A 56661-nucleotide genomic window follows, 5' to 3' on the forward strand; every position below is an offset into this window, starting at 1 on the left:
GTCGAACAGACGTCACGGAGCGCGAAGGCGGGTGATCTGAAACGGGAGAAAGGAGCGCGGATGACGCACGACGGGCGGCGGGAGGGGTGGATTGCCCTCCGCTGGGCCGCGGAATTGCCCAGGGAGAGGGAGGGGGGGAAGTGCGTGTATGCGCCCTCGCGCGTGTTAAGGGAGGGAGCACCGTGCTTTGCGCGGGTGGCGTGACGTCAGTTGCGGTGGTCGCGGACGATGCAGTCGTGGTTGCGAGTGTGCTATCGGGAGTTGCAACTCGACATTCGGAGGAAGAGGACGCCGCCCTGGACTATCCCAAATCCGAAACTGTACGTACAGAATCTCGACTGGCTTTGAAAGCTGAGTAACAATTTTTTTTTTATATCGTTTGTTGTCAGACAGCCAGGAAAAGGAGAAACCACGCCTGCAAAATCTCAGTTTGACGGGCAAAACATTTTTTTTTTTAAATATTAGGGCTTTCATGTTTCGAATTCTTAACTATATGCAATGAAATTATCCCTTTTAAACAACCGAGTGAAGGAACGGTCGTGCTTCACTGTCATTTCAAATTAATTTCGGCCATTTAATTTAATCTCTCCTAAATTAATTATAATATTTTTTGGACAAACGCTATTAATCTTAATTAAAAATATCAATGATTTATTTGATTTATTTACAACACTACACTCGCATGTAAGCATGCATGTGAACATTTGTGATCACAAAGAAAAACTAAATCATGTGGATCATTCAACTCGGCAGAACATCCCTAAAAAAATACATTTTACGTTCGGAATTAGTTTTTAGAGAACATTAACGCATTAAATTTAACCCCACACTTTATACTTCTTAACGATCGCAATATTTTGCTCATTTGAATAAATACATACTTTGTTCAACAAAATTTGTACTATTTTTCTGAAGTGCTTGTTTAATCTTACCTTACCACGTTAACAGCACATCTTTATTCAAATATGTGTGGTTACTTACCATAACATGTTATTTTTAACATTTTTAACGAGAATTTCGTCCATAATTTTAAAATATCTTGAAATACTTTACGGACAGTTATTTTTGTGACTTAGCTATACAGAAAAATCCTTTGGAGAAGGAAAAATATTTCTGTATCTGTATTTTTATTGTAATTAGGTAATTTTTGTAATTTCAATGACACATTTTAATTCCTTAACTTAAAAGTCTTTTTTGGTCAAAGATACGTTCATGTAATTACGATAACACCAATTTGGGAGACTAATTTCTTACGTGACCACAACCAGTTAATTTAACATTTGCAATGCATATTGATAAAAATCTTAACTAAAATTTTTGTACCGCTGGCTATGAATGGTTTTATACAAGCGAGTTTTTGCACTGAAATTTTAACTTCTCTTTTGAAAACATCTCTTTGCTTTACCAATTCATATTTTTAAAATAATTAGTGTAGTATTTTTAATCTTTAAATCAATTAAATAATTTATTCTGAAGTCTTCAGTCCTCCAGTACAACGTGGTTTCACAACTGATTACATTTTGCAAGGGTATTAATTTTTTTCGTGATAAATAAAGTTCTAGTATAAAACATAGTGTATCTAATTACATTTTTAAAGCCTAGTTTAAAACGTTCTTTACTGTTAAAATTTTTCTATTTTTTTAGGTCACATACATAAAAAACTTAATTAATTTACCACTTAAATTAAAACTGCTTTAATGTTAAGTACGTAAATTACTATCAAGTACGTACTGCCTTCAAGCTTTCTGCTAGGTGAGCGTTACATTAGAAAATTCCCATGTATTTTAGGCCCTTTTTGTTCTTAGTGATTATTTGTCTAATTCATATATGGTTATAATATATATATAAATGTAGATAATTATGTAGTCTCGAAGCTCACGGTAACTGATTCTCAATATCCATAAATGTTTTTGACAACCAAGCGTAGGCAAATATAAGGTGAGTAGTATGTAAATGTTCTACTGGCTCAAGGTTTAGGGTGTAGTGTTGGTGTCCACCATCTTGGATTGTGAACTCATTGTGGCCTTCTTGGATGACCATGACCTTCAAAATCGACCACAAATTGCCAATAATGACTCAAAATTCCTCAAAATTTGCTTAAAATTTGCTTAAAATTCGTCAAAATTTCCAGCCTTATTTCCCTTGCGACCGTGAGAGACCATCCGGGGTAAAAAAATTCATAATATTTACCTCAACACATGTGGTGCCATCTGTTGCCATGAATAGGGACTATCTGCAACAAGTTATTTAATGGGATAAATTAACTGTCGCTGACGAAATATTAAAAATTATATTTAAGTAATTGATCCAATTTAAAACACTCAGTAAGCGTCTGGCATTAGTCACAGAAGCTAATATAGATTCTGGTTCGTTGCCTGCAGTTGAATCGGAAGGACACCGCTGTAGATACTGCAGCAAGAAATATGTTCTGAGAAAGAATGCTAGACGTCACGAGAAAAATGATTGCGTTAAAAACCAGCTAAACAAAAAGTATATTTGTATCGGTGTGGCAAATTGTTTTCACTAATTGATATCTTCAAAATACACGCCAGAACTTGTAAAGGCAAGCCCACTTACGAGATAGAGGACATCGATAAAGCTACTACTCTAAGGAAGAGTGTGCTGCATGATGTAAATAATTTTCCACGTGGGCGTAGCTAGGTTTCAGTTGTGGGTTGGGGGGGGGGGGGGGGTGGTGGGGTTAAAAAAAATATCAAAAAGTGCAAAATTAATATCCATGTAAAAAAAGGGCAAACACAAAACACATTACAGAATTATTCTTCTGTTTTTATTTTTAAATATATCCACTACTTCATCCGCATCAATTTTTTTCCCATAATGTATATTAATGAGAGCCAAACCGTTCAATCTGTTTTCACTGGTCGTGTTGCTCCTTAGGCTTGAAAAAGTCCTTTCTGGGGTAGCGGTGGAAACAGGTATGGTGGCCAAAATTTGTAGCAATGTGTAAACATTTGGATACAGTTTTCGATCGCACCTATCTAGGCATTCCAAAGCACATTTTGGAGTAGGAGAGGTGCTTGTCATCACTGCTTTCCACACATCTAGTTCTGCTTTGACTACAGATGTACTTCTTTCGGGAAGCACTGACGAGTACATACAAATTGCCTCTTCAATTTTGGAACTGGCCGCGAAATTTTAAGGTAATACACCATATAGTGCCGTCACTACTTTACGGTGCTTCGTAAGCCTTTTATTCAATTGTTGAATTGTATGTTCAAGGAATGGGATGAAGAAATTTATTTTGTAATGCGAGCATATATCTGACGCAGGAATGTTTGAGTGGTTCAACTGCCTTCCGACTATGCGTAGCATCTGCAGTATACCACTATTTTCTTCGAGCAAACCCTTTGCTTCTTCATAGATATGAGGATACTCGTCATCAGCTTTATTCGTCAGAAGTTGCAAGGCATTAATAACATCAGCCACGTGGCTGAATACTGTGATCAGGTTGGTGTTAATTGCTTGCAACTGTTTTGACAGCGACAATGTATAGCTCATGACTTTCTCAAGAATCACTAAGGACATCAGCAAAATTCGAAGCTCGAAGTGTGTTAAGCATTTGGACGGCTTGTTGCGATGTTTCCTTATTATGGCTAGACTAGAGTTCTTCGAGAGCGTTCACAATCGCTGAATAAATTTCTTTGAATCTCATGACAGCTTCATGCTTGTGGACCCACCGTGTTTCACACATTGCAAGCAGGCTTTTTTGGTGATCGGCGGGTAACAGCTCTCGAATTTTTTCCTTCAAAACAGCAGTGCGTTGAGCAGAATGTCTGAAATACGAACCGACATACTGCACAATACCAATACAATTTCGGATATCTGCTCGTGAACATGAGTAAGCAATGGCGAGGTTGAGAGAGTGTGCACTACAGTGTACATAAAGAGCAAGAGCACATTCTTGACGAACATATGCCTGGGCACCGTGCAAATACCCACTCATAGCTGCAGCTCCGTCGTAACCTTGACCAACAACATGAGAACATTCAAGTCCACGCTTTTTCAGAGCTGTAATAATGAGATTTGCTAGACCGGATCCTGTGACGTTGGAATGTACTCACGAAACATTTCCTTAACTTTATGTTTAGCATCTTTTACATCGACATATCACAAGCACAGCGAGACTTGCTCCACACGCGCGATGTCGGTCGTTTCGTCAGCGAGAATAGAAAATAATTGGGTTTTTTTTTTTCTTCTTCGATTATCTTATGTTGAATTATTTCACCACAAATTTCTATTACTTCGTTTTGGATCTGACGACTTGTGTAAAGAGCATTCTTCTGAGAAGTAGCTAAATGCTCAGAAAGTCTTTATCCCCAGACTCGGCCCCATACCGCAACAGTGTCCGAAAATTACCATCATTCTGCAGTGGTTGTTCAGGCTCTGGTTCTAGTTTAAAGTGAATCCGTCCCTAATCGGTTTTACCTCTTAATGGGATAACTTGTTTGCTGCAAAAAATTATTCCTTTTATGATAGGGATTAATTTTTTTCGGTTTTCTTGTTGGTGTCTCTTTCTCTCAGAAGACAACTGCTCAGTGACTGAAAAAGCCTGCGAAGAAATTACTTTAAGGAAGTTATCTGCAAGTTCCGAATTTCGCTTGTGATATCCTGTTTTTGCATGGGTTTCAAATATTTCAAGTGCATTTTTCCACTTGCAGAATGGCTCGGTTACGAGCTGGCCAATTCGCTGATGGCCGCCTTTACCTTCATCAAGCGAACGCCCCATTACGACGCAAATTCTGCAGAATGCTCCACTTTTATATTCACAATATGGCAGCCAGGGGGATCTCTCTATCCATTTCAATTGAAAGCGCAAATTTCTCTTTGTGGAAATGGGAAACTTATAATCTTTGGATGGGGTCCAAGGCAGTTTTAATAGTTGGGCTTTCATATATTCATCCACGATTTTGTCTTGATTCGAGTAAAACAACATCCAATTTAGCTACAGAATGAAAATATGACGTAACAGGCAAGCTGGTCGATTCCTAACTAAATGCAGGCTCGGTGGACGTAGTCATGAAATAAGGCGCCGGCGCTACTGACTCCAATTCGTCGTTAGATACTGTAACTGAGGTCGAAGACTCATTTGTCATCACAGCCTCATTGCCAGCGCATGCAAATTTGTTGTAGGTTCGGTAGACAAATGCGCTTCTTTACTGTAAACTGCTTGACCACACCACTTTTTCCAGTAGTCCATACTCTTAAGCTTATCGCCTTTTCTTGTTTTTTCCCCCTCCATTTCTTGACAAAGTGAAATTCGTACCCTAGAAAAAATAAGAAGTAATATTAAATAAAAGTAGGTGTAGGCCTAATGGTCAAAAATAAGTACATTTTATTATTACATTTCTTTAATACTTTTATATTTTGAGAATAAAATTAAAAACGTTATTTAAAAATGAATTAAATTACTATTATTATTTTTATTTTTAACTTCTCATCCTGGATTAAGAATATTGGTAAAATGTGTAGAAAAATATATAACATGGTATACTTTTTTTCAGTTATTTAATTAATTTTTTATATCAAAAATACAAAGTATTGCTCACAAATAAATAGTTTATCACGTACTCTTGCCACGATTTTATATATAATTTACTAGTAGATAGGCCAAATACTATACATTTTAAACCGCACAAATGTACATAAAATTATTCCCCTTCCTGAATGTAATTATTTCTGCACATGTAGTATAAACATGCAGCCTAATACAATGTTCAGAACAGAATCAAGAATCGCGGAATGAGTTTACGAAATTTACAACTGCATTGTTGTGGTAACGTGCAATCCCGAATAAAATATTTCGAGTTATCTGTTGCTGGCTGCCATCGGCTCCGTGCTTCGATATGTGTATTTGTTTTCGCCAGAGTAAATATGCATAGAAACAAAATATAGATACTGTCCGAAACAGAATAAAGAAACACGGGAAGATTCTACAAAATTTAGGACTGCATTTTGATGTTAGAGTGCAGTCCTGAACAATAACAGCAGAATAAAATTGCGGGAGTTATTTGCTACTGGCTACTATCGGCTTTGTGCTGCGACCTGTACCATATGCAATAAAATAATCTTTGTTATATGCTAGTGCGGTCTGTTGATGGACGGCGCAACTAAATATCGTTGAATTATTGCTGTGGTAAATGTTTAGGCTTTCGCTGCTCTCCGTTGTCTAAAGAGTAAACTAATTTCACAAAAAGAAACAAAATGAATGAACTCGGAAAAAAATATATACATACACATAATTTTGTTCTACCTGAGTTATCTAGGGCAAATTCATTAAGAGGTTTACATGTCTGACAAATTGACATTTTAACTAAAACTTACCGTCAAGTTTCTATTTCTCTACACTGCACATCTAGAATTATTGGCATTTACTAAAATCTTATTATTAAATTACAATTTACATACTTACTCCTGTAATATGGCCAGTAAGTTACTTAAAGTTCAATAAACACACAAACGACAACATTACTTCGTTCACACTGCAGTCTACACGGTGTAGATTCACTCAATGATAGTTGGCGAATGGCGACAGCCGAGTCGACTGAGGCAACAGGTGCGCATGCGCGGCGCGGGGTTATGCACGAAATCATGTCGAAGGTTACCGAACAAATGCGATGATGCAGCGGTGTCATTGGATAATCGACGTTGAGCGGCAGCGCGGCGAGTTCAAAATATTAATGTAATAATAATAATAAGTAATTACTGTGGAACAACAAGTGTGTATATTTCAATGTGATAGTTTCGAATGAATAACATTAGCAATCACAATTTTCTTGCCTTCATTTCGGGGGGGGGTCCGTGAACCCCCCCCCCCCCCCTCTGGCTACACCCATTATTTGCCATGTCTTGAACGTGATTATGTTCATAGCTCTCCTGATCTCGATAAATAAATTATATTGTAGGATTCTGATGGTTTAAGGAAGACTGGAAATAATGGAAGTATCATCACCGTGAAAACTGAGAATAAATCCGAGCCCATATCAAGTAGATCCTCCATACTTATAATAAATGATTAACGCTTAAAAAAGAAGCTTTTAGACGATGAAGAAGCTTCGACGTCAGTAGTATATATTGGTACTTCCGGGGACAGGCTTCAGGCTCTATTGTGTGGCGGTTTCTGCTGCCTTGGAATCTACATCTCCGATGACGTCACGGCGGCCATCTTGGATGACCTTGAACTTTACCTTTACCTTAAAATTTTGCCAAAGTTTGTACAAAATTCGCCTAAATTTGCCAAAATTTCCAGTTTTTTTTTAATTCAGCCAAAAAATTTCAAAAATTTGATAATTAAAAAATCAGGATTCCAAAAAACCTCAAAAGTCTTTTTTGCCTTAGAAAGAACTCAAATCCTAAAAGCGGCTTAAAAGTCCTAAGATCTAGCCGCTTTAAACCGCCGAGGTCATAACCTTGAAAATTAGGATGCCTTGACAGCCATTTTGAATTATGAAATGACCGTTCCAATTTCTGTTCCGGCCACCATCTTGAAATATTTTATTTATTATCCTATTTTAATAAACAAATTTTATTTTTTTGAAATATTAATTCATATAATAAAATGATAATTAAAATATTTTAAAACATACACCTACGACATGGAGCTCGGAGTCCTCGGTTCAGACCCCAAGGTCAAAATAATAATGGCGATCGATCCTTCCTACATGGAAGTCGCTGGCAGACTGACCTCCCACCACTTATGGCAAGGCATATATATCATCAGTTGTATGATGCCATGTCCGCCATGTTGAAAATCCATAATTTTAATGCTGGAAAATTGAGAAAAAAATTTAAAATTATAAAATATATCAATTAAATAAATTTTAATAAAAAATCTTTAAAATCTCCTTTGTATTCTTCGTTACGGCCGTCATATTGGAAAACCATAATTTTTATGGTAGAAATTTGGAAAAAATGTCAAATATAATATAATTTTAATAATCTCATTTTAATAAAATACTATTTTAAAATGCACTTACGCCTTGAAGTCCATGGTTCAAACCTACTAAGAACAAAAATAAGAAATTTCGATATGTAATTTTTTAAAATTTGAAATAATAATAGCATCTAATGTTCGAGAAAGTACCACCATATTGTATTAAGACGAAACTGTTGCAATTATCGTTACAGGCGCCATCTTGAAAATCTTTATTTTTTATCCGATTTTAATGAAAAAAGTACACATTTAATTTAAAAAATATTTTATTAATATACTGATTGGTTAGATCGATTTCCGTCCTGGGTTCGAAACCAGTAAGAGCAAAAAAATAAAAAAAAACAACAGATCCTTCCTCCATGGAAGCCACCTACAGAATGACCTCTCACCACCAATACCAAGGTATACATCGTCAGCTGGTATGATGTCATGTTCGCCATCTTGTCTTCGTCCGCTGGAGGCCACCATGTTGTTTTCGTCTGCTAGAGTACGCTGATGCCATCTTAGTATAATTTTTGTTCACCATACATTTGACCTCGACTGTTGGCATTGAACTTTGACCTTGACCTTGAACTTTGTCCTTGACCTAGAAATTTGACCATGACCTTGACAACCATCTTAGATCCATCATTTTGTTTTCAGTACTCGCTACCGGGAACGATAGTCAACATATATTACCCGCTAGAGGATATTGCCACCATCTTGTTTTCATCTGCTGGAGGACTCCATCTTGTGTGTGTACTTGTCTGATAGAGTGTATTACCATCATACTTGTTTAAGTTTTACTCACTAGAGTGCAGTAATAATTTATTATTTGTAACACTCGCCATATTATCATTTGGGTGCCATATTGGAAATTTTTAATTATTTAGCTAGAAATGCGGGATGATTTCCAAAATTCATTAAATATATTTGCAATTAATATACTTATTGATACGATCGATTCGTGTTCTTGGTTCGATCCCTATGCGATACGAAAAAAAATTAATTTTATGTAAAAAATAATAACTTAAATAAATCATGTTCAAAATCCTAAGAGGCATAAAATCCTCTACTACCAGCCTCCAGCAAGCCATTATGACCGCCATCTTGAAAATTTGTATTTATTGACCTAGAAATTCGGAAAAACATTCCAAAATCCACCGAAAATCCTCTCATTAATTTATATATTGAATCAATGGATTCCTGTCCTCGGTTTAATTCTTGACCAGTGTCAAGTGTAACTAAATATTAAATACATTTTATATTCTATTTTCCATTACCTTTCGCGGAGTTTATTAATCATTCACTCTACGGAAAAAAAAAACTCAAGACAATATACCCGTCTGACGAATTAAATACATTGTCGATAAGCCTAACAAAAAAAGTCTAGTTTTTCAATACATTCATGTACAAAGCCATTCATACACATATACCAATAGTCTTCGGACAGCGAGGCTGGCTCATAAACAATGTCAGACGTTTAGACCAGTCATTTCCGAACCTCACGACCTTCTTCATCGACAGCTAATTATATTCAATTAAACCAACGTAACATGTTTTACGCTTACAAGAGGACCAAGAATCTCATCAAAGATTAAGCACATTTTGGAAGCATCATAAGCAAAAAGGAAGCACAATCAACAAAAAGGAAGCACAATCAACAAAAAGGAAGCACATTTTGGAAGCACCATCAACAAAAAGGAAGCACATTTGTAAGCACAATCAAAAAGGCAGCACATTTGGAAGCACAATAAAAAAGGCAGCACATTTGGAAGCACAATCAACAAAAATGAAGCACAATTGGAAGCACATTCAACAATCAGGAAGCACATCTAACGAAAAGGACGCACATTTTCATGAACATTCAACTCAGTAGGTTGCGTTCGTTAATTTTACGTTAGGATACAATGCCTCTATCAGTCATTAGCTATAGCAGTCATTGGCTCGAACAATCAATTACGTCAAAAGTATTTGACTCCAAATAGTCTTAGGCCTAGCGCTATTTGACTACAAAACTAGGAGGCTACGAAGATTCGAGACTACAGGACTACATGTCTACATGAGTACTTGACTACGAAGCTACAAGTCTAGAAGGCTCTAATTGCTGCATCTCTGTCTTTGACTGAATTTTCTCTTTGGCTCCAACTGCTCCAGCAGCATTATGTTATTACATTACAAGGCTACTTGGTTACGTAGCTACAAGTCTATGAGGCTCCAAGGCATCATGACTACGTGACTACGAGCCATGAGGTTACGAGACTACGCGATTACGAGTCTACAAGGTTACGAGACTGCAAGGCTACAGGACTACGAAGCTTCCAGAACTCAAGGCGACAAGGCTACGAGACTTATTGGCTCTAACTGTCTTGGACTCCATTCAGCTGCGAGAGTTAATTTATCTCATGCAAAGAAACTAAGTAAGTAAGTACGTAGTCCCAATTATTGTCAACAGATGACGCCACGTGTTGCTTGAAGGTAAATATTATGTTTTTTTTTTATGTGAGATGCAGGATACCCACTAACGATCGAAAAAGAAGGATGGCTTCGCTAAGCACCTTGGAGAAGGAAGTTTGTCACTCCTCTTAGTGTTTCTCAGATGTCTCAGAGCTTATTATTTGACTCAGTAATGGGTGTTTATTTTTTTAAATTCCACATGAGAAAAATATTACAAGTGCTGATTTAGTAGCAGCAATTCACAATTTAATTGCAACTCTGGATAAAATGGCATGTCTCATTAGGTTCCTTCATGCAGAGATCGGTTCTCAGAAATAACCAGAAGCGCTTGGAGGAACGACGGGAATAATCAGGAGCACACGGAGAAAACCATCAAAATATTGACAAGAATAATCGTGAGCACACGGAGAAAACCATCGCATAAGTTTCATAAAAATCTGTCCAATAGTTTTTTTTGCAAACAAACGAACAAACTATAGTTTTATAATAGTGTTATTACGAACGCAGACAGAACCGCGACGCGCGCCATGTTCAAAGCTGGCTGGCGGCCCCGCACGCCACTGACGTCAAGCGCCGTTCGCTGACGTATGTTACCCCTTCCACTCCCCCAGAACCGTCACGCCTCAGGCCATTGTCAATGACCCTTTTAGCGGCCTGGGAATTCTGCATGTTTCCCGAGGTCGACCCGCTGAGTGGCGCGAATAAACACAGTCTTTCTGGACTTTTCGGGCGTAGAGTCGGCCCAAATGACATGGCACTTGCAACCCCTCACCGCCAAACGTGAGTGTGCGAAGGAAGCGAACAGAAGAGCGAGCCATTGTCGAGCCAAGCTCCAGTGCCTTCAGCAGTTAACTGCTCCCTGATGATGGCGACTGCATTGTCGACCGAAACGTCGGTGAATTATTCGCCAAGGACACGGCTACAATCCCGAAGTCAAGCTACTTCAGACAATGGCAGTGAAAGCCCGCGAACATTATTAACAATAAAGTATATTTTCACATGCCGCGACGCAATGAATAATCTTTCATGTGCTATGATTAGTCATATTTCCCCGAAGAAAGACTTAACATGGTATTTCTAAGCTTGAATTACTAATTTCAAGCATGCTATTGAAGTAGTCTGAATGATATAGGAAATTATAGTTACAATCTAACAGTATGTACATATCTTTTGTCCGCATCATTTTGCTCTACAATACTTTTAACAATTACCTCTTAAGTTATAAAATTATCACAACAGAATGATTGAAAACAATTGCTGTACACAATGTCCGTGAAAACTATCAGTTTAAAGATACAGTCGTGCTTACTTCCGGTGTTGCAATAACTTACTGTTTTATGTTTCCATGAAAATATGCAGATACCTTCACACAATGACTTTCTGAGTTTTTCTAAGGCATTTTGTGTGAATTTCTCATTTTTACAGGCTGTTCGGCACTCGACTTAGCGGCTATAACGGACATGTTTTCCAACTCAGGCCGTGCCTCATTCAGGTCGCGTCTTCTATTCTCTACGGAGGCATGGATTCTCCACTTCGTGCTCCTGTACCGGTAAGCACAAGTTAAATTGAAACTCAGTTAAAAGTCTAAAGTTCAGTCTTCCAGCATAAAAGTTGGAGTGGTAAAAGTTACCTTATAACAAATGCTGGTATATTTTATAACATAATTTCCACAATTGTTGAGAAAAATACTTTAGCTATTGCTAAATGGTTTATTTCGACGAAAATAGCCGTGACCAAATTGAAAAAAAAAAATGTTTGTCTGTAAAGTCAGTTTACGGACGATAGTTTAACGTGACAACGTCATAACAAAACATTGATGAAATGATTACATACTTTTATGAATAAAATTGAATCATTTTTATTGAATTATCAATATTTTGTATGGATACACAGAAGGAGTGAAATGAAATTTACAATTTAATTGATAAATTTTCTTTTACTTGCACTCATTAATTCAAATATGTATATTACTTTAACGAAGAGATTATTTTAACTATAACTTTTATACATGTTTGCTATTTAACTTCTTCCAATCTGTGTTATTCTGTTATGGATAGGACGATGATAGGAAAAGTAGGAAACGAATGGGAGTGTTTCAAGTTTAATGTGCCTCGAAAAAGTCAAATCGATGGTTGTTCCAATCGAGTGGAAGAGAGATAGATGCGGCTCAAGCGTACAATGAGCGTAACGGGACACAGCGTAACTGGACAATGTGCGTAACTGGACACTTTTTCGTGGTGCAGCCGGCGTTCATCGATTTATTAGACGTTGTCACGTCAAATAATCTTTGTAATTCATAGAGTGTAATAAATATTAAAAATGTACACGATGCTGAGACGACAACTAAGATAACTAGGGCAGTGTGTGTATGAGTTCTGCTCTCTAAGCAGGTATGTCACCTTAAGCGCTCCTTCCAACTGTTGGTGCTGCTACCTACTGTTTCAGGCCTGCTGCCGCGGAGTTGACAGATGCGCTGGACCACGGTCGGAGCGGTGAAATGTGGCAACACTGCTCCAGGGGCCGGCCTCACCGCGACTGGGGCCCTTCTTGACAACACGTACATATCACGTCCACTTCTTCCTTACTTTCCTTCAAGGGACCCGCCTCGTCAGGGGTGTGTGTGTGTTAGTGAGGCGGGATGATAAGCGCGACGCTCGCTGGTATTTCTAGCGCGGTATAGCCTCTAAGCGCAATGGTCTGAACTGGCGCGCAGTCTTCTCGTCGTCACATGATAGCTGTGGAATTTGAGCGGTGACCGTAATATTATTTTGCGGAGAAATGAAGATAAAGGCGTAATGCAAGTCCCTTAAGTGCTTTCAAGTATCTGTAATGGTTGTTTTACGCCCTAAAAATTACTCTGAAAACAGGCGTTTTAGCCATTTTAACTCCTCTAAAAAAAACAATTTAAAAACTTCATCCAAAATCAAAAGTACTTTTCGTCCCTCAGCGAACTCTTAAATGCTTTTCGTAAGCAGATCCCACTGGGATATCTTGAGTAGTTTAGAAATCGCGTTGTTTTTTCCTGAAGCTCTGCGCGCCGTGTGTGTGCCCGGGTAGGCGGGGGCCTTAAGGGGCCCGCCTACATGCAGTGCAAAGTGAGCTGCAGAGGTTTAACAATTAGTTGTTTTTATCGAAACTATTTGACATGCGATTACCGATTTCGGATATAAAAGAGATTAAGGTACCGGGCATGATCCTAAAGTTGTTTAAGATGTCTCAGACATATAGTCGATTAGTAAATGCATGCTGAATAAGCCTAATTAGCGTATTTTCAGAGGCACGCCAAGCTCACAGTTTTCATTACTATTGCGTAAAACCACTTTTGGATCGTGAACCAATCCTTTCTCTTTCGCTGCGTATATAATTTGCACTAGGTCACAACGGAAAATTTTGAGAAAAACCGTGATTTCTACGACGTGTGCTGCGCGAATGTTCTTCCCGGTATGTGGCGCCGCCACGGCCGCTTGACCTTGGATGACGAGGCAGGAGGAAGGGGGGTCTCCGCGCTGCCTTTCTTCCTGTCCTCTTTCAGTTGTGCTTCGCTTGCCCGGACTGAATACTCACCCCGGCTAGGGCGGGCCTGTGGACACCAGACCGGGCTGAGTACACGCGTATTCCACAGTTAGTTGTGTTGAGGCCGAACGACATTAGAATTCAGCGTGACTGCAGGCGGGGTCATAAGGCAAGGTTACGACAGAATGCACCTCGGAAGAAGAACAAAACCATTAAAGGAAGTAAACGCCAAATCGTTGGGCATAAGTAATATTTCATTATACAAGTGATATATTCAAATCGATTTTATATGGCTTTGTTAGTTACGTATTTATTAATTTTATTTTATATGTGGCCATTAATATTTTTAATGGTATAAATTTATATGCAATCAACACTTTTAACCAAAATATGCATTTAACCATTTTAAAAACGCCAAGTTGAAATAAAGAATTTTACGTAACATTTAAAAAAGTATTTTTTTTAACTTCAATTGTGAATGAACGTAAGAATAAGAAGAGCCTTTTTTTTTTGGAGGGGGGGGGGGGGGGGGTTCTTATTTGGTAAGCAGAATTTGGTGCCCAAAGCAATTAGCTACAAACTGTTCGGTGTGTGCAAACATGCATAAATATTGCAGTATTTCAGACAGTGTAAGTTTAATTTGGACATAGAAGCTTGTCATTATAGTCACAATTAAAACAAATAGTATTTTGCCGGCTGTCCATGGCTGACTGTGATAGTTTGTAGTGGGAACACCTCTACACATTTGAAATTTTTTATACAGAAAACAAGAATAATAAGTCATAAATAGCATTTGTTGCATGTTATTAATGGCCGTACGATTAGTACACACTTCTATGTTTTTTTCCGGTGATTCAAACCATAAACGTCGGAGTCTAGCAACATACGTGCGGTTCTGGAAGTTGGAAGTGTATGCGTTCGGAGACGTACACGTGTCAATCTCGCTAAGCTCAGACTCACAGTTGACAAACGGAACTCCGTGAGAGCGGTTCAAAAAAAGTATCATATTGCATTATCGCCGCTGCTAATTGTAAAACCTTGACGAATTCCACAGGTTACTAAGAGACGTGTAATGTGTAGCCGCCGCTAAAATAAGAAAAAAACGACGCTGTGTTTATACTAATATCTCGTGTCACTTAAACCTCTCTGTGCGCTGGCGTGTTACGCATTGCGGAAAAAAGTTATCGTCTGTGCACATACCGTTCCACTCGTCTCACGTCACATTCTCATCAAGCACCCGAGCCCGGCAGTCGGACTGCATGCCTGACATTATAGCCCGCAGAATAAAACCATTTGGATATAAATGTTCAATTTTTAGTTTCTTTTGCTTACGAAGAGGCGACGCCGGACGTTTCGGCATCTAGGACCTTATTCACAATGCGCAGTCCGCAGTTTGACAACTTGCAACCGGCAGGCGGCAGTCGGAGATAAACTGTTCCACAGACAGCAGTCCAGCAGTCGCCAGTCGAGCAGTGGGATATCATCTAACTTCATTTCGGACTGCCAGACCGTCCCGGAGCAATGGCATACAAGAGATCCCACGCGGAATGACTGAAGAGTTTTAACATCAGCCGTCGTGTTTAAAATCTGCATGGATGCAACTGACAAAGTATTTTATAAAATTGACAAAGCTATATTCTGGCTGCAGGCACGGCGGCTCAAACAGAATGGATAAGTTGTTTCTGGTTGTGGCAAACGAATGGTGTTTAACCATTCAAAAACATGGCATATGAACATCCGAGGCCAAACATCCTGATGCCATTAAGACCAGGTGACATCAGGATGAAAGAAGAAAAGTTAGTGCTCCTGGAATACCCTCACGGGTTCAGTCCTAGGAGGTGGAGGTGGTGAGGCTAGGCCGGGCTTCGGCCCGAAACAACTTGCCAGACCGCCAGCTGCCAAAATATTTTCACCTATCAGAAAATCTTTCGTGATGATGTGGTTTAATCAAATACTCCCTTGGTCATGTTATGTAATTTTGACTGGCGACTCCGGACTGCTGACTATGAACTACGTGTTGCCTACCGATGCTACGCTAACTGCAATCCTAAATTTTGCTTTGGAATTATACAAAAAAACATTTACCACCTAAAACCCTGCAATGAAAATATTTAGTAAATATCTCAAATTTTAAAATTGATTTTTTTATGTTACCTTCTTTAATATCGATATTAATGATAATACCAATTTTAAAGCTTTAATAAAACCGGCCCGTTGTCGTATATCAGGTTTTTTCTATTTACGATATTCATGAACACTGTCGTTTTTACATGTTTTATGTATAACGTATTCTATATAACTAATATTAAACAATCGAAGGATTATCAGCATTTGTTGTGAAACTTTCCTATAATGTAATAACAGGGTTGCCATCCAGCTGGACCTCCAAAAATAGGGTGTTTTAGGGACTGACAGAATAAGAAAAGGGATCTTTTAGGGTCTTTTTAGGGACTGAAATTTTGCGGAAACCTTAACATTTCTAGAATTTTTCATACAATTTTATGGTCGAGTACAACAAATAACAAAGTATTAACTCAGCATACCAAGTAATCCAGTATACCGTCGTTAAAAGAATGGTCACCCTTCTCCCCAATGAGCAAAAATACAATGTGTGTATGTCATTCCGTAATATTATACTTTATAGTTGAATTTACCTTGAAGTTTTGCGGTAAATGTCAATTTATTATTTTTCTTTTAAAGTCTTGCAATCTTCAGTGTTAGAAAATATTTAAGAAACATTTTGTCAAATATTACTAACAAGTAATGCAAATAAATGCTGTTTTTGATTATAAATTAATTTAAGGGAAAAAACATTATATATTTTGCTCATACAATTCCCTTTCCACCATAACTTTTATTCTGGACTTTCATAACCCCTTCAATCATTGCCTGTGCAAGACTTGCTTCTTCTTTTAAAGCAGCAATATCATTTGACTTAAGTGCCTCTTTAAGTCTTTTATTAGCTTCTGAAAATAACCTTTCAGCAGTTTTCCTTTTTTTCTCTTTTTTATTTCTCAAATCTTTCAACTTCTCTTCAGCTTGGAAAATAGACATCTTTTTTTTCTCCAACATTATAGTATGCTGCTTTTCTTCAACCTTTTTTCTCTGTTCTTCCAGTTTTTTTGCTTCCAATCCTTTTTTTGCTTTCTGCTCCTCTAAATAAGCACAATATTTCTGATGAGCACACCTTGCAAGATTCAGGAGCTCTCTTGTCACAGGTACCAAATGTGGCTTATTGTCATATATTTTTAAGGCTGACTTTACAATTAACACAGCATTGAGAGTGCGTTCTGACAACAAAGACCTGTCTTCTGTTAAAATTCTCACTGAAGTTGAAAACCCTCTCTCTACATCTGAATTTCCATGTGATACTGCCAATGCAGCTCGACTACAGTTGAAACTGTTGGATACTTTGGAGACCCTAAAGCATTTTTTAATGTCATGAAATGATACCAGTATTTGTCAATTTTCACTTCACACTTGTCAATTATGTCTTGATCTGGTTCTGACTGCAATAACTTCCACTCATCAAAAAGCAGGTTTGTATTTATGTTCAATGGAAGAGTTTTGCTGATGGTAACAATATCAAGTGAACTCTGGTCTAACACTCTCTTGTTAGGCTGAAGACACTGAAAACATTTCAGTATTGGTTTAAGTAATGACGACTTTGTCATTATATGTTCTGCAACTAGATTATAAGCTATATAGAAGGTACCTGAAATAAAATGCTACAAACAACTTGTGTTACCTATACCAAGTTGGAGCATCTGTGCCCCTCAGTTAATCTTCATTGGGGCTTAAGAATGTTATCTCCCCCATAAAATTTTAATTTGTTCACACAATATTTTTTAATAAAAACATTGAAAGAATAATAAAACAATATCAATACTGTAAAACTTACATGTAGTAAGATGCAGGAAAATGTAGCTCGACAGCTGCAAAACTTTATGGATGTGTGGAAGCGTGTTGATGGCCAGTGTTCATGACACATTCATAAAAAATTAAATAAATATGTTAATTTTCCAATGAATCCATTTCAAAATTTAAAAAAAAGGGACTTTAGGGACCTATCAAAAAATAGGGACTTTTAAGGGAACAATGGAAAAATAGGGACTTTTAGGGACTTTTAGGGACCAGTGGCAACCCTGTAATAATAACACGTGTAGGGCCTATTGACGAAACAATCGTTCGTTAAATTTTTGTAATACGTATATATGTAAATTTGAGGCAACATTCCTTTTAAACTTGCTGTGCTTATTCAAAGGAAACGTGCAATTAAAAATAATGCATCACTAGAAATGAAATTATTTTAGGAATGTGTATCTGATGAAAGACGATCCAAGGATGAATCTTTCGCACATACTGTATGCTGATGTAGAATGTAACGCCGACCCTAGTTGTTTCATGGTACGGAAAACTTAAAATTTTGTAATGAAAATTTTTGAACTGTAAATGGACCTTTCTTTTCCATCTACAACGACGCGTCTTCACAAAAAAAAATATTTTTGTCAAAAATATTTAGTTAATATTTTTTCCTTAAAATATTCTCATCAATACTAATATTATAAATGCGAAAGTAACTCTGTCTGTCTGTCTGTCTGTTTGTTTGTTTGTTACCTTTTCCCGGCTGAACGGCTGAACGGATCGTAATGAAATTTGGCAAGGAGATAGATTATATCCTGGGGATGGACATAGGCTATATTTTGTCTAAAAAAAAAAAAAAAAAAATTAAACGTGTTAAAAAAATATATCTTAATTTTATGTAATGTGTGTCATAGATATACAAACTGTTAGTGTCATTCCTCTATGCCTGCCGTGCAATAGCTTTCAAGCCATTACGTTACGTTTTTCTATTGTAAGGAACTAAGTAGAGAGTAAGAAAAAAATAAAGATCTTGACAGTTTGTAGTGTCACCATATTTGTTTCAATTTTCAATACCGTTTTTGTATATTACAATTTAAATTGCAGAAAAAAATCATGTTTCATAAACACATAAATAGTGAGTGTGTGTCATTTCTCTATGTCCACGAGGTCTTGCCGCGTCAATTTTCTCCTTCGGGCGAACCCGTCCGCTTAGTTAAATAAACAGCTTTTATCGTTGAATGATTTCATGATTTATTTCATGAAAATCTACTCTCATAAAAAAGTAAGTTTTATAGTCATTCAATATGTATATCTCTCTCTCTCTCTCTCTCTCTCTCTCTCTCTCTCTCTGAAGATCAATCTATGAATCGTTACACATTTATTTCCTTTATTTTTTTTATTTTGATTTGATACAATATGATTTCACTAAGAATCTATTTCTACCCCTTCCTATTTTCATTTCCACATTACAAAGTTTCACTTCTTCCGCGCGGAGGGACTCCACGCAATATTTTTGCATGCAATTAAAAACTATTTTTTAATGATGCCAAAGAAGTATAACTTCTCATGCGCGTACCTAAGTACACGCACCCATTTATTAAATTTAATTTCTTCTATATTTTTTCTCCCTACCTAGGGCACTCATAATTCTTTTAAATTTCACGTGTATGTTTTCAATGTCATTCGAGTTGTACAATTTTTTTTTGTCAAATTGGTCATTATTTATACTTTGTTTTATTTTGGAAACATACGTATTTTAGGTATTATGACAAATAAAAAAAATTAATTACACTAATATTCTTAGGTTTTTATTGTGTGGACAGGTTGAAGTTAAATATTAAGTAGGTATATAAATTCGTAAACTTATAAATTTCTTCGAAATTTATTCATAGGTTGGTAGGGCCTACTAATATTTATATTTGTATAGTTTGAAGTTTAATATTATGTATGTACGTAAATTCTTAAACATAGAGTTATTTATTAATTTATTTAGAAAATTATTAATAGGTAGGTAATAAGTTTTTCTATTTGTCAATATTGTTATTATGGTAGATAGGAGTACAGTAAATGCCTACATTCTTATATTCCTTTATATCTCTTTCGTTTTGGAGTGTTCCCGAGCCATTCGGGGTCCTCAACATCACCCCCCCCCCCCAGGTGGTTAAAGCCCCAAAATTTCGAAAGTTTAAATTTTTTAAAAAATCTTTTTTTTTAGATTTTAAGTGTTTTCGAGTCATTCAGGGTCCTCGAACACCCCGCCCCCCCTCTAGGAAAAAGCCCCAAAATTTCGATAATTTTAGGAATTTCAAATATCTATTCTTTCGAGATGGAGTGCTTCGAAACATTCGAGGTCTTGAACCTCCACCCCCCCCCCCCCCCTCTCCCTTCCACAAAAGTGAAAGCCACAAAATTTCGAAAAATTGGAGGAAATTGTATTAAAATTAAGTCATTACGAACTAAAGTGTCCGGGGCATGGTGGAACTTTTACCCAAAGTCGACTTCCCACCCAATTTTGAGGGAGGGGGGGGGATGCAAAACCCCAAAATTTCGAAATATTTCTTAAATTTAAGAATACTTTTTTACTATTTGGAGTGTTTCCAAGCCATTCGGGGTCCTCAAACTACCCTCCCCCCACAAGGAGTCAAAGACCCAATAATTAAACAATTTCGGAAAATTTCCAAAAGCCTATTCTCTTTCGATTTGGAGTGTTTACGAGCCATTCGTGGTCCTCAACAACACACCCACCCCCCTCAGGGGTCAAAACCCCAAAATTTAAAAAAATTCAAATATCATTCTCTTTCGATTTTTATTGTTTCTTAGCCATTCAGGGTCCTCAAAATCACCACTCCCCCTCTGGGGACAAAGCCCCAAAATTTCGAAAATTTCAGGAATTTCAAATATCATTTCTTTCGAGATGGAGTGTTCCAAACCATTCGAGGTCCTGAACATCCACTTTCCGCAAAAGTGAAAGCCCTAAAATTTCGAAATATAAGAATATATATAATTGGATGTTGGCATGTATGACGTCGATAAACTCTTACACCGTTTGACCGATCGCCATGAAATTTGGCACATCGAAGTGTTTTTATCATGAAGAAGGTTTTTATGCTATCCATTTTTTTTGTAACTCGCCGCTAGATGGCGCTGTAGCGCATCAACTTCTAAACCTTTCAACCGATCGCCATGGGTAAACAGAAAATCATAGGTCACAGATACACAAACAGTAATTATGTATCATTTCTTAATGTCCAACACACTGGACATATCGCTATCCATTTTGCTGTAACTCGCGGACAATATATCACCCGGTGTTCAGCGCGGGCAAAGCCGGGTACTGCAGCTAGTAAATATATAACCCTTATAATATCGTCGAATTGCATTCTTATTTCCATTATTTTTTTCACTTATTGTGACATAGTAGGCTATTCAAAAAATATGACGAAGTTGCATACAAATATATCAGGGCTCCTTGCGCTGCCTAATGTTTCAAAATGCTCTCGCTGAAAATAATATAATGACTTCATCTAACTTAAGAGCATTTATTCAACTTCTAAAAATCGTAAAAATCGTACTTTATTCATAAGAAAATAAACATTAATGTTTATATTTAAAAAAATGTATTTCACTGGGTGCTTCATTCTGTATATTATTTTTGTTTTTATCTTCTGCCAGCCATTTTACAAAACAGATAATGCGCGTTAGATATTTTGACCTTGAGTGCTTTGCCCTGTGTCGTGCATCTCTGCGCCCGGCGAGCCGAGCCAGTCGCTCGGGGAGAGTGTTTATTAGGCTAACGCTATGTCACGTAAGTTAATACTGTGAAATGTTTTGTAATTTAGATTCTGAATTATTATTTTATTGTTTCCAAGTAAATCTGTCTGTATGCCGAGTTTGATGTGCTCTTAATAATTAGGTACAGGCTGAGAATCTCGAACTATGCTATCTTACACCTCTGTCGTGAGGCACCTCTATCAAGAAGTGTGTGACTGAGTGGTATGTTTTGTGATCGAGTTGTAATTTTTGATGTTTAACATCTTGGCTCTCTGTATAAATGGATTGTCCGCAACCGAAATTGCTTTACATATTGTTACAGTAAAAAACTATGCCTGTAAGTACCATGAAGAAATTCAGTCAGTGTATGTTGGAGGATTGCGTAAGCAAGTAACTTTGCATACAGCAATATTGAACTACTTTAATTCTGAATAGGAAAAGCTTAAGTAAGTTTTAATATGACAGTGACACACAAGTTCCTTTCCTTTTGATTCGGGCTAAAGCATACGAAATAATTACAATTTATCTAGCGTAACCACATATTATATTTGTCGTTGTAGCAGTTAGAACCATACAGAAATGGGACCTGTAGAGTGTCAAATATGTAGTAAACAACAAAACAATACTGCCACATACATTATGAAACATAAATTTGGGCAAAGCATGAATCATAAAAATGAGATATGCCATGACTGATTTCCTACTGTTTATGACGTAAATTAGAGGTGTAGTAAATCTAAGTGAGTGATACTTTGGTCTAAATTTGGTAGATTTAAATTTAATTTGAACTTATTGTACTGTAAGGTCCCTTGTTTAAAATCACTGGTTTTTAACCAACTCCACAGTTGTACAATACATGTGAAAAAAAAATTAACAATAAGAAATCTAGTTTTATATGCACACACACTTTATATGTATATATGTAAATGCATACACATATTTACATATCAAATGTATATATATACATTTATGATTGCGACCACTACGATGCCCATTCCCTTAGCAGTTTCCATAAAAATTTTCTGTTAGCGCGCCTGCTCCCGTGTGGGTAGCATTTCAGCAACCTTTCAAGGGGTTTGTAACTGGGAATAAAGGTTTTCATACCGAAAATATTAGCTAAAACCGTACTAGAACGTGTTCGATTTTTTCTGCTTTACCCACGAGCCAATGTTGCCAAGATGATTGACCCGCGTGTAAGAACATAAACCTGTATATATTAACTTATGCAAACATTAGGAAACGTATTAGTTTCCCAAATTAAATTTTATGGTATTGGAGTATTCTGAAATATATTTGGTAAACTAAAATAGTTACAGCATTGCTCTACTGATAATACATAATCTCCTACAAAAGTTCCCATTGACTTTGTTGTGCGTCTATAAAGCGCGCTATTTTTCAACTTAGGTAATGGAATATAATTTTTTTTCGATAAAATATTACTGATTCAAAAAATATGCTTACAGCAAATACCTACTAAAACATTTTATTTGTTTATCCTATTGTTATAATAACATTAAATTTATAGCTTAGTCATTTGGTTTGATTGTTTAATACAAGTAGTTTTAACAAATAATTAATTATCTAAATTTATTAGGAAATTATTCTCCATATATTATTACTGAATAAACTTAGCAAATCATAGAAACCCCACACCTGTTAGTCTAAACGAAAATGCGATGGTTTTCCTTCACTTCAGATTTCAGTTTACTATGCGAACTACTACATTAAACTGAGCGTGTTTATTTGTCTCACTTGTTAACGAAAATTGTTAATTACAATTTCTTTTAAGTAGTAGAATAAGTTAGTAACCAATCAGTATGTACGTACGTATAAAATATGTGAATCGGGACCATTTGGAATTAGTACAATACAAATAGCACATTTAATATTGTGAATTAGTTGAATGAGCTGTCTTATTTATGTTATCTTATGAATATATAATAAATAAACTACATTTGAGCAAACTTCATTAATTTTACAATTGCTCGGTTTTTTTTAATACCGCACAAATTTGTTTTATTTTTTGCAAGTGAAGTCAGGAAGATTAAATACCAAGTTCATCCACCAGGTTACATTATTTTTAAATACACCGTGAGATTTTTTATATATTTTCAGTAATTGGTTGAATGGACAATAACATGTCTATCCTAGCCCAAAAAGCATGATTTGTCGGCAAATGCGTTGTTAGGTTTTCTGTTAGTATTCTAGGTATCGTGTGAATGGAGTAACTAATTATTTCTTCTCTTCTGCTAGATAAACTTTTGCTCATTTTTATCCCCATGGGTATAATTGAAGGTATAGCATAAATTTGGCAGCTGTGTAATGGGCTTAATTTAAATGAAGAATATGCGGTCCTAACCTTCACAAACAATAACTGGAGGATTAAATTCTGAAGTGTAAGAAGTTGAAACGCCAACGTACGAAACATATGTTCCAGATTAGGTTATTAACTAAATTAAAAAAAAAAAAAATGCTTTCTTCAAAGTCATTTAAAAACCAATTCCAAAAATTCTTTTTCATCAGAAATTATGTTTACCTTTTTTACTTGCACATACTCCCCTTTAGAACAAGGTTTTTTTTAAACCGATATAAGTTAAATCTACGCTAAAGTTTAATGACAGGAAAATGTATTAAACTGGGCATGTTTATTGGTTCAAGCAGAGCTAGAAAATTTTATCATTCAGTTACCAGTAATTTAATAGGTCTGTACTTTTAGGTAATATTATATCGATCTTAAAAATTGCAAGACTTGTGTTTCTATAATAAGCAGATAGAGCATTATAATTTGGGAAACTGTTGGCGTAATATAGGCTTATACTGTGCGTCTTGTACGGGATAGCCTAGCGTGTGGATTATTCAGGACACAAATATGCATTGCTGTGGACAGGGAAGCGAGCGGTCGCCAGCTACACGTTCCTTATCACCACGGCCTGCTATCATTCTCTCATTCTCTGCGTCTGTCTTTTCCCCTCCTCCCGCGTTGCGTTCAAGGTCGCGTCAAGGAAGAAGGGAAGAGGAAGGTGGCCGGAGCTGTGTCCCCCCCACTCCCCAGCTGCCCTCCTCCCTGCTCAGTGTTTCTTCGACTCGCCACCCTGCTTGGAGGAAAAACTACAACTCTTGAGCTCGAGCGGTGAAAAAATCGGCCACGAGGCGGGCCCCTTAACTTCGCGTATGACGCACGTGTCCGCCCACTTGATCTTGTGGCCAGCGTGTCTGGATGGCGGGCCCGGGTTCAAATCCCGGCCGAGAAGGGCATTTTTCAAGCCTCCTCCCTGGGTTCAGGACTGATGTACTTTTCACCTTCTTCATGCGTAAGGCAATGGTAGATCACCACGGATTCTTCATGGCGTTTGCCTGTGACCACGAAACCTAATAATGTACTAAAATGCCTTATCATTATCATATAATTTTTTGTTTTCTTTCATTTTGTTTCATGTGGTTGTTTTGTCTATGTAATTATTTATGTTTATCGTGCCTACAACCCATGGCTTTATGCCGTCGGTAGGCATGTAACAAATAAATAAATAAATAAATAAATAATACGTGCAATGTACGAAATAAAATAGATCGTATGTACCACTCTGGGAATTCTTTTTAGTCCTTAAATTCACCAAGTTATTCTATAGCCTACTAGTCATCTAAATGTCTTATTCAGAAGAAAAAAATTGCCAAGAGAATTTTATTGAGGTTATGTAAGTTATATGGAATACAATATGTACTTATAAATGATTCGTTTTATAACAGATATAGCACCGTTACAAATTTTATAAGTATTATCTCAGCTTAATCAATAGATTATTATTTTAAACAATGACTCAATACACCGAACTGATCAAATGCCTATGAAAATCTTGGTAGAATAGTAATTGTAAAGTAAGAAAAAAACTTTCTATTTTAAAAAGTTAGTGCATATGATTTACATAAAAATGAAAATAACTTTGTGACGACATTTTATTTTTGATACTAGCATATAGTTGAGAAGTGTTAACTTCTTACCAACAAATTAAATCCATCTTAACAAACAAAATAATATCTTAAGTCACATATAAAGTGACGATGTTCATTTTTAAATAATTTTTTACCTTCAAAACATTGTGGTAAATCCAAATAAACTTTTAATATGCGCATTAAACTTTCTGTTTAGAAATGCGTTGTGGAAACAACTAAATTGTAGTATCGTTAACATCAAAACAAAATTTACAAAAATAACTATTATTTCGTAAGTGGAAATTCGACCTTTTGAAAACACACACCTCACTTACGCCATGTAAGTATAGTTTATTGTTATTTTTTTACAATGAAACTTCCAAAATTATATAAAAGCAAACATAGAAAACTATTTGTGACTATCAGAGGTACACTTTGCTCGTAAGCACATGCCTTTTCCTTCGCCAAAGTTATGCTGTTTTGCTCAGAACTTGAAATATGTTATATTGGCTAGTATATGATACTGGCGAGTTCTTCCCCGTGAAATAATACTAAAATAAGCGAGTATTTATAGGGTTTTCCTTGGGCGAATACAAGTTTTACCTGGGCTCTCCTTGGTCAGCAAAAGTCTAAGATTGTGTCGTGGCCAAAATTGCTTCAGTGGCAGCCAGTCTCCAGACATAGCACACGAGTGCGCGAGACTTTCTTGAGAGGTTGATGCACAGCATGATTAAGGGGTATAGTTTAGGTCTGAGACACCTGAAATCATTGCTTAACCCGGACCCCTCCTAAACATATTATACTTTATTTTTAAGTTGCATTTGAAAAAAATACTATATAAATCTTATTATTATGTGTGATGAGATGACCATTGTAGGGATTCTATAATAATGCATCTTCGAAAGTCCTTCTCTGTCCTATCGAATGATTTCAACGTAAGCCAAAACGTGGGCAAGTGTGCGGTTTAATTTTTGACAAATAATTCTACCGTAAATATATCTTGCATGAGATTCACATAAATTACTGGTAAGTCCTCGTTATTTTTAAATTTTGAAATAAATCTGTGAAGAGTCGTGTGTGAGTAGCGTAAAAACAGAAGTTTTTGTAGGAAATCTAGTTATACTTAAGCTGTAATCCATTCGTGTTTTTGATTATAAGTTTTAAGTGAATCAACTATTTAAAGTAAAAATATATATATTGATTTGTGATTGCCTAGCTATGCGGGTTATATTCCTACCGGGAAAGAGAAACAATATATTGAGCTATACACTACCTGGAACTATTTTTTATTTCCTGATTTTAGGCACAGGAGCAAGGACGCTATAAGGATGACCCAGGCGAGTGAATCAAGAACCTTGTCGTCTCTACGTGCAGACCACTGAAGGGGTGTTCAGTCCAGTATTCATGCAGCATTTAGCAATGGGATTTTTTAAGAGGTGAGGTAGGTAATGATTTGATTGCATGCGACAAACAAGACAAAAGTACTTCTCTGTTTACGTACAGGATTAAAAATTTGTAGAATTTATTATTTTTCACTTATGAATTTATTACCAATTTATTAACCAATTTAACTCTAAAAAAACTCATTTATGAGGCATTGAAGAGACAGACTTACTGTAAAAGCATTCGTGTATGAAATGATTCTTAAGCCAGGTTCCACAGTAGTGTGTGCGGTAATTTTTGAAAAGCCGACGAATCTCTGAATATATTGAGCACCTTTTTGTGCTACGGGTAAGCCATTAAGAAGGTTTTGTACGTGGGAGATTATTGTGTGTTCCGAGGTCTAAACGCGTTAGGGTGCTAAGGGCGACAATGGTCCGCACGTCACACACATCATCGCCTCTACACACAAGTGCTCTATGCAGTCTACTCGTCGCAGGCTTGCCTCTATGGCACTTTGAGTTGCGTCCCTACTATTTGATGAAAATAGATAAATGTATGCTGCAAGCTTCTAATTGCTCTATTGAACTAAAATAATCTGTTCAGGAAATTCCAATCCTTAAAACAAAATTATGGTTAAAGTACATGTTTGAGTTATTTTCGCTCTTAATAGAAACGTTCTGCTATAATCAATAATAATACTGTTCACAAAGTCAGTCTTTTTTTTCTATTTTTTTCGTTCTTTTTTTTCTCTGGTAAAACAATTTTTCATTTTAAACTCAATGACTGTAATTTACTATTGGTTAAATGAGTTATTGTTGCGGGAATTTCAATAAGACGGCAGTGAACTTTAGCAGACGTAAACAAGCTGGCGGATCCAATATATGGCCACCATGACATCATACTGATTGGTATTATATATATTCTTCGATATTAGTTGTGCAGGGTGAGTCTGCTGTAGCCTCCGTGGAGGAAGGACCTGTTACAATGTTTTTGCCCTCACCGGGTTTCGAACTCAGGACTCCTATTACATTATGTAAGCTCGCATTTTATTAATTTTTTTTTTATTTTTATTAAATAATTTTTTAATGGTTTTTTAATTTTGTTTGGAATCAAACAGCTATCTTTTAATTAATTAAATATCGTAAATAAATAATTTATATATATATTTAGTTAAAATTGAAAGAGTTTCAAATTTACAGTCAATGACAAGGTTTGATGGGGCTCCTGAAGAAAATTACCCCTTTCTGAAGAAAATTGTTCTTCTCCGAGAAAATTTGGTCCCTGTGGATTTTTTCAGGAGAAAAACAGGAACATTTCCCTCGAAATAAGGAATTTTTTTCCTCGATAAATGCAATTTTTTAATCATTTTGAGGATTTTGAGTCTTTTTCAGAAAAATAGAAAATTTTTTCACCAAAATGGCCACTATGACGTCACAATCTAAGATGGCTTACCGTCAAACCCAATTATATTCCTGAACACTGTCGCAGGACATACATTTGTATACAACTCAGTCCATATACAAACTGTGCGTTGTATTTTTAAAAATGTTTTAATATTATACATTATATTAAAGCAGTAAGATTACAGATTTTACATTATTATTTTTTAAGTATAGCGTTTATAATATATTCAAATTTAAAACAGGGTAACAAAACTTAATTTATAACATCTTTTTGGAGACCTCTTATATAAATGAATCAGTTAAAGATAGGTTAAGTAAGAATAAATGTGTAATTTAGATTTTTTTTCAAACAATAGAATATATCTATGATCTTCATGAATAAGTTTATGTAAAATATAAAAATTTAATTGTTAAACAACAGAATTTCATAGTCAAGTAAAAAGCAGGTTTTTTTTATTACCATTATTCATCAAACATGAATGAACTGAACACATTTGAAACATTTTTAAAACAATAAATTCTATTAATGTTATTTTTATAATTGCGTTAAAAACAATTACTAAACTAATTTTGACAGAAAATAAATAATACTCATCACATGTTTTAAACAAAAATTTATAAAAAAATTAAATTTGATATTTGTAATATAATTATTAAATATTAATTAAATATAAATATACTAAACAATTCTAAACATATATTAAAAGCGAATACCACTAACTCACTCCCTCATTACAAATTCTCCGGAATCATATAACACCTTCAGACATTAATTTTGGCAGATATATTCCTTATACTCTGTGAACATCCACTAGCAATTAATTTTGTATTAATAAACTCACAAGGGTGTGAATGGATGTTTGTTATGTGATTTTCATAATTTTATTTTATTATATATATATATACTCTGTTGCTCTACTTTGCAGATTATACATTTTAGATTATCAGTTTATAAACAACGTTGACATAACTGTAGTTACTTTGCAACTATTAAAACTTATATGAACAGAACACTCTTAATATGTAAATCAGATAAGTAAAAATGTTTTATTACGATATTCAAAACTAAAATCATAAAAGGATGAAACCCTTTATATAAGGCAGATTTCTAAGAAAAATTACCTATTGCTGTAGCTACCACGTTTCGAATTTCGGAAAATTTCCATCTTTTTCGTTTCATGATCCTTAGACCCAAAAATATCAATGTAAAAGTTTATATATAATTTTTATGGGCTCAATGATTGCAGTAATTTTACCAAAAAAAAATCCGGACTGATTTATAAAATAAAAAATACATATAAAGTTTGTTAATGGGCAAATCGCACCAAGTGAATTAAATAAACACTTTTTTTTTTTGAAAACTGAAAAATCGCTATAATCTTTTAACGTAAAATATTATTACATATGTTTGAAGTTTTTATACTTTCTATGAGAAAAGGGTGGAAAAATAGAGGTTGAAAAAAATTATTACTCTTCTCACTAACCACAATATAAAATATAATAAATTTACTGTAAAACTTGGAAATATTATTTAAAACCTTTTTCTGAAACAATTTTTGATACGACCAGCCGTTACTTCTCCAAGGAGTGGAAAAAATAGTGGCTGAAGAACAAAACAATTCATAATTCCTTTTGTAGGTACAAAATAAAATCCGTTTGGATTTATCGTAAATCGTCTAAATATTACACAAATCTTTTGCCTGAAACTTTTTTTTTACAACTGAAATCCTCTATCGCAAAAGGCGAATAAATTTATTAGTCCTAAGCTTACGATATTGCACGATTACGTTATTTGCAAGTATATTTAAATAGCCACACAGCACAAACCTACCTATCTCTAACGAGCCAATGTTACCTCATGATCATGTCATTATTATTGTTAATATTATAGAAATTCTTCTCAGAATGTTCCTAACGTATCTAGAATGTTCCGGAAGTTTCCGGAATGTTCCAAAGTAAATATCATTTTCGAAATATACTTACGCCTGTTAGCCGAGTCGAAAGGGATCCTTATTTTACTTTGCAGTTTTATTTTGCTTCCCAAATTTTTGACTTATTGCTGATTATGATTTCATGCCTTATAAACGTGCATACAATAGTCATTCAATTGAAAACGTTATTTGTTTTTACTAAGAAAAAGTTCCAGTGTTGGCTAGCTTATGTTCTCTTAAATTAATTTTACTAACACGATTATGAATAGTTAAAATTATCATTTTCCTCTCAAATATAATTTTTTTAGGAATACAGTTTTTATTACGAATAACAGTATCTTTAGTGAATTGCTACTGTCTGTGAACTTACGTTCTCAAAGTAATGGTTTTAAAGTAAATATTAATATATCATTCTAAAATATTGGCCAATTTTAATTTAGAAACCTTTGAAAGACTCTCTCTCTCTCTCTTCACATCGTTTGTCGTTGAGGGTAAACGAACCTCATAAGCCCTGCTTGGTTGAAAGAGATTGCGTGTTGTTAAGCAATGTATTGGGTGTAGATAGCTATTTCGAAAAGTAATTCTCCTAATTCACCATTAGCAGCTTATTACAGTCTGTAGTGTTTGTGTGTCGTTACATAATAACCTTCGCCCTCACATGAAACGTTTCACGTGAGACAATAATATAATCTGGAGAGTTATGTACTGGAGGGAGGCCCGGCCACTGTGGCAGACTTACGATCTGGGCGCCCTTGAACAGCCGCCGTACCTTCACAGAGTTCTGCACCAGCCACGTTGGTTCTTCCTTACCTTTTTTTTTCCGTGAAGGAACATTTCGGGAAGGACTACGTGAGTTCAATTTGTATTCATATTCCAGCCGTAAAAGTATAAATATAAAAAATAACTTCAAGTAAATACCAAGATGAAAATATGTAAGCAAAGAAATTATATACCTGACTTCTTAAAAAATTAGCAGATAACCTTTGGAATGTAATGCAGCAACATAAAGTATTCGATGTTTATACAGAGTGTTTGAAAACTCACAATAAATGTAAAGGGAGGTAATTACCTGTGGAAATTTAGGTACGTGCATTTTATATAAGCGACGTACAGCCTATGTAAAAAAACTAATTCTGATACTTTAAAAAATAATTTTTATAAATGTTATTTATGCAAAATATTATTAAAATATTTCAAATTTTTTATGTTGATGTAGTTATTTACCACATTAGAAAAATCCTAATAATCAACCCCCCCCCCCCCCCCCCGCTCCATTTCATCGAAATAATATGGAGTGGAGCCCTCTAATTGCATGGAACTATTTTGCCTTACAATGTTATCGATTTTTGATGCCTTCTTACTGAGATTTATTATATAATTCCAACTGTCTAGGACGCACGGTGTCGGATATCACGCATGCTAAAATTTCAACGGCAATGACGGAACGCCTGAAAGTATGCAACAGTTGGTCCAAAGCAGAGGTAATCACGGCGCGGAAGTGGTGTTCGCTCGCTCTACGCTCCACTAAGCAGCACCACGTTCACTTGGGAAGAATACGCCGAGACATGCCGCACTCTTCATTTGCATGGAGATCTCGCTTGACTCCTCGTGCACAGGAAATGAACGAGCTACAAGTTCAACGTAACATGTTGAATTTTTCTGCTGCCTTTTTTGTACCCAGCATGATCAGTCGGTGTAACGTTTCTCCGCCTTAAACACTACAAGAACCTCTGAGTAGACTTGTCTACTTCACAGACGTTGTATGTATCGTTGCCGCTGAAATTTTTACATGTGTCTTATGCAGTAACGGTGTGTACTAACAGGTAGTTTCAACCTGAGGAAAAGTTTTTTTTTTTTTCGTTATTTTCTAAAGGTCTATAAGACGATACTTAACATCCATAAAATCAAAATACAACATTGTTTTTATGCTGTAAGAGGATACCACTCCCTATGAGTGTTTGTGGAGTGTAGAGTATATTATTAGAGATAGTTTACCGCAGGAAAATTCTACTGCTTGTTAGTCCTCTATACGCGGTTTTTTTTTTTTTTATGTCAGTGGCATTTATCTTCTTGCTGGTTGTGATGGAAGAAGAAAGCTAATTATGCTCTTGATTGGCCAATTAGAACAAAAATGATGCGTTGAAGAACATCTTTGATTCATCTGAAAATAAAAAATGCCACGTAATTCTATCAACTGAAAAAAAATTATATTATTTTGCAAACACTTTCGGGGAAAACATTTTCTTGAAAAATCGTCATCTCTTTAAATTATTAAAATATATATTAATATGGTGAAAAAACTATCCTCGGGATAGTGCGCTATTTCCCATTAATTTTCGATAATTTTACACTGGTGACATTTACAAATCCGATTTACATTTAGCAACTGAGCTAGGTTGTTTACCAAATAACCTGTACAACACAAAAAATAATAATTCACAGAATTTCAATTTTTCAACATGGTGGGCGAGGTCTTAAGATGAGAAATATTACCGTTAAATTATTTATTTTCCAATAACATGAATTTACATTTTTTTTTTTTTTTTTAATATTTTGGATACCCCACTCTAACTAGGACGCATTGAAATACAAAAATATATTTTTTTCAGGTTAGTATTTAAAGCTACTGGCGAGATCATGATAAACCTAAAATTTATCTAAGATAATTTATTTTTAATTTATTTTTGTACTTCAAACTTTCAAACAATTTTAGAATTTCTCAGTATGATTTAAATTAACCTAAAATGTTTCAAGTTATCTACACTGTAAAAACTATGACTTTAACAGCTGATTGCAAAGAGATTTATGCACTGAATGTTTTTGTAATGTAATCGTCATACCACTCTTAAGTCTGCATTTGTTTCAGAAGCTATAACTGCTCGGTGTGTTTAACGTACCGGATTTGATGGCGTACGACTCCCTGGTGGGGCTGAACTAACACCACCAACACGGGTTTCCTAGAGTCACAGGGAGATGGATATGCCCTTCCGTCGCGACTCGCAAATGTTTGAGGTGATGCTACAGAGAGAGGCTTGACACTACCCATCACAGAATCATTACCACCCATTTACCCATAACTATTAAGCTAACTCTCAAGTATCTATGTTGAACAGTACTTTAAGTAATTATTAAGTACCAGCTGCAGTACCCGGCTTCGCCTGAGTTAGCTCTGGTACTCGGCGCTGACGAATTAGATTTCCATTTCGTCGCAAAACATTGTCATGCGCTCAACTCTGTATTTACCTTCATTTTTATGGGCCGGTTTTACGACATCCCGTTAAATCTGAAGGATAGCTAACCGATGGTTAAGTTAACCCCCCGTTAAAAAAAACTAATGGTATTTTACGACTCGTATTTAGCTTAGGTCCAAGTCCTGACGAAGCATGTGTTGTAATTATGATGGCTGCAACAAAAAAAAAATGTAAGCTTTATCTGGCAACAGAATTACATAAAATGAATTTCAAAAAATTCTTTGTCATCTAACATTCTTTGTATTCAACAACACAATTCCACTTTAAGATGAATAACCGTGTCCGTTTTCTTGTTTTCAACGATACTTTTGTAATTCAAAGCAGATGATGATGGATTAATTTAAGACAAAGCAAACGGAAATACGTCTCTACACACAAAAATGATATAGATGGAGAAAAAAAAGGTTTCTGTATAGAGAAACTATTATTTACTGCTATATTGTTTATTTAATCATCCGTTCATATAGACCCTGCCTCGGGATACTAAATGTCGATTTTCATTTCACTGGTGTGGGTTTTATTGGCGTGCCGTTTTCAATTCACTGGTATTACCCACACATGTCACTTGCTTGACAGGAAGAGAGCATATGATAGGGATAAGATAGGAAGGGGGAAAAGGATAACCTTTATTTTAAAATTTAATTGTAATCGGGCAAAATTTATCCATGCCTGGAGTCTTTTTAAGTGCATTTCAATCCCGGAATATGGTTACTTTATTACGAATAAATGTGCATATATATTCCTACCACAAGTTCAGGTAGGTAGTTAATTTTACAAGCTATTTCTCACGAACACACGTTCGTTATAGGTTTTTATAGGTTGGAATGACACTCGTTTTGCAATTTTTTAATTCAGTAAATTACACATGTTCCATGTTCTTAAGCCATCACATGTGTCTATTATTTTGGTATTAATAATGTAGGACTCAGCAATAGGCCTACCTGCATTATCACAAAACTTAATTCTTAACCAAACTTCGATGAATGGAAAGAAACATTTTATGTGCAGTATTAAATTAGTTCATCGAATCCTGCATTTAACTCCATTGAAATTTCACAAATAGTAATCCTCTCTCTCTCGCTGTCAATAACTAACCTCGCCTGATATCTCGCCATTTTCTTTTCTGATGCTTGTTCGCTCCAAGTTAACCAGCTAACCATCACTTTATCCACTTCAAACTTTAGCCGAAGGTACATATCAGAGTCACGCTTTACCTAAGGGTAGTAAGACAAAACAGAGAGCTATCTAGCAGAAATTAATTTTAGCCTTATAGTTTTAACAGAAGGCCATAAAATCTGTTCTATGTTATCTTACACTGTTGTATTTGTAACTGTTTACTCAGCGCAATCCGAGCAGGAATTTAGTCTGGTCGTTTTCCTACGTTTTTAGTTTCAAATGTTTTTGTTATATATATATATAACGAAACTATATATATATATATATATCAATTGAAATTAAACATAGGCTATGTCCATCTGGGATAAATCAGTTTTATAACAGTGAAATAATCGTTAAAATCGGTCCAGTTGTTTTCGAGCTTACCCGTTACAAACAAACCAACACACTATCTCTATACACAATATTAGTGTTGATATAGAAGTATGAATTGCGGGGAAAGGTTGAGAGCCACTCTGAAGAGTGGCGTGGAACGAAGTGGTTGAAGGAACGCGCGTGGTCGAGAGTAACTGGAGCACCCCGAGAGGACCCGCCAGTATACAGTCCGGGCAATCGAGACGCGTGATTCGAACACTATCACACCACTGCGAGCCTCACCCCCCCCCCCCCCCCCGAATCCATATCTCGATCGTGATCATCTGAGGAGATGAGATGCACATCAGTGGTTGTCTTGCCTCTCGAGTGAATATAAAAGGAAGACTCCGAGAATACCCACTCCCTCCAGACTACCCAAATCAGAATTCCTGTCCTTGGAATGAACCCTTAGCTTTGGGAAATGTATATGACATCGCACGCACGGCAATGGTATAAGAACCTGACATAGTACTGCATTAATTTAAATACAGGATTGGGGATGATTTAAGGTCTCTCGCGCTGATCTGATTGACTTTGAGATCAACCTTCGAAAACGTATCTCAACCCTTAAGGCGCTCCATCTCACACACCTAGCTGGTTACTTCATTTACTTGTCATTACTGTTTATTAATCTATACCGTCAGCTTCTTGCATTTTTTTTTTGTTTTTGGGACACAAGTTCTCTCACCAGATATTTTATTAACGTAATTTTTGATCTCTTAAAGGTCACGCGAGTCATCATAATCAAGAACACACCTGTGAATTTCTTCTGCTGTTGGATTATCTTTAGTAAGTATCTGTTGAGATAATTTGAGACAAAACATAAAATGCAAGAAATGTTATCGTCATAGGTTGAAAAGGAAACTTTTTTCTTCAAATAATAATATAGACTGAAAGAAGTAATATGGCGTATGTGACCGAGCCTTAAACGTGTTCATATTTTTTTTTTTAAGACAGTGTCCGGCGCAAGTCCAACAAACACAGCAGTAAACTGTACAAAGTAATTTCATGAACTTAGCGCTTTAATTTCAGTGGTTTTCAACAGAAATAACTTACTGTTAACGAACGTGTGTATGTTTATGATTTAGCACTTAGAAGTTACGGTTCCCAGCTATAATTATTTTAAAACGTGACAGAAGGAAAAATGAGAAGAAAGAAACAAAGAAAGCATTTTAAAATTTCTTATAATTGATGTAACGTTATTGCCCAGCAATGTAAGCAAGAAGCGCATGCATTTTAAAGTTATACTTCTAATGCGACTTCCAACAAGGTTGCGTTAAACGTTTAACGCTCCTGGGTAGGGGGAATAGAAAGAGAGAGAGCGAGAGTGAATAATATTGTAAGGAACTAAGTAGAGAGAAAGAAAAAAAATAAAGATTTTGACAGTTTGTAGTGTCGCCATATTTGTTTCATTTTTCAATACCCTTTTTGTTTATCACAATTTAAATTGTAGAAAAAAATCATGTTTCATATACACATAAATAGTGAGTGTGTCATTTCTCTATGTCCACGAGGTCTCACCGCGTGAATTTTCTCCTTGGGGCGAACCCGTCCGCTTCATTAAAGAAACAGCTTTTATCGTTGAATGATTTCATGATTTATTCCATGAAAATCTGCTCTCATAAAAAAGTTAGTTTTATAGACATTCAATAGGCCTCTATTTCTCTATTTATGTCTCTCTCTCTGAAAACCAATCTATGAATCGTTACAAATTTATTTCCTTTATTTTTTGCATGCAATTAAAAACTATTTTTTATTGATGCCAAAGAAGTATAACTTCTGACGCGCGTACCTAAGTACATGCACCCATTTTTAATTACATTTATTTACCAAATGTACTAAATTGATCAAGGAGGACACTAGGGTTGATACTTCTGTTTGGGAATGCTGGTTCGCCTCAGTGTTGGAGATAGCCAGTTCTGCAGCGCAACCAGCGAACCAGTGCGTCCGGCGAGTCCAGGAATCTCGTGAAGGCGGCGGTTGGCAGTTGTTTTTCGACCAACCACGCAGTGGTCTCCAGTTAGCATCATTGACGTCAACGATTCCGCCTTGTAGCTATCCAAGGCCTCCGAGGGACCCGTCAGAAGTAGTTGTATGATAGCTTTGTTTGGTCATTTTTGCAGCGGACGAGTTTTCTGAGGTGCGGTAACGTAACCCCTCGAGGAGAGGGGTTACGGAGGGGTGGGGGGAACGACACCCCCTCCCACGAGGGGCGGGATAGAGAGGGCGGCGCCGGCCCAAGTGCAGCGAGGTCGCAGGGGGTTCGTGCCGGTATAAAAGCAGCCCCGACACCAGAGACCCTACAACACTCCGGCCGATAGCCAACCACCTGACGCCATGCAGCTGTTTCTCGCCCGCTTCACCCCGCTGCTGCTGCTGCTGGCGGCGGCCAGCGCCTTCGGTAAGTACTACCCGCGGAGAAAACATGGGTGTGCACCAGCGCACCACACCACCAGAAGGACTGTACCGGCTGTTTCAGTTGCGACTTACTGTAGCGGGTCATCAGTCAAATTATTAATACTAAATATAAACACTTCAACGCAGTTGTAATAATTGGTAGAGACCTGCAAAATTCGCGGTTTCGATGGTTTCCATGATAGACTGCACATTCTCCTGTACACTGGGCAAATAACGCAAGTTCATTGGTTGTTGACTTGTAAGTTGTCTCAATTGGTTTGTCTGTGATTCGATCTTTCTTTGATTGAGGGTTTATAATTGGTTGAGATTCGTCAAGATGAACAGTAAGCCAGTAGCAAAATTATCTGAGAGGTATATGTGTTTGAATTCTAGCCTATCACCTGATGAATCCGCGAATTTTGCAGGTCTCTACTAATTGGAAACGGGTGGCTTCCAAGTTAAACTATACATAATATTACTTTTTGAGACACCACGCGTACATCCATGCCTTATCCGTGGTTCAAACTGGCAACCATTTAGACTGTAGCAAACGCCACGAATGTTGGCCCAAAACTGCTAATTAGTTATTGATGGCTGTCTCAGCAGAGGTCTTCAGTGCAGCGGCTTTTAATACTTTCGCATTCAAATGACACTGATTTGAAAAAATGATTAAAATTTCATATATTTTTAGTGAATAATAGGCTGTTCTCTACACCCAATCATTAATTTGTACCAAGATTGTAGCTTTATGTTTAAAAATAGTATAGCTAGACATAATTTAAAGTTGTACGTCTTATAGTTACAAAGATAGTTCAAAATACTTATTAATACGTTAAAAACGTTAGTGCGCTGTTTTCGAACAGTTAGAGAATGCGGCGAGTGAGCTTAAGTTTCCGGGTTCGATTCTAGGCTGGGTCAGGTATTTTACACTTAAAGAAGGTTTTTTCAAATGATTCTTATAACGGGGAAGTTTTATTTTGAGCCATCGCTGGTTACACTGTATGGCATGGAGAAACCTCAATAATTGACCGAAAAGATGGATACGCAAACACACAGAAGAAAAAAATCGGGCGATGCCAAAAAGTTAAATGCATAGAGAGCACAGAGAATTGCGTGAAAGGAATAGGTGTGTGTGTGTGTGTGTGTGTTTGTGTGTCACAATGTAGACAAACGCGGTGGGCTGACTTCGACGAGAAAGTTGCATCAAGAACAGTAAATAAATGACCTTGGACAACGCCGCGACAAACGTACTGAGATACTAAACATATAACGCGGTCAACACAACGACAACGCAGAGACACAGGCGAATCCAGCGATGCGACCAACCACACATTCTGTCAGCAAAACGACGACAGCGCGGTCTAACGCGGCGGGCTTCCTAAGGACAAACCAGTTGCGGCGTTCCCGCCATGAGACGCAAGCAGACTGATAGCGGACGCTGTGAGGCAGGTACTGGTTTCCCACCCGGGTCCGGCGGGCTGGTTGCGAGCACACATCACATCGAGGGTCGCGGAGATCACCGCATGATTACGAACAAAACATTTTTCGTTTAACTCCGACCATTGATTACGTTCTAACGGTATGTACCGTAACCTTCGAGTACGACCACCAATTTCGGATGGTACATATCGCACCGGTGCAACGTGAAATACCACGTGTGTATCAGTAGGTGATATGAGACGAACAAGAGGTTAGCGATGTAATTTAACCCTAATAAGATTTAAATAATGTGAAATTTTAGTGGCACGATTCTCTTTTTATTATGTCTGGGGCTGTCATTGAGCCAGACCTATTTACAATGAAGTTCAACGTAAACAGTATTTGAGGTTAGGTCTTACGTTTGCAATGGAACTACACGGGTATTGCGACATTGACGACACAAATTTATTTTACTCCATCTTTGAATTAAATAATCATCAGAAAAATCCCCGATAGTTTAAATGCACGAAATAAAGATAAAATCTAAAATAAAAAGTACCGTATATTTAGTTTATCAGTTAATTATCCAGTGGTTGATTGTCTTTGACGTCACTGGTTTATACCGCGGCTCACGAGTCTCGCGGAGCATAACGGAACGCACACCGCATGCTGGTTCGCAGTCAGACCGCAGGACCGTGCGTCGCGATGTACCTTCACCGACATGCCGCAGAAGGCAGTGTGAAACCCTCGCGGGATCGTGCCTCAGGGGGGGGGGAGTCGCGGTCTCTGCCACCGCGGCATTACCGCGGGGCCGCTCCGCTCGCACGCTGCTGCAAGACTTTCTCGTTTGCATAGTTCGAGTCCGCAGACACTGATAACCAGTCTCTCTCCACCCCCCCACCCCTTGTTTAGCCTCTGTCGTAGTGAAATGGCGTTTATTTTAAAACATCTGAAAACGTACTAGGAAACATAATTGGTAATTGCTTTCAAGCGTGAAACGGATGCCTGCGAAGCCGAGAATTCCCTGAATATCGTTTCAGTAACAGGCGTTTTGCCTAAAGGCATTTTGCCTAAACATGAATTCGTTACGGCGATTTGCCTAAAGTCATTTCGCCTAAAGGCGTTTTGCCTAACGTCGAATTGCCTAAAGGCGATTTTCCTAACGGCGTTTTCCCTAACGGAGTTCTGCCTGACGGCGATTTTCCTAACGGAATTTTGCCTAGCGGCGATATGCCTAACGGCGATATGCCTAAAATGTTACAATGATGACAAAACCTCGTTTTGCCTAACGGCGATATGCCTAACGGCGATATGCCTAATACCGTTTTGCCTAACGGCGTTTTGCCTAATGGCGTTTTGCCTAAAAGAGGAAAAAGCGTTTTGCCTAACGGCGTTTTGCCTAACTCCTATTTGGCCAACGGCGATTTTCCTAACGGCGTTTTGCCTAAACGGCGTTTTGCCTAAAATTAGGCAAAACGCCTTTAGGCAAAACGACACATGCCCTTTCTGATACCAAGAAGTGTCACGCCATGCGAAGGAGTGTGGATGTCGATGTCACGAACAAGCGGCGAGTCAGTGCAACGTCCTTCGAGCCGGTTTTACCGGGCGAGCTCGCACTGCAGTGTCGCGCGAACAACTGGGGAGAGGGGCGGGACCAGAGACACGCATTCTTCATCTCAGCCACGAACACGGGTTTGTGTTGGCCGAGACGACGCTCAAAGGTTAGCCAGCCAATCAGAATTCAGCATCCCGTCGACTTCCAAGTCATCACAGCAAGGTGACGGAGTAGGACGTAGTCAGTTGAAGCAGCGACCGCATGCACTGGTGAGATGGAAACGTCCGCCACGTTTGCCACTTGCAAAAATAATCACAGCCTTTTTACCGCAGGATTCTTTTTTTTTTTTTTTTCAATGTTTGGCTCTTGGTGATTTTACATCATCCACGAGCCCGCCTACCCGGGCACACATGCGGCGAGGGAGTTTTTCAGTACTCGCCAGAGATGTGGAAACATCAAACCTCGGAAACGAGCAAATTCATTTGTTTCCGTGATGCAGTTACACTTCTAATACGAAACTTGAACACGGAATTTAACGTAGAATTCTTTAAAATAATGCCGAGCGTGATAAATATACGAAAATTGTCTTTTCAACTACATTTCTGGACGCGAATCACACATAGTTTCCGCACCCACCGCTAGAATTAGCTGCCGGAGCAGCTAAGTCGACTACTGAAACATTCGATTTGCAAACAGAAATTTTAAACTATTAACGAAAAGGCTCCAATAAAGCGGGGGAAAAAAACTTGAAAAAAAATGTACAACTTGACTTCGGACCTGATTTTCGATAAGGAATATTTATTAAAATACTGCTCATCTTGTTAAAATTCACTAAACAGTAAATACTATAAAGTTTCCCTTGTCATTGTGATCTTTGGTTCGCGCCATCCGCCACAGATGGCAGCACCGTGGCTACCCATTGCTTTTATAGACTTCCGTCCCGCATTCACAAAATTACTCCCACTAAGTGCCCTATATCGAGAGCAATGATGTTACACATAAAAAAAACACGCGATTTAAAAACTGCTTAAGGTATCCGAGTGGTGTTAGTTCACGAAAAGCATTTAAGAATGCGCAAAGGGTGTATGAGTAGTTCTGCATTAAGTTTATAACTGTACGTTTAGAAGAGTGAAAATGACCCGGTGCAGATTCTAGGAATTACTCACAGATTCATTACACCTTTATATATGCATAATTTTTTTTTTAATTTCTCCACCATATAATGTTGCGGTTATCACTCATATTTCATAGTTGCCTATGCACGACCAGAAGACTGATCGTTTTCCCGCAGTATTGCGCTTAGAGGCGATACTGTGCTGGAAACACTAACTAACGAGCGTCGCACCTATCATCCCGTATTACTAGCACAAAACACACCCCTGACCAGGCGGGCCTCTTAGCTGGGTTTTTTTTTGTCCGGGTTGGATTTTATAATGGCAGTTTCACTAACTTGGCTTTTTATTGGACATTTGACACGACACGAATTCACTGCCACGCCATGTCCGGGACTCGAACCCAGAACGCATCGCCCCCTCGCTAGGTAGGCGTGCACCCGACTGCGTTACAGTCTCAGGGCTGAGGGCTTGTCGACCCGTGAAGCAGCGGCTTGTATTTGCAGGTTTGGAAGGCTACAAGTGCAAGTTGGACGACAGCGCGTGCTTGAAGAACTATCTGCAGAATGACGTCATCGGAAGATTCAGCAAAGGTGAGCTCTACACACTGCAGAGTTCCGGATTTCGACGAACAATTACGTGGCTGTCGTCAATTCGTAGTTCCCTCACGCGCCTGGTTCTTATTAAAAACTAAATCGTATAAGCACCAAGTCACTTTTTTTTCCCGTCCATCAAATAAAATAAAACAACTCACAAGGTTCATGAGAACAGGCTTGAGCGTTGCCTCACTGTGCACTGTTTTACTTGGGAAAAGCAAATTATTTAAATAAGCAATGTTTAATCAAGCGTTAGTAAATTGTACAGAAAAAAGGTCCTGTACGCAATTTTGAAACTTCTTTGCTAGTTGTTGTATATTTAAATTGTAAAGTAGCGTCAAAATGATGTTCTGTGAAAAAGGATAGGCTGCTTGAAGTAGTGCAGTTTCCTTTTTGTTAAACGATTTATTTTTGTAGAATTTAAGAAGAAATATTTTATTTCAAAATACAGAATTTTTTCAAGCAATACGTGTTGCGCAATTGCATGTATTTTATCGATAAATTTATTGAAATTTCTATGTCTTTGATTGTTTTTAATTTTTATCATCAGAAATCATTGAGAATTGTTCTTTTAAATTCGGTGAATATTTTTCTTTGTTTCATTTGTGTTTATTTATTTATGAAACTCTTAGCTTAAACTTTGTGATAATTTCGACACACAATTTCATCACAGGCAAAGTTTCGGATGAAAACATGTTTGTTCATATGAACTTGACACTCGTTGTAGTGAAAGCAATTTATCGCAAAAATTGTTTGCTGGTTTATTCATTTACAAAAAAATATTTTGGGTGGAATCTTCTGAATGACAAAAAAAAAAAAAAAATCAGTGCACAACACGAGTGCAAACTCAATGTTGTTTGTTATCGGTTACAATTTTCACATTTTCAAAAATAGGCATTCATTTTTACGCTGTTCTGCAATGTCGTATATGTCGTTATTCATAGTTTAATAGTTCTCAAGTGTGTAGAATTTATTTTAGAATGAAACTTCTCAAATAAAAAAAGTTCATCTACTTTACTTTTCATAAATGAAAAACAATTATTCAGAGCTGTTCTAGTATTCAGATACTACATACATCCAGTTTTCAATCAAATTATTAATTTCAAAGAGTTTTTTTAAATTAATTTACTTATGGCTCTCGTAATGGAAACAATAATATATAATATAAAGAGTAATATATATATAGAGAGAGAGAGACAGAGAGAGAGAGAGAGAGAGAGAGAGAGAGAGATAATTCTTTAACCTCTATTCGTTTGGTGAAATAAATAGCAATCAGAACTGTCAAAATCGGATGGTATTTATTAACCATACTTCAACATTTTGTTAAAAATTTGTTAATGCAAAGCGGTAATTCTAACGGGAATAAGTATATTACAATCTACTTTTCACGAAACATCAAACATACACTGCATTGTAACCGGGACAAACAAAAGCTATACGTGCGAGTATTTCTAGCCTCGACCGCGTACCATGACGCGCGGATTTATTCGAGGCGGTTCCAGCGGCCAAAGAGGCACGGTCGAGCGACGGACGCGGCTCGCGCACGCCGGTCCGTGTCCGTCCGTCCGTCCGTCCGTCCGTCCGTCCGTCCGTCCGTCCGTGCTCTGGAGAGTCCCGCGCGACTGGACAGAGTGCAGGTGGTCACCGACCCCGGCCACAACACCGCTTCTTCCCCCCTCCCCAGGGCTGCCCGAGTTCGGAGTTAAGTCCTTCGACCCTCTGAGCTTCAAGCAGTTGACCTTCAACTACGAGGCGGGCCCGGCCATCAAGGCGACGCTGGACCACATAGACGCCACCCTGTACGGACTGTCCAAGACCAAGGTCCTCGACGTCAGGTGAGAGTGCGTCTACGGAACAACTTTCTAGTTCCCAGCTATTGCTTGTAAAGGGGGGGGGGGGGGGGAAGAATATGACACAGGAAAAAAAAAAACCTAGATGGTGACATTCACGTATTTTAAAGCTCCGAAACAATTTTTTTTTTTTTTTTGCAGTTTTGAGTTAGCTACATATTATTGATCTTAAACATTCAAATATTTATTTGCAATGATAATTTTAAATTTGCAAAATTCTTGACTTACACTACTGAGTTCCAGAGTTAGCGTTCATTTATTTACAGCTCGATCTCACACGCCATGTTGATGGGGGGAGGAGGAGGGGGGAAGGGGTTGGTTATGTTTAACATCTCAGCTCTCGGTATACTGCATTTGGTAGGAGTACCTAATTTCGTGAATGTGATGACAGTCAAGGATCGGAAATGTGGCGGATGGCTTGAACAAAAGTTTACAGAGACATAGGGAAATTTTTATAGTTTTAATTGTTCGATGAATTTTAAAAAGCTGGGCAGTATTTTAACAAAATCCCTTGTTGAAAATCTAAGTTAAAAACGGGATTTAATATCTTCAACTCCTTTACGATCTTATCGAAGCCGTTTCAGTATATAGTTTAACCACTCGCTCTGCATATATAGCCTAATTATTCGATAGTCGACGTAGTTGCTACTGCAGCGAATGCTAGCGGCGGGTGTGGAAACTACGTCTGATTCGCTTCAAGAAATGAAGCCGAAAAGACAATTTTCGTATAGTTATCACGCTAGGCATTATTTTAAATAATTCTACGTTGTATTTCGTGTCCAAGTTTCGTAATGTAAGTTATTTGCAACATGAGAACACATGAATTTGCCTGTTACCGATTTAAGTTTATCTCAGGTACAAAATACTTTAAATATAAAATATTCAAAACCTTTTTCAATCGGTCATATTTCTTGGGAAAATTGATTATTTTTCATCAAAAAATAAGTAACGAAGCCGAATTCGACTTAAAAATGTTTGTTTTAATGACTTAATAATAGCTACACTTTGAGTCAGTTCATTAAACGATTCCAAAAGAAATGTGAAAAACTTAAATTAAAATAATTGTTTTCTTATATCTTGTACATTCTTACAAGAGTATGTATTCCAGAGCAATGAAAGTCCTAATTTTCGCAAAAAAAAAAAAATAATAACATCCGTTGTAGAGGTGTGATGTACAAATCTTCATTTATCATTTCAAGTCTTTAAAAATAGGCAAGCAAGCTTTGCAACGTGCCACGTGTGAATGTATTTAAATAGAATTTACGACGTCATGAAAAAACTTTGTCGTGAGGGAAATAGGTGCGTGGCATGTAGATGAAAAAATTGTTGGCCTACGAGGCACGCGACAACTAAATTGCTCTTTTCATTCACTATAAAAAGTGGTCTAGCGAGTTTTGGCGCCGGTGTGCAGGTTAACGCAAAGCAAACGCTCTTCGTTCAGACGTCAAAATCCTGTTACTGTGACTGGCTATTCTAACATATCATTTATTTTTAATTTATTGACTAAATTTATTCTTTTTGCAAGCTCTTGGGAAAAATAATCACGAACCTTCTTCCTATTTTTTTTAATTACTAACCAGAAAAATCTGTCGTTGCTCGTTTTATGCGGTTACCTTTTGAATTAAAACGAAACATTATAAATCAGGCTAGCTTTCAAAAATATGATTAAACTCTCATAATTCAACTTTAGACAGAAGAAAATATACTTACAAGTTTCGGCTTTGATCCAGAATCCACGACTACTGGTTGGTGAGAAATAGGTTCCGGATTCGATTTCTAGCCTTGTTAAGATAATTTTCACTTAACCTAGGGCAAGGGCGTTATTTCGACCCGACAGAACCACCCTACCATGAAAACCTAACAGTTTTCAGCGACGTTTACTGTGGTCGCTGCGCTTAGAAAGTAAAGTTATCGTTTTACATCACGTGGCTTAGTTGTGTAATTTATTAAATAAACGGGACTCATTTGGAGGAACGCTGTATCAACGTATAACAGAGTTACTTAATTATTTTAGTAGGTAGGCTAACGTACGCACTTTTTACATAAAGATTTTGACAGTTGCTTATTTCGACCTATTGCAATCGATGCTTATGTGTTCTTATAACATTTTTTGTAACAAAAAATTTTTTTCTACTATTCTAAATTCATGAGTTTTTTTATTTTTATTTTTTATTTTTGCAAATTCAAAACTACTCATTTCAAGTACTTACCAGTGAATATAGGAAGAAGTGTATCATACGATGTAATAATTCGCGGGTGCGCGGAAATAAGGGGATAAGTCAAATATTGGCAAAAATGGTTTTTTATGGTATGAAATAAAGGAGATTAATCTCTACAAATTGGTCCAAATGGGTTAAGTCTAGCACCCTTGTGTGTAATGCTATGGCACTGAACTTTTGGAATGATTAATTACTGATCTTGCATAATTGGAAGAAATTTAAATGTTTAATATCTTAATTTAAGTAATTTTGACATATCCCTTTTTCCCGCGCACCCGCGAATTGTCCTTTTTGGTTCATGAGTCTGGTTTCCTGTAAAATCCAAACAAAAAATTCTCCGGCGCCCGTCTGTTCACCAACCAGCACTAACAACTGAGTGGTTGCAGGACGGAACTGAGTGGTCCCAACTTCAAAATCGAGGCGAGCGTCTCCATCCCGAAGCTGTTCTACGAGGGCTTGTACACGTGCAAGGGAGAGTGGCTGCTGATCCCTGTCGACTGGAGCGGCAAGTTCAACATGAGCCTCGGTGAGTTCAACGAAGGGGTAAGCGACGAACCTTTGCTACCTCGCAGAAAAGGGTTTCTTTCAACACTACCGCAGAACGACTATTCAGCTCATGTTTATTTTAATTTCAAATAAATAATATAAAGAAACAATTTTGTAGCAGATTTTTTTGTTTAGTTTCAGTACAATCATTAACAAGTTTTACAACTGCGAAAATGAAAATTTTGTCATGAAACACATATTAAACTCAGTGCGCCTATGTTTTGTCTTCTTGGGTAAATGCGAGGGTCGGAGATATTGGGAATAAATACTGTGTGAGAAAAATGTTACGGTGCAAAAATGAGGTATGATAGTGAGGACGGAGCTTCGAAGCCACGAAATGACATATTTTATTTGAGGGTCTTTACCACCAATTTCTTTGAAAGTTTGTTACAACTTGGTGAAAAATAAAATGCACATATTCAGTTTTAAAGTAATTAGCACACCCTTATCCCAGCACGATGATCCAGACGTGACCTTTAAATATGATGGACATAGCCGAATTTACGATGAGTTTAATTTATTTATTTTGGTTGGTTTTATGAACCATCTAAATGCTGAAGGCCTGTAATATATTGACACAAAACTTAAACTTATAAAACATACAATAACACACAAAAACACATAATTACATAAAAACACTGCTAAACAAACATACAATTTAAGATATAGCCTACACACAGTGACAATGCATGTGACACCACAACAATTAGACAAAAAAAATCATAAATGTGAAAATTTATAACAAAAATTATTTAATTTACACAACTGTTTTCAAAGATTATGATAAGAATACAAAACTAATTGTAATTTTTACAATAAAAACAAAATAAATTGTTATAATAGTTTTTAGAACAATTTTTAAAATAAATTTTAACAGCTTTCCCTAAATCGTGACAAGAATACTAATATGTGTTTAATCTTAATGACAAATATCAACTTAAATTTTTATATAGTATATTTTTTAATATCTTCGTGTTTGATTATATTTCGAACGAAAGTATATTTGTAGTCTATTGGAGTCTGTAGCTGTTATTTAATTCCATGTTACAAGTAGACATCGTGACAATCCAGTAATCCTTACCGATGTATTCCGTTGCACACCCTCAAGAGATTCACCCAGTGAGCTTGTGGGTTCTGCTGGAGCTGCACCAGCCGAGGGTTGAGCCCCCGCGCAGTTCTCACCGACTTGTGGTGCCCGCAGGCTACATCACCGACACGTGGAAGCTGAGCGCCGTGCTCATGCAGAGGGGAGACGACGCCTACCTGCAGCTGGAGGACGTTTCCTTCAGCCCCAAAGTGACCAACTTCAACACGTACGCCTCGGGGCTCTTCTGGGGCAACGAGGAAGCAGGTGGGTAGGGACTGTGTCCCTGGAAACCGGGGAGTTGGGTCATAAGCGATGAGCTACAACGATAACAGCAACTGAATGCTGCTGTTAGTCCTGCCGAAATTCCACGCAAGTTTTCTGATCATGATTAAAAAAAAAATTAATTGACATGTTTGTGAACTTAAAATAATAGCTTTATATATTATGATTTAAACGCGTAGTTATTCCGTATTATGAAAACATGCGCCAGATAATTGTGCATTTATTTTATAAGAAAGTTAATTTTCAGAATTCGTTCTATTCTGAGACCACAAGTTATTACAAATTATTATATACTCAAACGCTCGGATTAAAATCATGTCGGATCTTTAAAAAAATAATGAAATGCATTTTGAGGAAAGACCTTAACAGTTTGATATTCCATTTGGTTTCACTTCCCTTTAGTTTCATACCTGGAGACTAGGGTGCCCAAATTATGGTTTGTAAAAAGGAAAAAAAAGGGGGGGGGGTTGGGCTAATATTTGGTTAAAGAATATTTTAAATATTTTGGGAGGCGAATGACGACTTATAAGAAACCATAAATAAGTTCTAGTTCCTCTAAATAAAATAAAAACATGTTTTAGTGTTGAACCAATTCTACGTAATATCGACTTTTAAATCATTTTATTCAAAGAAAAACTCCTGACTACACACTGTAATTTAATTTTCTTATTTCCCTTATATTAGGGGGGTGGGGGAAGGCACGGGCGCCCCAGCTTGGAGCGCGCGACAGAGTTCCGTGTGTTCGTCTGCAGCTGTGACGCGCAGTCGGCGGGTGTGTTGCAGGCAACTTCGCCCTGGCGATGACGAACAGGTACTGGAGCGGGTTCTACGACGTCATGTGGAAGCTGGCCGAGCCGGACGTCCTCAAGACCATCTCTGACGCGGTCAGGAGCGTCTTCTCGAAGACGCCAATCAGCGGGCTGGCCTCCGTGGCGGCGTCTCCCCTTCCCGCCCCGTCCTTCGACTGATGCGGAGCCGACCCCCGTTGCCGTCGTCAGTCATTACGAAGCCTCGCAGCCAACCGCCTACCTATTCCTATAGATGTAGAAATACTTACGTAGATACTATACATTTATTGTTCCTCTGAATAATCGTGTTTAATTAAAAATGTTATTCTTATTCGGGCTTACACATATATTATTTTATTGTCTCTGATAAAAAATATTTATGCATTTGAAACTATTTTGAGATCAATACAGTTTATTCCCCCCCAGAAATCATTCGTCAGGGTAAAGTTTCACAAAATATAATGTCTCAACCGCAAAATTGTTTTTATATGTATTTATATATATTTAATAGCGGCCTGTTACTATGTTTCCAGCGTTCTTTGTTTGCCTTCGAAATTAGATTTTTCTTACAGAAATGTTTCAAGCAAGTTTTTTTTAGTGTTATTTGTTTTCGTGAAATGTTAGGATTAAATAATAATGTATGTTATGGTTCACTGATACTTACAATGTTTCTCATTACGCCGGAATGTGTTCAATATAATAAGTATTTCTCACGGCGCAATGCGCAGTCAGGCACTGAGTCATGATGGCATGCGTGTCATTGTTGTCCTTAGAGCTCAAGGTCTCGAAACGCGCAAAATTGCACGAAACTCGCGTATATGTTGTGTGTGTGTGTTCCCAACTGTACAGACTTCAAACCTTAAGACAGTTCCACCGCGTAGTGCTAGTGCTTCAGAGTTGACCGTTGCGCGGATAATGTCTGCCAACCGATTGCAAAAACACGCACTTCTAAAGGAACTGAAATAAATACGTATCGAGGAAATTTAAAATACTTCATCGAAGTGTTCGCAGTGAAAATAAATGTGTGATGTGCCATACGCCACAATATGGCTTCTTGGACTGAAGCCATCTTGTTGCAATAGTTTCAGTGATCCGAAGACAGGATGAGGCAGACGAGATGAGAACATAGTTACTCGCTCTGCCGATTGTTGAGGATATACCCGGCTTGAACGGTCGGGTAAGAGAAATCCACGGAAAAATAAATCTATGCACTTTAATCAAGTCAAGCGATGCCACTAACGATCGTGTGAGCTGTCCCAAGACAACCGAAGCTTCGTGCATTCATTAAAGGAAATTTGTAAAATCCAGGAACATATTAGATCACGACGCGCATGACTAATTTACACAAAAAAAGTCATTAACATTAGCACTTAAAGATAGTTACGCCTACCCATATATTAAGTTGAATAGTGGCTTCATAGATAGAAATTGCATATGTACTAAGTTTAAAATAGATTAGTGTAATTGTAAGGTTAATGTAACATGCGTTCTCTAGTAGCACATATGTTAAATCACTTGAAAAATAGAAATTTTTGGTTATAACATGTACTTAAATATAAGATCATTTTTAAATGTGTAGTGTAGCCCTACTTTTATTTTTAAAAGTTATTTTATAAAACATGGTGTGCTGTACTGGAACATATTTAAACAAATAAAATGAATTCTTTTAAATTATGCCTGTTCTATTTATTTAACTACAATACGTAATAACAGTGTTTTTGTTTTTAAATATTTATTAATTAAATCCTTTTATAATTTATTACATAAAATGGTTCCAAATTATAATTTAAACTTTACTTTTTTGGACAAAACCTTTTTAAAGATCTATTATAACAGTACTCTGAAAATGTGAAAAACTATTGCAAAACTATTCAGGTGGTATAATAAATTAATACAACGAATAGCTGCTTGTGTAATATTGTTACATATTTTTTTATGTAGGGATGTTTCCCACAAACGCCTTTTCTTTTGAATGAAATATTTTATTTTTTCAAATAATAAAAATTGGCTGCAAAAATAATTTTATTTTATAACTAGCTGTCCCCCGTCCGCTTCGCATAAAATACATGCCAAGCGAGAGAAATATAAAATTTCGTCATCTAGCTGCCTAATTATTTATCACGAAAATGAATTTTAAGAAATTAACACACCCAGATAACCAATTAGGATCTCATAAATGTACACGAGTTAAAAACATTAATAGCACAGCTTTCCACATCACCATGGAGGTACTGTGTCGTATGATGCTTTCCCATTATTTTACACGGCGGGAGGCGGATAGACGTGAGCATCAATGCCATAGGGTTTAAAATTCGTCACATCAAATGTTTAAAACTATAGTTTGGCTATGAACAACCTAAACCCAGGCATCAATAATCACGATTGCCATGCTTGATAAGAAGGCAGTAATTCGACTAACATATTTTCTATTAACTAATTCTAAATCAACATTGGTTAGATAAAAAAGTTAATAAGTCAAGCTTCTCCCTTCTTCTTAAGCACGGCAGTCCCTGGTGGAGGCTAACCACTGTTGTTGGTATTCACCAAGGCTCCGATTCGAAAGAATGTACTTACTTGAGCTTACTCGCTTTACCAAACAGCTAATGTAAGTTAATTTTATTCAACTCGGTGGTGTAGTCTACTTTCGCTTCATGGAATTCACATTAGTCAGTGCTGCCTTATAATTTCACGTTATTTTTTTTAAACTTTAAAACATGTTTATAATTTCTGATAATACTTCTGACAGCTCAGATGTTATAGCGAAAATAGACTAAATATTTATAAATCTAAAATTACGAACGTTTTAGCATAATGCTAGCATTTACTATTTTGACACAATTCTTATTGTTATACTTTTATTATTCATACAGTTTTAAAAAAATATTTTGATTACTAATTTTGTATGCAACAAATGTAAATTAAAATTTAAAAAAATACATTGTTCATTGTTTCAGCTGTATTATAAACCTGAAAAATATTAAAATATATTAGTTAAACTATTTATCCTGTTTCAGTTTATAAATGTATCCAATAAATTAACACTAAAAAATTATAAGATTGATAAATATTATTTGTAACAGTAGAAATAAATTATTTTATTGATAGACTATTGAAAATAATTGAATTAAAAACCACTTTAGCTGTAGGTCCAAAAATCTTTTGAAATATGAATATTTATTGATTGGATTGCTTTTTATTTTCAGATTCAGAAGATTAAATTTAAAGAAAAAATTATTAATATAATAAAAAATAGAAAATTAAATACTTAAAACTTCTTTATATACAACGTTCTTCGTTTTTTCCATTGGCTGAAGAATGACCATGCTGTCCGGTGAACTTACTCTTGAGCATGCCAAGTATAGTTGACCATGAGAGAAACAGTCATTTCTTAAATCAATACCAGCCATCTTGTCCTTGCGCCTTATTAATCGTCATGGCATAAAAAAAACGTTGATAGGAAATTGCAGACGTTTAAATTCGAAGTGGTAATCTGATGGAATTACAGGAATTCTTGGAATGAATACAGTTTCTCCTTGATATTTTCCAGTGAAAATCATGGCTTCAATGACATGTTTGTGTAAAACCTTGACTTCAAGCCTGGACCCATTAGATAATTTTGGCGGATTTAAATTGCGGAGCAACATTATTGGAGTGCCAATCTTGAATTGCAGAACATGAGGTGGTATCCCTGGGGTGGATTAAGAGTGTTTTAAAACTCCACAGGGTAATGGACTGCTTATTCGTCCTCCATTACTGTGTCCACCGATTTATATCTTACTTGCTCACTTGGCAGTCTCTTGAGCAATATTACAATTGGCTTGTTCATTTGTTGGTGTGAAAATGGCTTTCTCCTTTAACCACGAACTGCAATTGTCACCAGCTTTATCAATATTGGGTTCTTATTTGTCACTCAAGGTGATTAAATCTGGGACAAAGTAGCTTGGCTTGCTCCCTGATGATGGCGACTGCAATGTCAATCGAAACGTCGGTGAATTATTCGCCAAGGACGCGGCTACAACCCAGAAACCAAGCTACTTCAGACAATGGACGTGAAAGCCTGCGAACATGATTAAATCTGAGACAGTTTCACAATCAATACAGGACACCTTTATTCTTCCGTCTTCTTCCGAAATCATGCCATCACCTATATCAATCAGTATTTTTTAAAACTCATCTGAGTAGTGTGTAAATGGGGTTCCGGCGCCAGGCCGCAGTCCCGTGGAGGTGGCGGTGCACCATCTTGGATTGTGACGTCACGGCAGCCATCTTCGACTCAAAAATTCCTCAAAATTCAGCAAAAATTACACAAAATTACTCAAAATTTCTAAAAAAAATTCCGTTTTATCGGGAAAAATTCCCGTTTTGAATGAACATTTCCCGTTTTGAGGGAACGTTTCCAGTTTTTGTCCAGAAAAATTCAAAAATTCAGAATTCAAAAAATCTCAAAATACTTTTGCGTTAGAAAGAACACAAATTCCCCGAGATGGCTTAAATTCCCCATGACCAAACCGCCCCTAAGCCGCTGGTGGGAAGCATTGACCTCAGCCTCGACTATAAAAATAAAATTCTTTAATTTTTGACTAAAACATTCTGAAAAAAAAAAAATAAAAAAAATTTCCAAAATTACTTACTTCAAATATTTAATTACTTAGCCGATTTCGGTCCTGGTTTCGATTCCCGGCGAGAGTAAACTAGTTATTTAATAATATATTTTTAAAAATTCCCAATAAAAATAATAAAAATGTTTTACGTCACACGCGGCATTTTTAATTATGACACCACCATTGCACTTTTCGTTACGGCCGCCATCTTGGATTCTATTAATGTTGCATGTGCTTACGCCCGCCATCTTGGTTGACTATGTCATCATCGCAACACTTTTCGGTACGAATTCCATCTTGTATTAAGACGTAACTGTTGCACTTTTCGTTACGACCGCCATTTTGTAATACTGTAATTTATATGCTAGATATTTTGAAAAAAAAAATTTAAAAAAAATTAACTAAACAAATTATAATAAAAAGTTATAAAACGCAATTACATCATGGAGTCCTCGGTTTGAACCCGGTGAGGTAAAACAAAATTAAAATACCACAAAAGTGACAGTTTTGAGAAATAAAAAACAGCAATTTCTGTTACAAAATAAATTGTATTACATAATTTTTACTCTACCACAGGAACACTTGCGAAAGGTATCAATCTTATAAACATTTATTCCTGCATCGGCGTGAAATGACTAATTCGTAGCTCCAATCGGTTTATACTAGACAGAGTCCAGCCAGATCCTGTACTGACATAGTCCTCCTCTTCTTGACAGAGTTTCTGGATACCATGTTTAACAGTTTGCTTCAAATCGTCAGAACTGAAAATTACTGCAGCCGATGTCTTGAATGCACACTTCTTCACTTTGTCATCGAACGGATATGGCTTTTCATATATACAGTCCAACCACAAGTTATATTTTAAAGGACCGTTTGCTGCTACGTCATCAGTAAGCTGATGGATTATGTTCTGCCTGATATCATCAAGAAAAGTACAAATATCCTTCGACTTAGTTAACGTATTTAGATAATAGTAGTCTTTCAATGTTCCACGAAATGCAGACTGCGCCATGTGGAAGCCATTATCATTCACCTGTAATGCAACGAACACAGTCTTAAATTCAGTTTCATGTTCAGACGTCATAGCAATCAGTTGCTGCACATCGGTTTTCTTGCTTGTACGCTTACGACTCTCCAATCTAAAGCGAGGAGTCGTAATTTCTGCAGGTAGTTCAGCAGTACGCACACGGACTTTACCTTTACATTTTTTTTACATGACGTCGCAGACTGTCAATACGTGTAAACCAAACATGCCACTCATCACAGCGAAACTTTATACGAGAAGGATTCTTCATGCATTATGAGTAAATGCGAACGACATATCGCAGTAGCTGCATGGATGTCTAGTTGATGAAGACAAACCCGAAACAGATGCTGATGACACTGCAGTTGTACCAATTCCCGGTGTACTCTTATGCACATCGATGCATCGTTGTTGTATAGAAACCTTCACTTTCTGCCGCGCAGCAGTACCTTTGCATGTCTTCAAGTGTCTTTTCAACTTATCATGCCTTGCAAATTGCTTGCGACATTGGTTACAGCTGAACATTTTGCGAGGAGGATTCTTAGCATATTCTATCTATTCGGGCCGTCGAGCATTGCTGTTGTTTGAGAAATTCTTGTCATAGTAACGGCACAAATGTTCGTTAGTTGTTGTCGAATCACCAGCCATTGAAGTCTCCATCGAGGGCGAAACGACGTTCATCTTGGTTTCCTGTACAGCTAGTATTGAAGTCATTAAGCTCTCTTCTGTCGATGGTACCACGACTGCTGATGTCTCCTCCAGTGTTGTCGACGTCTTTGCCAACGGCATCTGCTCCATCTTAGTCGTCACAGACGTCAGGGTTCCCGTAGCCGATGGTACAACCTCCTTCCTGTTCGACGATAAAGACGGTAAAGATGCCATCGAGTTCACAAGAACAGGTAATTACGCGACTAATGCACCAGATGAGACAAACTAGGTGATCCTTACACCGCCGTCAACAGTAACAAAATGAAATCCCCGCCGTCTGAGGACTCGCTTATAAGATACATCACCGAATGAAACCTGTCATCAAAAAAGGAAAACAAAATATTCGCCAGACTGCTTCAGAGCTACTGACGTAACGTCCCGCCTGGTACTTCGTCACTTCATAAAAATCCTCAACGGTAAACGCTGCTAGGTCAGATCCTTTATTAACATACTTACAGATAGATGTATTTTATGAATTTTACAGAGTTACAACTCTCCATACTTATATGAGTCCCGAATGTATGGGACAGAATGGGATTGTACGGCACTATTCATCGGTTGTCGATTTCAACTCCGTTGAGTTTGAACGTTCTTCCACCGTCTGTTGGAGATCGTCTACGATACTTGGGATCTCCGTCTTCTCCTGTTTGAGTTTCGTTTAAAAATACCTTGAGGTATTTTTTTGTACACTTACCATCAACCATACAGAGTGAAATTGAATTGAAAGATCCACATGGACCGTGAACCATGGTTGTCTTGATAACTTCGTAAAGGTCTGGATTTAAGTCTGGATTTCGCGTCCTCGACAATGAATTTAAGCGTGTTGCCACTGCTCGGCTCCGCTTCGTAAAACGAACGGTTTCCGGCATCTGTCGGCAGCTGATGGTTTTCATTCGATTTCTTTCTTCTGGTGTTGTCTCCTTCCAAGACCATTAGATAATTTAATCATTAGATTAACTTTGAATATCTCAAAAGAACTAGGAACTTGAAGGCGCGGTGGTTGAATGGTTACATTACTCGCCTCCAGGGCCACAACTAGAGTCTCTGGCAACTGGGGCATAAATGGATTCATGCGCCCCCCCCCCATCTTTTTTTTTCACATACCACACCAATAAAGCGGATGTTCGGGGGCTTTCCCACGGAAAATGGTGCTATTTAAGCATTTTCCATACCTACATGTAACAGTTTCTGTGCTACTGCAACTTCCATGCAAAAACTTTTTACCAGTTACCAGTTGTAGTAGGAATTACAATGCAAGCGATTTCGGCGCCCCCACAGCTTTGCGCCCGGGGCGTATGCCCCGCTTCCCCCCCCCCCCCCCTCCCTAGTTGCGTCGGCCCTGCTCGCCACTCTAGCGGGAAACACGTTTCCCCAGCTTTTTGGATTTCTCTGGGTACTCCCGTTTCCCGCGCTAATTCATTCCGTCATTGCTCCATACCCCATCTCAGGCTGGCCGGTACGACAGTTTGTCTCTCTGGTAAGGGCAGCCGGTTCCTGTGAGTGTCAGCCACACTCCA

At 37.1% G+C, this 56661-nt stretch overlaps 1 protein-coding gene across 2 annotated transcripts; it reads left to right on the plus strand.

Annotated features, from left to right (window-relative positions):
* The first annotated feature begins 263 nt into the window (after positions 1-263).
* LOC134530265 (uncharacterized) lies at positions 264-50485 on the plus strand. Of its 2 annotated transcripts, XM_063364960.1 has the most exons (10): positions 264-320; positions 11813-11936; positions 12833-12944; positions 26766-26898; positions 37084-37361; positions 41950-42036; positions 43724-43874; positions 46495-46634; positions 47856-48005; positions 48807-50485. In XM_063364960.1, exons 5-10 carry the CDS (start codon positions 37298-37300, stop codon positions 48989-48991), a joined length of 777 nt encoding a protein of 258 aa, XP_063221030.1. In that variant the 5' UTR covers positions 264-320; positions 11813-11936; positions 12833-12944; positions 26766-26898; positions 37084-37297; the 3' UTR covers positions 48992-50485. The 2 variants fall into 2 exon arrangements, with proteins under 2 accessions (XP_063221030.1, XP_063221029.1); XM_063364959.1 differs by lacking the exons at positions 264-320; positions 11813-11936; positions 12833-12944; positions 26766-26898 and adding an exon at positions 33046-33191.
* The last annotated feature ends 6176 nt before the right edge of the window (positions 50486-56661 follow it).

The sequence above is a fragment of the Bacillus rossius genome, chromosome 3 (genome assembly GCF_032445375.1).
Source record: "Bacillus rossius redtenbacheri isolate Brsri chromosome 3, Brsri_v3, whole genome shotgun sequence".
Taxonomy (NCBI): domain Eukaryota; kingdom Metazoa; phylum Arthropoda; class Insecta; order Phasmatodea; family Bacillidae; genus Bacillus; species Bacillus rossius.

Coding starts and splice junctions, on each gene's coding strand:
- LOC134530265 (XM_063364960.1), top strand. CDS start 37,298: ATGCAGCTGTTTCTCGCCCGCTTCACCCCGCTGCTGCTGCTGCTGGCG. Junction 37,362..41,949: donor GGCGGCGGCCAGCGCCTTCG/GTAAGTACTACC, acceptor TTGTATTTGCAG/GTTTGGAAGGCTACAAGTGC. Junction 43,875..46,494: donor ACCAAGGTCCTCGACGTCAG/GTGAGAGTGCGT, acceptor GAGTGGTTGCAG/GACGGAACTGAGTGGTCCCA.